The sequence below is a fragment of the Corvus kubaryi genome, unplaced genomic scaffold, assembly GCF_017639235.1.
Source record: "Corvus kubaryi isolate FWS band 111438036 unplaced genomic scaffold, C.kubaryi_AGA036_p1.0 37232, whole genome shotgun sequence".
Lineage (NCBI taxonomy): Eukaryota > Metazoa > Chordata > Aves > Passeriformes > Corvidae > Corvus > Corvus kubaryi.
This window is the reverse complement of record NW_024581066.1, coordinates 117,451-189,539: the sequence shown is the minus strand read 5'-3', so window position 1 is coordinate 189,539 and position 72,089 is coordinate 117,451. Positions and strand designations below refer to the sequence as shown.

The window sequence follows — 72,089 nt, the reverse complement described above, 5'->3', positions numbered from 1 at the left end:
GGCCAGTCACAACTCCTCTCAAGGTTCACTTTCCTTCTCCCTCCATCTTCAAAGGACAAATCACCCACCCTTCAAATACCTTTCCACAAACTGTCCTGGGGAGCAGAGGGGGTGGCACCTGGGAAGTTCCCCTTCTGCTCCAAAAGACTTGTTTCTCTTCCCTCTGGTGCTGCAGCCAAAAACATATCGTTCTGCATGGGCAAAAGTTCCTCTGGCAGCAAACGAAGCGATGACAATAAATACTTGCAAGGCCCTACAGTGAACAATTAGTATTCCAAACATGAAATTAATTTGTCCTGTGAATATAGGAACATCGTAATTTAGTTCACTTTTATTTTATTGTCAGATACAATTCATTTTCTACATGATTTTATGGTTGGATAGGATTCATTAGAAATTTTCCCCAAACTGCATCTATTAAGCGAAAGAGCGGGGGCAAGATCCTTTCTGTTCTTTTCACTGCAAATGTTGTGCTGCCTTTTCTCCTGCAAATGAGCCTTAACTCTAATCTATCCACACACAATGCTTTGCTCTGTAGCCTTAGATTTTTTTCTAAAGTTTCATTTTAATTTTCACTGCTGAAGAAGATATTTCTCTAAAGATATTCAAATAAATACTTTAAAAAAAAAGAAAAAAAAAAAGAAAAAGACTAGCCAAGACTGCTTAGCTATAGGGTGAATAGACAGTCTTTCTTCTTTTATGTCAGATTTTCAAAACTAGCCTTGAAGTTAGTTTTATTCTATTCTGTGCATTGTCCCTGTCTAAATACAGGGCAGTCCTTGAACAGAAAATGTGTGGAGACTTCGTCTATTTTGGAGGAGCTATATAAGCGAGAAAGTACCAACAGTCAGACACCCCTCAAATGCTCAGCTATGATTTTGCTCAGCCAAATTCACTCCATATTGAGACAAACAGTAAGAGTGCATCACTCTTTTCTATGGGAAGAACAAGAAGTGTTGTGGAAGTGCATATTCCAGCCCCCTGCTCAGGTGAGGTGCCTCAGCAATGTGTCTTCATCATCAATCCCTCTTCAGCTACCATTCTCTGCCAGGAAAAAAAATCATCTCTTCGAATTGCATATTTCCTAATTCTCTTTCATGCACCATTGTAATTTTTTGGGGTTTTTTTTCCTTTGTTTGCTTGCTTGCTTTAACTGTCAAAAAAGTCTTCTGTTAATAATATATTAGTAATTTGCTCTCCAATCTCTTGCCAGAAAAGGAAGAAAACATTCCACACACACAAGACACTGTGCCCAACAAATAAATAAATAAATGAAAAATGACTGCGTCAACCATTTCTGAAAGTCAATGTGCGTTAAAGGCATTTGAAATTCTTTATTGCTCCTCTGCCTGAGCCAGGCAGCCAGAAGTGCAGCCCTGGCTGGGGTCTGTGCTTAGACTATGAGGGTTTGAGGGGCAGGAGCAGGCAGGTACCAGCCCAGCAGTGGCGACAGGGACCCTCGCAGCAGGGACAGGGCTGGCTGTGGAGGGGCTGCCGCAGAAGTGTACACCCCCAGGGGTCTGCACTGGGCAGAGGTGGGGACTGAGCATCCCTGTTTAACAAGGAAGCATGATCCTGTGGTTAAAACAAAATGAGCTTTGTGCTCTGTGATGCAAGTCCTCTGTGACTTTGAGAAAGTCATGTCAGCCTGCAACCATAAATATTTATAGATGTCCCAGATGTATTCAGGAGACTTAATGAATTGCAGCCAGGGGTGGGAGCAGTGGTGAAGGATGCTGCAAGCTGCATACCTCTGGGTTGTATAGTGGGATTTCCTGATGATAAAGTAGTGCAGGAATGTGGTATGGCCATATTGGCTCTGGCTGCAGCTGCCCAGCTCACTTCAAAGTCAGTGTCAGGTAGATGTCAAAATACCTTGAGGGATCTGAGCTTAGTATGACTCCTTTTTGAGTCCCACTTGGTGGTGATTTGATCTGTAAAAGTGTCACAGCAGATCTGACCTCTCTGGTACAGTCAGTCTATGACAAGGCTGATGACATGGAAACAGCCAGCACCAGCATCACCTGAGACTTGTTGGGAAGGTCTGTGAGCAGTCTACAATCCCTGGATCTAACACTTATGTTCGAGTGTATTTTTAGCATGTAAGGAGGAAAAAGAATGGAGATGTCAATGGGTTTAGGTGTACATGTCTGACCATAAGCTGCTTAGCTCACTTTTTGTGTATGTGTGTTCCCGGCAAGAAACTAGAGTAGTGCAAAATGCATGCTAAACTTCTTTTCTTCACTAACTCATTCAATTTCAGTGTCTTTCTCCAAAGTAAATGTTTTCTTATTTACAATCAAACATATAGAAATGAACTGTAGTTGGCAAGCAAAATGTTATTCTGCCTTACTTAGAGTCTCCCTATTCCAGAGAAAGTGAAGGACTTCAGTTACAGGGCACATGATAAGTAGAAAAACAAAAGAGGATGATTTCCCATTCTTCAGGAGAAGGCAAAAAGGACAACATTAATGCTGAGGATCCAAATGAGTCTTCATCTTTTCCACAGCCAAATGCTGGCACACCCCGTTCCTTTGCCTACTCTTGAAATTTTTTACAGATTTGACACAGTCTATAATTAGTGACTATCAACCCCACGGCCAAGGAAGTGCTTTCTTGGTCAACATCGTAGAGGCTGAAATAGAAATCTTGATAATTAAATGACATAAACCTCTTCTAGGAAGAGGTGATTTTTTCTGCTGGGTGTTCTGGGCCACTAAACTCCAAACAGAGAAATTCACTGGAAAAAAAAGAAAAATAAAAATAAACCAATAAATAAATAAAACCAGATATGATCAGAGTTTCTCTTGTTCTGTTATTTTGGATGCTTTTTCAAAACCTGGACAATTTTCAGAGCATTTTCTGACAGACAAAGAACTATTTAGTCCTCATAGGTATATTTGACTGGACTGCTGCATTCAGATATTGTCATGTCATGACTTCAATTATATTTGAAGAGGATGAGGAGATTAAAAACTCCCAGGTGTTCTCCTAGGTTTTTGGTTTTTTCGAGAGCATGTTCATTCAGTTGGCCTTGCTTTTGGAACACTCAGGCAGCTATCACTGATCAGTGGACCAAATGTGTGCTACATGGAAACATAGTGTGACTATGAAACTACTCTATGGCATGACTAGAAATGACAGAGTAAAGAGCAAAAAGGAAAATGACAGAGTAAAAGCAGAGTATTGAGATGTCCTCTGGTTCTTCCCCAGATGTAAGGGAAGGCCTCATCTGGAGCTGTGCTGGCAGAAGCTTTTCATAATAATTCTTTTCACCCTGTAATGACACATCTATAGCTACTGCAGTCTGAAAGCTCATCTGCTTGCTGCTATCAATAGCTAACCAGCTCTGTGGTGTTAATTCTATCACTGACAGCAGTTGCAAAAAAAAACCCCAAACCTGTGCTGCCTGCAGAAATGTGCAGTCTTACTGAGCCAGAAGACCAGAAAATGTATAAGGTTTTATTTATGGGTGGGTACAATTACAGATCCCAAGTATATTGGGTGGGGACATAAGTGTGACTTGAGCATTGGTAATCTGTCCTTTGGACAAAACCCTGAAGTTTACCAAGTGAGCAGGTATTTCAGCCTGCTACAGTCATGCCAGCCTTGCCTTCTGTTTTACCTATGGCAATCTAATTTTATGTACATAATGAATGAAAATGCCACTGTATTTATTTAGTCCATCTGCAACGCTTAGCTTACCTTTTTCTTTCTGTCTTTTAGAAAATTATTTTGACAACAATCTGTAGGAAAAGAGCATGATATTAGGATACTGAAGTTGATGCATAGTGAGAATGACCTGGAAAATTACAGGGAGGAGAAATAGAGGAAGCTGCTGAAGTTGGACACTCATAGGAAATACTTGCCCTGGTGCTGGTCACTAATGGTTTTACAGAGCTTCAGTGTATGGGTGATGGGCAATGAGAAAGGCTTTTCCTGAACACCTGGAGAAAATATTTAAAGAAAAATACATCAAATTCACCAAAGCATGAGCTCAGTGATGAACCAAGGTGTTATTTAAGGGATTTGGGGCACTTTTTTGAGGTGTATTGGTGATTTTCAGCAACATGACTGGTTTTCTGTGTTTATGTTCAGGCATACATATAAGACAACTTTATGTTGGTTTATGCTTGGGTTTTAGTATACCTGTATGTATTTTGACATTTGTATGCTTTGACTTTGCTACCATACAGAAGAAAATGGACTAGACAAGGCCATTTCCATGAGCCATTTAATAAATCAGTGCAACAAAGGTGGGCATTTTAATGACCAATTTGAGATACTGAGCCATGAGCTTAAGCACATTAGCTGTGTCTCATTATACATAAAACAAACACATCAACTTAAACACCTTGAGTGGTAAATATACACATTCATATATTATTAACCAACAGTGTGAAAATACAAAGCTCTTTGCAAAGCCCTGGAAAAGGAGGGAGGTGGAGCACTAAGGCAAGTTTTGTGTTGGAGAGGTTGTCAGTTTGCTGAGGTGTGATTACTTGGAACGAGGCAGGACTGTGAGTGCTCGGTGCTCAAGAAGTCCCACCAAGGAGGTGCAGACAATGGTAGGGAGCTGTAGAGGGTCAGCAGAAGCTGCAGAGCAGCAGGTGTAAGGGGACAAAACTGAGTCCACAATGCACTTTTCAAGCCAGGAATCATCGGCTGTTTTTCTTTGCATTTTAATATTCTGTTACAGTGGTCAGGCAGTGGTGTTTGTGCCTCCTACCCTCCCACGGAGCAGAGAGCATTTGCAGTATGTGACAGAAATGTATAATTATCCCCAGCTGCACCACCTAAAGATGGACATCAAATTAGATTTTCCATTAGAGACAGAAGCCTGTGTTGTTCCCCAGAATGCTCCGTCCATGTTGCAATGAAGACAACTTTGTGTCAGATCAGAAGTTACTTCCAAAGCTCAGAAAACACTCCTCTCAATGAGGCATTTTTTAACAGATGTTACAGAGTCCAGCAGCTTTTAGGGTTTTCTTCAGCATTTCAGTGAAATAAATACCACAGGTGTAACTTAACAAGAAAGCCTCTGTATTTTCTCCTGCTGCGTGTTTGTTCTGGTTTTGTTTTGGTGTATGCTGCAATTCCTTTCTCTTTTACTCCTTATTCACATGGAAATTGTGTAACTTGAATTTTATCCTAACGTATATAAAGGCTGAATCATTTGTGTTTCCACCTATGTTTTTCTTTGCAGATCAGTGCATAGAGCAGAATCGTTTAGGATTTAGATGTTCAACTCTATATAAAATATAGCAATTTCTTTTCTCTTATGAAAAATATCTTAAGTTTTGTAAAGATTCTACAAGGTTCTCAGGAATGCTCTTTTCTGATTTTCTGAAACTGACAAAACAGAGACAGATTTCAGTTTATGAATTTTAAATACTAATTTTGAAGGAAAAAAATCAAATTATTCTATTATTGTCATTACTAACACTGCCATTACCCACCGTTGCAATGCTTCATGTCAAATTTTTCAAAATGTTCCAAGAAAGACATGTACTGTTTTGGCACAAAAAAAAAAAAAAACCCACAGAGTGACTGACTTCAGTAAGCCTTAAAATAATTCTGCAAATCAAGAATCTAATTGATCTAATTGTTGGTGGGGGGCACATAGGCATTTATCTGGAAGGTCTGGAGTTTTCTCTCTTTTTTTCATGACAAGTATAAAAGAAATTTTGCAAGATCATCCTCTCAACCCGGAATAAATAAACACGAGTCTGTAGAAAAGGGGTTGATGTCAAAATCTGGAAAGTTAATTTTTATTCTGAGTGACAGACTGCTATGTTGCACGTAGGTCTAGTGTGAAGGGGTTCAGGGTGCCCCAGGTTTATCAGTTAGTCTTTTCCTAGCATTTGTGCCTCAGGTGAAATCACATCTCAGGTTAGCAAGGAAAGTACAGTACCTACAAGCACTGGTTTGTTTTATAGGAGAGATTGAATTTGCATGGTTTAAAAATACTAATAACTCAGCTGAAGAATTTTCAAAACGTTAATCTTAAAAACATTCCTGTTTACAGAAGATTTAAGTAAAAAAGCAACCTTCATACATTTGTTTGGTTGAGAATCTGTGTTGTGTATACAGTGCAAACCATGTCATTCTCATTTGAGAGCTGCATATAAAGGCAGGTAGTAATAATTGTGTTTTTAATAACTGGAATCAGGCTCTGAAATACATGAAATAGCGAGACAGGGCAAAATTAAGGATTAAGGTGTCTTGTTGAGGACTGCATAACAAGGGTTCTTGAGTGCTTTGGAGGGGTGAAGTACTTTGGTAGAAGAGAGAGCGAGGTAGGTCACTGCAGCTCATACCTGTTGCCTAGAACAAGGCATTTGCAAGACAGACAAAGGTGAAGAGTGACACTTTTTCACATTCTCAGACAAGCAAACAAACAAGCCATCTGTCATCCTCTCCCTCAGCTCTGGAACCCTCACCTGTCTTTCAGCACCTGACCCAACAGAGATATCTCCTCACCCCAGCAGCCCAGCCAGCACCCTCACCCCTGCCTCCTCCCTCCTCAGCTCCAAGGCAGTGCCTACAGAATGTGCACACACACATCATCACTCCTCTGATCCCTTATTGTTTTTCTGTGGGTCAGCAGTAATGTCCCTACAAAATATGAAAGCAGAGCAACAATTTCATAATGGCTGTTGATAAAAACTAATGAACCATCCCAGGTACTCAGCCACAATAGGCACAGGATATCAATGAGCTACTTAATGCAATTGAATTGCTAGACGCTTAAAATGCATCCATTGGCATTCTGGCCCACACCCAGCCTGCCTAAACTAATTCCACTACCTACAGTTGTTACGCAGCCAGACATCATGTGAATGTTTTTGTATATTAGCCCTGTGTTTGTTTTTGATCAGCTTACATGGCAAAGAAAACCAAGACAGGATGTTTTGAGTCTGTTTACCCAGTTTTCATCTACTGCTAGTGGTACACTGAACTGATTGAAACTTGAACAAAGAGATTAGGCAAAGAAAGCAGGATGACATATGATTGTGCTATGATTTTGCCTTTCATAGCACATCTGAGATAATTTATCACCTTCCTCTCACAAATATCATGGAGAGTTAAGATGAGCCCTGGACTTAAGACATACAATCTAGAACTTAGGGAGGAAAGAAGTGGTTTTGTGGAAGTCCAGGGCAAATCATGGACATGAAGAAAAAAACAAGAGCATTTCAAAGAATCATCATGAGCACTGGGATGTTTATTATCCATTTTCTGTCCAAGGGTGTTGATTTTTGCATCTATCATTATGTTATTGGAGTGCCCTCTGTGGAAAATGAACAGGAACAGCAAAGCCACAAACAGACTGGAGACTATAGGTTTCCCTTTTTACTACCCAAGTAGAGTTTAGGATTGGGTTTGCAAACCTGCTATTCAATGGAAAGGGCCAATTAGATTGGAGACTGGAAATATTTTTTTACTGGGGCAAAAATAAATTTCATACAGAACTTCCAGTTTATTTTTTTAATTGCTTTAGCCAAGAGACATTTCTGAAGTAAACATACATTTTGTTTTAAAATGTTTCTGATAAATATCAACATAAAAGAATTTTGAAAATATAACTTGGTTTTCATCCTTCTTGTTCTCTTCAAAGAGAAGACAGTAAAATAAATAGTAGAAGTTATATTCTCTCCTTGTTTAATTCAATTGAAACCTTTCATTATGCTTTCTTTTTCCCGTGGACAAAATGAAAAATGAGCTAATATGAGGAGAAAGTTTGCAAATTAGATTTACTTCCAGAGGCCAACATGATCTTCAGGGCATAGTTTGAACAAAGTCACTGCACCCTGATTTGATCTGTGTCTTCTTCTGGACTTGTAAATTGGAGCTACCACTGTTTTCCTCACCAAGGTGGCTGGGACATGAAGAAGGGTTTGTGTCATCCCTCCAAATGCAGTGCAAAGCAGTCATTTTTAATACACATCATTCAAATTACCTCTCTTCCCCCCCCCAACCCCCTCTGCCCCTGTTGGTGATCAGTCTGGGGAGAATGGTGTAATGGTGTGTGTGGGTAAGACAGAGAGGGATTGCTGTGCTATGCTGGCAGAAATTGACTTTTTTTCAGGATGTGTGTCTGCGGCTCACAAGCTCCATCTGCTAGGAAGGGTTTTCCTCCCACTGAGAGTCCTGGGCCAGGGTACAGGCAGCTGAGGAGGCCTGTACCTTCTTCACTGCCAGCCTCATGGTAATTCCCAAAGCATCACCTGTCAAGAGATCTGTTACATGCTGCAGAGCTCTGGGACACATCCTGTTCTGCACTCCTATTCCATCTTTGTCACTACTTTGCAAACTGCTCCTGTTCCTTTTAAGCCTCTGTCATCATGGCATTAGGTCTTTGGATGCCCATTCCATCATAAGCAATTTATCTCCATCAGCTCCATGCTTGCCCATTCTTGCAATTCCTGCAAACTTTGTTCAGCTCTCCTTGAAGTCAAGAAAAATCAGTCCCTGAATAGCAGAGAGCTTTCAAGGGGATATTTTTTGATGTATTTGGAAAAATATTGAGGCTTGCATGATCTTAGTGGCCTTTGAACAGCCATCAATCTCCCACTGGCCACACAACATAATCATTTCCCTGTGTGAAATGCTTAGCCTACCATTTGTGAGGTTTTGATCAATTGAAAGTGAAGAATTCACACTGAATTTTTAAGAAAATGAATGAAGAGTGAAGGGAGGCATGCAGCTGAGCAGCAGCTGATGGTAAGAGGGGCCACTGCCTTCCCTAGTGGCTGCAAAGTTCAAACACCTTTGAATTTATGCTTCTTGGACACTTAAAATTAAGACATAGCTACAAACTGATTAGGCAGCAGTCAAATTTCTCTTTAGAGGTCTAGGTCCTGAAGGACTTTTTGGTATTTTATTGAGGGAAAAAACACCCCATGTATTCAACACCAAGTATTTTTTCTGGCACCCACTTTGCTCAGGAAAGGACAAAACTTCAAACAGAAAAAGGGATTTTTTCTTTTTCCACAAAGAATAAAATAGTAAATTAAGTATGAATCCAATTAAGATTAAAAAAAGAAAATCATAAAAAAGTTAAGTTTGGATGCCAGCAATTTTAAAAAATGCCAAATATTTATTTTTAGTATATGTGAAGAGAAAATTCTCAACTTTTCATTTCATAAGGCTATTTTAAAAAATAGAAGAATGGTCTAAGAATGAAAGATTAAATAAAAAGGCTAAATAGCCCCAAAAGGGGGAAAAAGAAAGCATAATTTTTTTTTCATAACATCATATTGAGTTCAAGAAAAACATCCATACTATGTTTTTATTTTACCTAGACAATATCTTCCCCTTTTATTTTTTTCCCCACTTCAAACATCAAAGGAATAAAAACCACACAAACACAATACTTGCTGCTTTTTTCCAGTAGGACCTCTCTTCCTGTTATTTGTCCTTGGAACTGTTCATCCCACCATCATCAGGATTCTCTGCATCTCGTTTACCCAACTCTCTCAAAACACTTTCCTTATTGAATCTATTTAAACCATGTTGAAGAATCCTTCATGGTAACATCTCAGCACTGAAATCTAATCTAATCCATCAGCCAAGAGTAGTTGCTTTATAAACACTAATGGCCAGATGCTGTTACCCTTTCCTCAGACTGAAATCGATTGCACTACTCAGTTCTGAATAAAGGTGTCAGAATCTGCCCCTCAACTCATCATGTCTAATTCTTATAATCATTTCACTGCTGGGGAAATGGAGGTACTGTAACCTAAAGCTGATGAGGGCTGCATAGCAGTTCATCTGAAAATAAGAAACTAGAAGTCCAAGCTCACAGCCCCCAGTTCCCACCAGCCACAGTCAAATCACTGCTCGAGGAATTGGCTTGTGTTCTAATGCATGCAATACATTCAGACTTGTGCCTTCAGTAATAAAGTCTTAACTGTGAAATAAAAGTCCACAACCATCATGTTTACTTGTGCTTGACTGTAGGTTGCTAGCTGAATAGAAATTGCTTTCTTGAGATAGCAAAAAATAATAATAAAAAAAATTACAGTTGATCAGGTTTGCCCTCGCCCTGAGTTACAAGGAGAGCGAGGTTATAAACCAGATTTCAGGCTGTGCTGGGCTGTATCTCCTGCTCTAGATGGCCACAGGAAAAGGCATCATTCTAGGAAAATAATTTCAGTTTGTTTAAAAAGAAAAATAAATAGTAATGATAATGATGAAAGTAATTGATATTCAAAGGAGTCCTTGAGAAAATTTGATTTGAAGGAATATTGCTGGCATAGTTTCTGGGGCTTTCTCTTCAATTCAAATATAACAGCCATATAAGAAAATTAGTATTTCTAGGTACATTTGCATTTGATCCAAATTCTTCTTATTAAGTTGCTTGTTTCTCCCCTTATTCCCAACCTGTTGTTGCAAAATTACATCCGTGTGTTATAGAGGGAAGCAGAGGAAGTACACAGTGGTTCCAAACTTCATATGTTGCAGTTACATGATATCACACATTTAGGAAGTAAAAAAAAAGAAAAACATGGAAAAGCAGATCAATTTTATTATCTCACTCTTTAGAGATAAATGAGATTCAGATAGCAGGAAGAGCTTGAATTTTTCCACTAGTTACAAAATACTCCTCTGATCCTGTACAGTTACATGCCTTTCCTCCTCACAAGAAGATGAGCTCTCAGCTGATGGTTGGAGATGCTTGTTAAAGAGAAGTCACAGCCTGGAGAATGGGATGGGTGGATGGGATGCTTGAACCACAATTCCCATGAGATAATTGTGAAAGCATTTCAGAAAAGAAATGCCAGAGTGTGAAAAGCAAAACAAAACACTGTCAGAAAAATACTCGTGAAATCTAAGACCAAATAAAATAAAGAAGGCAACCTTAAACACAGGAGCAAAAAACCCTGATGAGACAAAGATGAAAAATATTGCCAAAATCACATTAATGAGCATAATGTCTGCAGTGTTACTAAGAACATGGCTAGATAGCTGATTAAAGTAGAGAAAATGTCCTTTTCCCAGGTTTGAATATGCTGTGTATCAGCCAGTTTCAGCCAAAGGTCATAAAAGCTATAGTAGGATATTACCTGAATTTCAGCAACCATGCCCTCTTGAACAGTTGATTCTAAAAGTTCAAGGATAAGTGTCTTGGCAGCATGAATGCTGGTTTTTTTCATGTTGTCTCAGTTTGAGACAAATTAGGAGGAAACATCCTGAGATGAATGTGTGTTCTAACGGAATGCAGGTTCCAGCAGCCCCTCCCACACAGGTTTGAAAGGAATTTCTTGGAGGAAAGTGAAAAAAACCTGTTTATTTAACAAGCAGGCTGCACGCAGGCACAAGAAAAAAAAATTAATAATGTTAGATAATAAACCTTCTCGTTGTGAAGAAAGATCGTGGATTTTGTAGAGTACTGCTTGGCTTCTCCCAAGGTCCTCCGGAACCAGGGTGCAGCACCCCAGGGCCTCCCCTCCAGGCCACAGCTTGGGGCTCCTGGCAATGTTCTGGTGTTTCGGACTGGAGCAAAGCTGAACAGTTGCAGAAGAAGAAGAAGAAGCCACAGTCCTGGGAAATCTTCTTGCCTCAGCTAACAAACAAGAAGCTATCTAAAAAGCAAAGAATTTTTAACTCTCCATCTCTCTCCTGAGAAAAAGAGCAGAAAACTGGGGGAAAAAAATGACGGAGTTATCTGTGTTTTGAACACAGGCCACCAAAAGAATTCCACCAGTTTTCCCCCCTTCCCCCCCCCCCATCCCAGACCTAGCTTAAGGGTACAGGACTCATGTCTGGGCATAAAGCAGATGATAGGGAATACAGTATCATACAGTTACCCCAGGACACATGGTAGTTGGCTTCTGCCTGACGTGTTCAGAGATCATTCACCCCTCCTTTGCACATCCCTCTAAGGAGTACTAGAAGCCAGGAACTGACAGAGGCTCTCAGTCTCCTACTTTGGGGTACGAGTCTGGAGAACATTGGACAATTGCCTCATTGTGATGAAATGGCAGGGCTATTTTCTTTCATTTGTGTCAATGGAATATTTTAAAGTATTAGAACCTGCTGGTGTTGAAATCTGCTTCTTTTTTTCTTTTTTCTGATTTGAGTCTGCTCACCTGAAAAAAAGAGACAGCTCTGTCAGGCCTGAACATAGGATTCCTAAATGGTATTTGGAAAAGGAAGAAAGAACAAGTGGGGGAAGTAGAGCATTTCAGAATATCTAGTACAGAGCCCACTGTGGCACACGGATACCTTTTTAAAAGCTTTTTTTTTCAGTTACAAATTGTTGCCTTTAAAGACAAGAAGATACCATTTGACATTCTTGTCTAACTTCTCACAGCCAGATAATTTCAACTAGCAATACTTGCATCAAATCTCGTTCAGAGAGAGAGGTTTTCTGGCCAGCTTTTTGGAGGAAGCTTTTACTCAGTCTGTTCTTACCTCTATTTGTTACTACCCAAATGAGTCTAGGGAACATAATCTGTTGTGAGCAGTTATCACCATCAATAGGCTCAGTGTGTTACAGGAGACAGAACTATATAAAGGGTTATACTTAAACTATATTTAATAGAAGAAATGCCACCCTCTAGTAGAAAGTGTTCCATTGTTCATACATTCATAGACTCAATAATGCTGTAATTGCTATTCACTGCAAATCAGCTTCTTGAATTCCGTTAATAGCACAGTCGAACTCAGGCTGGAGACAATTTTTCTGCAAGCATAGACACCACCACCCCATTAGGAATCACAGTTGAAATCTGGGCTTATACAGACAAACTAGAAGGGAAAAGGGGAGAGAGAGACAGAGAGAGAAGATATGGATCTGTAATTACAAGTGGCAGAAGGACGTGGTTAAATTCACTGGGCAGCAATACCAGCAATACCAGCAGATATCTGCAGAACGTCTTGTCTGTAAACATTGTCTGAATTAATCACAAGGAGAGACAGTGCAATAATTGCATTTTATTAAAGCTGAACAAAAGACTATGTATGACACTGTTCTGAATAAATGAGCTAACTGTAACATGACCCACTTCCCTGAGGTCTCAACCATAGCCAAAATGTCTCATAAATTGTGCTGGAGAGAGGCAGATGATAGGGGAAGACCTGCAGAACCACTACATAGAACTACTTAGGGAAATGGGTCTTGAGTGAGAACAATCCTTAAGCCAGCAGACCAGGTCCACTTCTTTCTTTTTTTTTTTTCTTTTGACTAGTCATTGAACAAATAATGTTCATTTGCTTACAGACGCAGCATCTTTTCTCTACAAATTGCCTTCAAGAAATAAAGCCTCCTGTCATGTCAGTATTTTGTTATGAAAAGAAGTAAAATACTGCAAGAATTTGAGGAACCATTTTAATAGAAGATCAGAAAAGAATAAGTGCTCTTATATTTTGCATAAATGAGTTTAAGGCATGGGGAATTCTGTATGTGTGAATAAACAAAGACTAACAGATTTCCAAGACGTTTCTTTTTCTAGAGATATGTCAAGAAAGTAGGGTATTAACTGAGAGGTTGGTTGTACAGAGGATATATGACAGAAGTAGCTATAGATATATGCAGGTATTGGCAGAGATATCAATATTCTGAGTGTGTACACCTGTCTATGTGTGAGTGTAGTATACAGGAATGTACTGAGTTTTTGTCTGAAACCAGTTTAAAATCCGGTGCATCTTGCTGAAGTGTTTCTCTGTCTTGTTTCTCATATATCACCCAGGCTATTCAAGATCTGTGTCTCCACAAATCTCTACCAAAACCAGTCCTCAGAAAGAGCAGCCTCTGACATTACTGCCAGTTTTCAGGCCTATTTCTTGTCAAGCCCGTTCCTTATACAACACCTGCATTTTGAACCCTTCTAAGGGCTGTAGAGCATTAGATTTAACATCTTATTTCTTCAGCAACACTTTACCTTATGAAACTCATAGCAGGCCAAAACTGTCAAAGTACAGCACTCTCTGCCTCGTATTGAAGGATGTGCCAAGCAAAGACTGAAGCCCATTAGGAAGAAAACACACTTTCTGTCATGTACACAGATAGTTTGGGTTGTAATCTATGCTGTGAAGCTCTGATCCAAGAGCTCTTGCTTTTTTTCAGTTAGTTGTTAAAAAGAAGCAGAAACCCTGTCTCATGCTGCACAGGTACACCGATACCTTTCAACCACAGGTATTTAGGGGTGCTCTTCTCTTTGGCATGTTATTTACAGCTGCTGTGTAAGTTTGCTGGGTTGTCTATATTTTACATATGTGAATAAATATTTAACTGCTCTGATTTCATCCAACTGACTGGCTTTTTCCTCTTCTAAACAACTGCATACAAAGTGGCTTGTATCAACAGACTACACAGATCATATACCTTAATTAACACTGTGTATCAATCTACCCCACAGTGTTTTACAGAGACAGAAAAGGTTTAGAGGTGCCACGAGATCCTTGCCAGGAAGCAGGCTATATGGATGCCAGGTATTTGTAATGTCCTCCTGACTCAGCCTTACTCATGTTAGAGCTCCAGCAGTAACAAAGATCCTGGCTTTCTGTGAAAGTGAGACTGATAACTGTAGCAGTCAGCATAAATAAATATATGAAACAATATTAAGGGTCTGATTCACTTTCAGTGACATTGAACTAAATGAGAAATAAATAGGCTGATATTTATAGAACTGCCCAAGGGAATAAAGGCTTATGCAGTGGTAATAGGTTGCATGTATTCACTGACTCTTTTTTGAAGTTTTGTCTGAAATATTGTGCCATTATATTTCATTTGCATGTGTTGCTGTCTAGGCTGGTAAAGAGAGAGATAGAAAATACTGCAAGGTGCTCATGATGACTTTAAGGATACAGACTGTAAATGGATTAGGATATAAACAGTATGAAGAAAACCAAATCTGAGTTTATACGCTCATAGCAATTCCAGCAGATTTGACTTGTGTAAGCAGCCAAAGCTCCATGCCACACCACTCCTTTTTTTCAAATGTCTCCTTGACAAGGATTCAGTGATCTTTTGCAGGGTGGTGCCCTCATTGCTCTGTATGGAACAAAATCTGACTGATGGTGACTTCTGTCACACCTAGCCATCACTGTAGCAAATTAAAGACTCAAGCCACAGCATTGAAATAAATTTGATCTGCCTCTTGCTGCAGAGAGATTGCACAAGAACATGTTGGGAGAATAAAGATATTCTGTACATGTAAGAGCTCAGAAAATTTCCAGGAGTGCTTGCCAGTATCACTCTATATGCTAAATTTGTACAAACACAGCAGTTAAGAAGTTGTACTCCAGTTAAAGTGTCGTTTGACAAGATGAACGCATTCTGCTGTCTCCTCTTATCTTGTGAATGCTTTATCTCTGGAGGAGAAGAGCAGATATTCTCTGTCTTTCAGAGCCAGCCCAGCTGTTTTGTTACAGTTCGCACTCAGAATATGTCAGAACTCAGGAGAAAATATGAGTCCCTTTCCTCTGAGGACAGAAGAGTGAGAAGGACCCCTCAGACTTCAGAGCTGAATTTAATGCAGGACAAATATTTTTTCAGTCATATATATTTCTAGTATTACCTAAGAGCAATGGAAACATGGCCTAGGCCTTACCGACACTTCCATGTTCACACATGGCTTTTCTCACAATTTTTCTTTTATTCAGTGCCCCAATATGCAGATGGACAACACAGCAGCTCTGGGAATTACCAGAGCCTTTTCCCAAAAACAGTGATGAGGATTTTCAAACTTCAGGAACTGAATGAGGGAAACACCAAGTGTTTAACATCATTTGAATCCTAGAAAATCAATGTCACTGGAAGTGTGGGTTCTCAACAGGACCATCTAATGCTTACATAGCTGCAGATACTTAGTCTTCTGAAAAATAAGGCAATTTTTCTTCTCTAATATTTTGATTACATCCACCTTTCTATTTCTCACTCTCTTTTCATATCCCTAAAAAATTATCCATTGTGGATCTATGTGTTTTGACTTTCTTGGGATTGATATGAAATCAAATGAGACATTAAAGAAATCAAGAGAGAGCTCTGTCACTGTGTCAGTTACAGAGATGTCTTCATAAATAATTTTCTGTAACAGCCCCAACAATAACTATAGTTATAATACTCTTCCTTCAGCAACTTTGTTTGAATTTAGTGTGTCTGAAAACATTGATCCTTGCTGTGAAGTTCTTACTTTCTAAAGTCTGAATTTTTAAAAAAGTAGTTAATCCAAATTGATTTTAATGGAAGTTAGTACTAAATCCTTTTGGGAGTCTGGACCCAAATGCCTGGGAAGAGTCAGTCCGTGTTCACTGAGCCTGAACAAATATTCCACTTGTTCCTTTGTTTTTCTTTCTCCTTGATTCAGTATATTGGAAACTAATTCAAGGCTTTGCTAGTCCTATTACTAAGCAGCTCCTGGATAACAGCTGTTAACATTTTGAGGTACAAGAAGCAGCTTGGCACCTGAGGGGAAGTAGTGCAGGAGCAGCAGTGGCTTCATTCAGCATGCTCACACAGGAAGGAAAATGAAATTCTGCTAATGGGCTGCCAGACATGCAGGCTCAGTACCCGGAAAAGCACTCACTAGAAGGCAACCTTTGCAGTTCCCAAGGCCTGTAACGTACACATTGCAAAGAGAGTACATGCCAAGGGTGGATATGAGACACGGAGTCCAAGAAAATCCAAACTTTCACATGACTACAAGAAAACTATTGTAATTTGCAGTTCCTTCCAGCTGCTAGCACTCCTTGGCACTCTCCAGACATCCACATGCACTGCTACTCTTTCAGAGTTTAGAGGAAGGGTAAATTCGTGCTGGTGGAAAATGTGCCAGACTGGCAGATTCGACCTGTGAATCTTTGTCTGTGTCATCTCATTGTTCCTACCCTTGCGTGGTTGTATAAATTCCTCTACAAAGGCCTTATCCAAGATGATGATCTATATGTCTCTTTTCATGGACTCATAGCTTTTGGCAGATGACTGCAAATGTTTAGAAAAAATATCTCAGCCCAGAGACAAAGGATAAAATGCATTCGGTTGAGTAGTCCTTCTAGACTGATCAAGGCTGCTCTCTGGACTCTGCAGATAGAGTGGTCTTTTTTAAATTACCCATCCTTATACAACTGAAGCCATCAAGGAGCACCATGGTGCCAAAAGGTAGCCATTAAGCACATACTTTTTGTAAGATGGATACAGGGAGCAGTCTCTCCATAGCTTTATGTTCATTACTCTGGGACATCTGACTGAAAGTCTTTTTGCTGTCATATTCTGATTTGTCAGCTTCATATTTTTCTAGTTGGTTTCTTGAAGTGGATAATTTGCTCTGCTACTACCAATTTTATGTAGAGACTCTAATAATTTAACTTTCTTTGTGCATGTGCTGGATAAGGATGAAGACACACCATGAATGACTTGTGACTTTTTCCCAAGAGATCAGATATCCTCTCATGTGAATGAAATGGTGTTTCCAAGGATGTTTAACACAGAGTCACTGAAAAATAACTTTGCTACTGAGTTTCTGAATGCTCTCTCTTCTGCTTTGATGTCACAGGAGATTTAGTTTGGGGTTGTGACATACTCATCTCATACATAGCTACATGGTCATGTCATCTTGAGTCAGGGACATAACAGAGAGTAGGATCAACTCCTTTCTGTGGTAGAAGACTGAGGGATAGATTTTTCTGGAAATAATCATGAAGCACAGTGCAGAATCAGCTCTTTGATTTTTGAGGCACAGATTACTGTCTTATTTCAAGTCTGTATGGTCAGAAAAAGTATACATGAATGTGTCATCTTTGCATTAGACTTCTCTGCTCATTTGTTCCCTGTAATGTGCACCCAGTATCTGGGATTATCAAGGACAGGAGTGAGGAGGAGTGCTACAGGTCATTGCTTACTTAGGTGCTGTAGATAAAGAAAAAGCTCAGTGAAGCTACACTTACATGGAACCCATAGACCAAGAAAAGTAGGCCTGCTGTGTACAGTCAAGTCTACATTTTTATGATAACATCTTAATTCAGAAATGACCTATTGATCTCAAGAAAATTAATGACAAAGTAAGTTATTGATTTTGGTTTCAAACAATGGAAAACTTCCTTCTCCCTTTGAAGAAAAAGAAGTCCCATTCAATTTAAAAAAACTTCTAGAAAACACCAGACAAAATTGTCAAGTGTAATGGTAGAGGTACACTCTCATGCCAGGAGACAGGATTAAATCACTTCTTACTTTGAAAATTAATTCATTTTTCAGCTGCAAAGCAAAACGAAAGGCAATGTAACACAACTCCACTGATTTCAGCAGCCCTTGAACTTGCCCTGAATTATAATTTTTTATATATAACTTTTTCATAAGGAGGACTACAATTAAAGCAGTAGCCTGTAATAAATCATTCCTGAGTGCCCATGTGTCTCCACCAGTTATTCCAAAGTGATGGTTTATTTTCTCACGTGCAATCTCTATACATGTTATCACATGACATCAATTACTTCTTTCACTTATGCACAGGATGAGAAGAAACAGGATTACATTGCAGGAAGGATGTCAGTCTCAATATTAAGAAAGATTCTGAAATATATCATTTAAGAAAGATCCTAAACAAACTGCATAAGAAGAAAGAAGTGTCTGTATACTCAAACACTTAAAAAACAGTCTAGACAAACATCTGTCATGAACAATTTAAGTAGATATTAATTAATCCTCAGGAAAGTAAGATAAACTAACGGACTTTCTGTTATCTTTTCCAGCTTTACTTTTTGTGTCTCTATAAATTTCCTTCCAAGATGACAAAATTAGCAATTTTAGTTGGCAGCTTTTTGACTTAATCCCAGTTTTTGGGGAAACTTACATTCACTAGTAGAGCTGATGGATTGTGCTCATTTACATAGTTTACTATTTTCATCTCCTACAGAAACAACAGAAGAAGGGAGCACTTATGTGGCATGACGAGTTAAGTCAGTGTTGTAGCCTAACTAGAGCTTGGGTTACTCTGCTCTGACGGGACAGTTCCTGCTGTTGCAAGCATTCTGTCATGAGTTCTTACTCTACTCCTTCTCTTTCACTGGTACAAAACAAACATTTTAATTCAGATGGAAGCAGATCACTCAAGTGGACCAAATAAATTGTAGGAGCTTTGGAATTAAAAAAAAATCTGAATTAAAACCTTGAGCTACGTCTCGCCTGTCCACATCTTGCAATAAATCCACAGCCAAAAATTTCTCACTTGCTGCTAGGCACTTAAAGAAAAGGTAGATATGTGACAAAGGATCACTGAAAAAAAAAAAAAAAAGAGCATTCCTCATTCTTGCTGATCAAAATCTATTATCTTTTACTTAGCAATAGTGTAGTGGATTTTTTTCATTAGCTTGCACCATAACTCAATGGCACATTAAAAAACATGAAAAGAAACTATTATGTGCATACAGTAGTAAGTTAATTCCAACACCAGAAACACCTCTGGCAGAGAGTGCATGCAAAATGTACTCTCAAAAAACAACCTATAGCACTTTCAGTAGGATGGATTTAGCTTATTTCATACCAGGCAGTTCAGGTAATAACCGAGGAGGAAAAAGAATAGTTTTTGAGGGCGAATGTATGAATTCTGCCTATAAATATCAGAAACCTCTTCAACCATCTGAGGAATGGTTGGAGTCACACACCTGAGGAAGCTGTATGAGTCAAAGACAGCTCTGAATTTACCAGTCAGCAATCTTTCCCACAGAGCTGCAAGTCAATTGAACAATATTCCGGGTTATCACTGGTACCATTCACATGTTTTCTGTCTGAGCCCAAGCTGAGATATCCCTGCAGCCTGAACATCTTCACTCTGGGTACATTCATTTAACCATTCAGTTCTCATTTTTACTCATGCAAGAAGAAAAAATATCTTATGCTATCACAGGTCTTATTCCAACACGCCCACACACACACACACATATTTTATACCAAGAGAAACTCCAGTGTCTTTAATTAATATAAACATCCTTCAGTCATTCCTGTAGTGAAGGGAACTAGCTGTCCTCGCTGTAGAAATGAATGATGTTTAACTTATTTATTTGCATTGCAATGGCATTTAGAGACTTCAGAAAAAAAAGTCAAGGTTTTATTTTGCTAGGCAATGTAGAGTTATTTAATAAAAGACAGCCCTTACAGCAAACAGCTCACAATCAATGAAGACAAGAGAGGTAAAAGATGGGAGAAAATACTCTTTTATCAAATTCCAGCTTTCAAATGCAATATCCATTTGGAGTCATCACCTGAATGAAATCTAAGATCTGAAAGGCTACTTTTATTACTTGTATCCATAAATATTTATGGCAATTTAACCTCAAAATTCCCATGTGCTCAGGACTTTATATGTGCATTTGGCACAAAGGGAATTCAGCATGCATATCTGAAGGCATAATGGTTTGAGTAATCAATTCTGTATTCCCTTCAAAGACCTAGAGCACCATTTAATTGAATCCTCTGCTTTGTATTAAAATGCTAGTAATGTATACAGGGACATATAGCAAGCACATCTTGCTAGAGGCTTGTCATGTCTGTTTTAAACAAGTCTATTGTATCCTCTGCTTTCTTCCAGGCTCTAAAATACCACCTGCCACTCCAGACTTGTGACAGCTGTGAGAGTCCTGATGAAATTTAAAAAAAAAATTGCATATTATTTTGAAATTTATGAAATGCTATATATTAGATGTAAATAAATTATGCTTAAGTCTTTCATTTTGCCTTCTGCTCCTCGACATATCACAGTTTATAGGCTCCAACTCTTGTAGTCCTTAAACTCAAGGACTAGAAATTTTCTCTTTATCCATAATGGCTGTGAAGTTTGTGTAATCCTGTGACTCCAGGAACTGAGACTCTCAAGGGAAAATCTAGATTATCAAGAAACTTAAAAGAAAATTGTCCTAACTGCATCATTCAGCAAGTTGCATCTGAATGGCTTCTTTACATTTTGTACATAGCTGTACAGTTATCATTTCATAGTTTTGTTTTAATTTTTCAAGACAGTTATTAATAACTGATCTTTCTTCTGCATTTGTTGTATAATTCAGATATTTTCAAAGAAAACCAGCTTGGACTAGTGAACCCTTTTAGACCTTTAATGGAACTGTAAGCTCCCACTCACGAATCTATGTCATTATCTGTGCCAAAGCTGCTACATGTAATTGGCTGGGGCAGGATAGCTCATAAAACTGTTAGTCCTTGTTAATGTCTTGTTACCAGAACATTGTTTAAGTGAAGCCCTAGTTAATACACTCACTACGAGGGTTCTGTATCTTGCAGAAGCACAGCATGTTACCAAATACACTGTATTCCCATTTCAGACAAAAAGGGAAAACAACTCTTTTCTTTATGAGCAATAGGCTAATGCCAGTAGAATAAAGAAAAGAAATCTTTCTCTAATCCTCATGGATCACTCTTTTGTTCTAGACACTCTTCTGTATACTTAGACACAAGGGTGAACAAAAATACAGTGAAATTTTCATGACTGATGGAATCCAGGAGTATTTCTATCAGTGAAGTTAGACAGATTTAGTGACAAAAGTAACCAAAGCAAAATTTTTCAATACATTGATATTCTCAATATGCGAAATCAGTGGAAGTGTTGCTTAAACGCTGATTGTGTTACATGATTTAGAAATATAGAGTTAAAATCATTTATACAAGAAATATAGAAATTATAATTGTTTTAAAAATAGAATTCATAAACCAGAAATTTCCTACATTTTCAATTTTTTTTTTCTCAGAAGACACTGAAATGATAGAATTTCACACAGACCAGAATAATCCATAAAACCTCTATTTGAAATGCTTTCATCTAAAATTTTCAGCCGAAATAGGATTACGCAAAATTTTCAGATGGCAAAATCAATTTCTCTAATCCAAATATACTGTTTAAAAATCCACAATTTTCCTTAAAAAGGAGAGAATTCATTAATAAAAACTCCTGATATCTTGAAAAAAATTACTCTAGACCACTAAAATGTATGATCTTAAATTCCATTTAACTGCAGTGTAAACAATTCATTATTCAGCAACGCTGAGATTCAGGAGCACTTGGGGACACTCTAATTGGCTGCTGTGCTTGTAGTGAGCTGGGGGAATATTTTTTAAAGAACCTAAATAAAATGGTCTAATCTGCTTAGAATATGAACCTTACTATTGAAAATCACTTCACCGTCTCTGGCAAAGTGACCAGTGGCTTTTCTGTGAGTTATCAAGTCTCCCAGGCCTCCTCATCTTTCAGGACCTGGGACTTCACTTGAGCTGTACCAGAGATAATGTCTGAAAGTCTATGACAGAGATGAAATATCTCATGAGTGCTAGAAGAAAAACATACACAGAACCACCAATTCATCATTCAATAAGTCTGCTGCTGTTCTTTACTAGTTTGGTTTTGCTGAATTGTATGGATTTTATTTCCATAGAAATACATCAGCAGCAGTAACGGGAAAACATAGCTGTTTCTTCCACTGGGAAAAAACAGAAGTAAAGGAGACAGGAAAGGTAGGAAGTATGGACAGGTGGCAGTTTGAAACAGCACAGGAGAAAAGAACAGATTCTTATGCCTGCATTTCTCATATAAATTATTGACCTTCATAATTGGCTACCAATCAAAGACTTTATTCCACTATGGGAGGTAGAGACGCAGACTCATTTAGAGTGGGGCCTGGGCTGTTTTGCAAAACCTTACTAAGATGTGTCTTACTGTGAATGTCATTTTACTTCTGGTATCACCTCTTTTCTCTTCATCTACTTTGTGTTTGTTTTGACTTTTCAGACTGAGCTGTTTGCAGCAGGGACAGCCTATTTTTGTTTGTATTTGTAGTTCACAACACAGGGAGTCCCCAGTTTTGATTGGGACAGCTCAGGCTCTGCAGAGGCATAAATAAAACAATATAAAAGACAAATTTTTGCCTTTCTAAGTGTATGAAACAGTGTTAGTTTACACACACATACACATGAATGGTTCCACATCTGTTTGGTGCATATTACTACAGCTCAAAATGCTCTCAACTCTTTAAAGCAGAGACAACTTCTTAGCTGTTTGCTTGCACAGCACTGAAGCTATTACAAGCCTGGTTTTTGATTTCTGTGACTGCATGCAGCTGGGCAGATAAAAACCAAAACCACAGAGTACAGCAAAGTACTGCCCGTTTATTCCAGTGGAAGTGAAAGAGGAGAAATATGATGTTACACTCCCAGATCCCTTAACCTCTCAGCTCCAAGGAAGACCATCTTCTCCAGAAACTCTGCAACAAGAGTAACAAGGGGGGCAAGTGTGTAAGTATAGAGACAATATAGTTTTCTCACAAAAAATTTAACAGTCCTTCTGAGCCACCATACTCAGAACTTCAGGAAGGAACATGATTGATAATAAATGATGTCCATAAACCAAATGAATTTGCTACTTCAGAGGTTCCCACTGATTTACATTTGGAATCTCAGTGGAAGCTGGCAAGCCCGGCAGGTTGACAAAGTGCCACACTTTGTGAGGAGCAGCAGCCATGCTCACAGTGCCTACGGAAAGAACAGCTGTCATGGTGATAAAATTATTAGTATACAGGGCAACAGAAGGGCACTCACTAGCCTGTTTGTAATCTTTGATGTAATTCCAGCTTGTGAAGGTTAAAGGCAACATGAGACACTAAAGCTTTGAAGACATCTGGTTCCCTTTCTTTCTCTGATCCTTATTCTTTGCTCTAATGAGGAGATCTTGGCAAAAGGCAGTGAGAAACAGGTCTACTGTAACCTCAGTAGGTCTGGTCATTTAAAGAGGCTGCCACTCATCATAAAGGGAAATGACGAGGCACGACAGAAATTCAAAGGCAGCCTCCCAATTCCTTACCAAGGAGAGGTAGTGGCAAATGAATACACCCATTAGTACACTGTGCCTAACTTCATGCAGACCCAAGGCCTGTGAGTATCATGATGAACAATTTGCTGTATTTGTTAGTACAAAGTCTTTTTCCTTAGCAAAAAGTAAAAGCTCTTCACAAAGTGCATTAACTTAGATCTTAAAGTTGGGTGGGGTAAAGTGGGTGTCATGCATATTTTACTAGGCTTTGTCCTTTTAAAATGGGTTTACTTTCCAAGAAAATAGATTTCATTGCAGATATAAACATTTCCAGAACGATTCAAACATAATGAGAATTAAGATATTTCATAAAGTCCAAGTGAGTCTTCAGACAAGAATATTATTGAAATCCCTTTGGTGGGGAGGAACTCAGGTTCACAGCTCTGGCCAGCTTACATGCCTTTCAGCAGTGTATTTTCATTATTTGGATTCATCTAGACATTTACATCTTCGCTTCTAACCCCAAGGTACCATTTTGTCCAAAGGAAAGAAGCAGGCAATTATAGGACACAGTTATCTTGCTCAGAATAGAAATCTAAAATACATCAGACAAACCACACCTGTTGCTTTTTCCCATGGTCTCTAAAGGGATCTTGAGAGGAGTACCAAAAAATGGAGAAAGTCATAATAAAATCATTAGCTGACCGGCTGGAAAGAAGCTCTGCGGAGAAGGACCTGAAGGTCCTGATAATTCCTAGCTTATCAAGCAGAAGCCTCAGCTAGCATTTCAAGCTGCTATATTCAAATAATTAAATATATCACATTCATAAATAATTATCAGAGGATCAAGATCATAAGGTTTGATTAACAAGGATTTATCCAACACAAACTGGACAGAAATAATATTTATACACACCTTTACTCTTTCTCATCTCCAGCTTTCTTTTTCTCTTCCAAGCTGTGAATTGGTCTTCCAAGGAAAGACCTACAAACCCAGGAGATGATTAATTTTGTTTGAATCAGGTTTTACTTGCACAAAACAGTGCTAAGATTTGAACTCCCTGGTCATATACTGCTTCAATAAACATATTTTAATGGCAAAATAAACAGTTAAGAGAGTGTGACTGTCCTTCATTCTCTCTTAGGCATAGAAAAGGTCTCTGACAATTTTTGTTCCCTCATTTGAGAAAATGTACAGGCTGAAGAGAATTCACAGGGGTGCAGTAAGTATGGTCAGAGGCTTAGAGATCATGTTCTGTGGGAAACACTGAGTGAGCTCAAGCCAGAGACAAAAAGATTGAGGAGAGACCTGCTAAAAGTCTGGCACAGAGAGGAAACCAATAATATTTTTTCAATCATAGATAGATGACAAGTAAAGATCTAAAGTAAAGATCTCAGGCTGTAAAAATGGAGAGACAAATTAAACATTTTAAAAGTGATGGTAATCAACTGCTGAAATAAACAGATTGTCTGAAAAAGTCGTGGAACATCCACTGGCCCTTGAAGAATAGGCTGGACAAACATCTGTCAGGAGTCATTTAGACAGACTTTCTCCTGCCCATGGAGACATATCACACTTCTGAATGGCAACTTTATACTTTCAGTCATAAAAGAAGAATAATTTCTAGTTTCTTATGGCTGTTTTAAAAATTTTCCTACTCCAGATAACTGAGAAGGGTGAGGCTTGCTGTTACAATCACCAGTTTGGATTAAAAAAGTAAGACAACTCAAGGAAAGAGTTATTCTTGAGACTTCTTCAGTCAGCCCTATTTTAATTACCCTTGTTCTCATCCTATCATGGTCATGGCAGTGAGAAGCCCCCAGGAGCCAGACTGTGGAGCTCCTGAAACATCAGGCGCTGCTCACACACGTACCCACAAGCGCACGGTCAATCTACTAGAACAGATTTAATTGAAAAGGGGCTTCATTGCCATCTTCCTCTGATTAAATCAGAAATGTGAAAACAAACATGTGGATGTTGGGCCAAGTTTTAATTTGCACTGATAGTTTTGGTACTGCTTTCTTCCTAAAAGGTAGCCTTAGGAAGTTGGTAAAGAAGTTGTCTTTTAATATTGACAAAGCAGGGAAATTGGCCATAATGCAAATAGGAATTGAGTATATTTAGTACTTTGGCTGTATTTGTACTTTCACTATAATGTTTTTCTACTGTTCTGATGCAATAAGGAACTTAAGGTGAGTAACAATGAAGTGTAATTGCACTTTGCAACACTGCCCATACAAAGAGATCTTAAAGGAATCCCAGTGTAAATGAGAATCTTGGCAACAATAGCTAAACTGTGTTGGCTTAATTTTAATGTGGTTACTCATAAGCATTTTTATCTTTTAAAAAATGCAGGGGAATTTATAGCAAAAATAGAATTTTAAACTGTTCTTGGCAGTAGGGTAGAAACGGTGTTGAATGAAGAGTCCCTACACTGGAAGCCTCTGCTTCCTGGGATTTGCAGCCCACTGGTCATGATCTGTTTCTGAGTCCTTTCCTGTCATCAAGGTCAGGCTGACAGGCCTGTAGTTCCTCAGATTCTCCTTCTGATCCTTCTTGTCAATGGGTATCACGCTGGCTAACCTCCAGTCATCTCGGATGTCCCTGGTTAGCCAGGCAAATGACAGAAAATGACTTGGTGAGTGCTTCCAGCAGCTTCCTCCATAGCCTTGGGTGGATCCCATCCAGCCCCACAGACTCATGAGTGTCTAATTGGCATAGCAAGTCACTGACCATTTCCCCTTGGAATATGGGGGCTTCATTCTGTTTCCCATCCTTTTTCCAGCTCAAGGGGCAAAGAAGACATTAGGTACCTCTGCCTTTTCCTCACCCAGATTCACTGTTTCCTCCAACATCCAGATGGAAATTCTCCCTAGCCCTCCTTTCTTTGCTAATGTTTCTATCCTGATGGAAAAAAAGATAATTTACACACTAGCCTCCACACAAATGAAAAGGTCTTTACTTGAAATCTGAAAATTCTAATTTAGTTTGATTTTTTTCTTATGCAGGTACATACCCACTAACTCAGTTGATTTCTGAATTTGGCCTCAGAGAATAAAGCTAACAAAAGCAGAGCAGAGCATTTATTGGCTAGCCCTAGAGAAAGTTCATCCTGGGAAGTCAAAAGAAACTCTAGTGCATCTGATACACAGTGATCCTTGAAAGTGTTTTACAATCTAAAAAGCATGGGGGACATGTTCAAAGGCATAAACACGAATCAGGAACCAAGCTTCCATTAAGAGTCATCAAGAGTCTGACACCCAGCTACCATTTGTTCCTTTGAAAATCTCTTCCTGCATCAATTACACTTACTTCCACTTCAGGGCTGCAGCACACAGCCAGAGTGGCATAAAATATCCTAAAGAAAATGAGCATCAGCCTGAGTGGGGAAAAGGAGAGCAAGCGGTGATCTACAGAGCTCACACAGCCAGAAAGCACCTAGCTGACTAGGGTGCAGCCTGGGAAGCAGCAGGAGAAAGAAAGGGGCAGAAATGGAGGGAAGGTAACAAAGAGAAAACTGAACCATAAAGACTTTTTAGCTGAAGATGAGTAGTGAGTACCTAATGAGTGACAAGGAGGAAGAGAAAAGAGATGCTGGTAGTGGAAAGAATGGATGGGTCATTACAAATGGCAGTATATTTTCTCCTCTGTCCAGATGCAGAGGGGAGTGAGAGAGAGGCTTTGGTTGGTGCTTGGCATCTAGCCAAGGTCAATCCAGCGCCCCATGTAAAGCATTCTTCCCAACTTCAGCCCACCAACACTCTACTTTGTATCTCGACACCAAAACCATCCCTTTCTTTTTCTTTTCTTTTCATTTATTCTAATGTATTTTTTTGTGTTGCAGCTGCAGCACTGAAGACACAGTAATTGAGTGTCTTTTGTTTCACAAAGAGTCTGGCATGACTTCCCATGGTGCCAGAGTCACTCTGTTAAGTGTGAAGGCCCCAGAAGGTGATGCCTTAAAAAATAAAACTGTATGTAGAAAGACAGAGAAAAAAAAAATGAAGGTTCAGAGGAAGAGAGAAAAGAGGATGAAAAAGAGGAAGACTGGGATGATAAGAACAGAGGGAGGTGGAGGCTCATCACTGAATTTCCAGAGTCTGATGTTTTCTCTGTACTTCCATGCATAGGACATTTAAATCACTTGCTCTTATTTGGCAATTCCAAAGCCATTTTAGGGTTACTGAATTCTAAGAAGAAAAAAAGATATTTTGTATAGATGCCACTTCAGGGAATTCTGTAGAAAGTCAAAAGGGCATCAAAATGCTGAGGCTGCAAGAAACAAACCAAACAACAAAGGTTTATTGCAAAGAAGGAGGAGCACATAAGGTGGATCTTTAAGAAGTAGAGGATTTCTGTTACTTAAAAATGGTTTTTCCAAAGGAAAACACCAATATATCACAGGAATTTTTACCTAGGAATCCATATGCAGACTACAGACCCCCAAGCAATGTATTTTCTTTAACACTGATGTAAAACTACAATAATTCAGATAATCAATCAAATTAAAGCAACAAATCTCTCTGAACAAAAGGCTGGAAAAATAATTGTGTCTTTTTTTTTTTGGTGATATTGTCTCTTTCAATATAATGATTCCTTAATTGTATTTTACCACAATAGCCCATGCCAGTGATAGCATTCCAGCTGTGATCAGAATCCAGTACAAAGAATGAGGCAGACTACATATTTAGGCTAAGTTGAATATATGAAAGCAGAGGAAAGATAATCTCCCATTCTGGGTGTATAATATCTTTCCCTATATGTATAATGGCTATGCTTGGAGAACTTTTATGATTTCATTTTCTTTGTATTTCTCCCACAAGAGCTGCATCTTCAACCATCCCATGGGATTATCCTACCTTACAAAGGAAGGGGATCTAAATCAAGGCAGAATGGCAATATATTTCAACTGAGATTTGGGGGAGACAAAAGAAATCTGAGGGATGATATTGAATATGTTTTTTACAGGATTCAGAAATGTGTTGTTGAGATATCAGGTAAAGAAGAGCTACTGAGAAACAGGAAGTCTGAGTCAAAAAGCAGCACTCATGCCATTGATGCTCAGACTGTGAGAAGAGAGGAATGAGATGAGGAGTGACCAATTCCAAACTTGTTATAGACATAGTAGAATGACTGTTCCTGTGAGCAAGACCTCAGAATGAAACCACCACTCCAACATGCATATAAAGTTGTTTTGCAGTCAAGGCAAAAAAAAAAAAAAAAAAGTAGAAATTAATGTCTAATGAGGGGAGCAATTCCTATACTGCAGCAAAACAAAGTCTTCACTGAACGTTTTTTAATGTGTCCTTGTGGAGAAACAGTTGAATTCCACTCAGTATAATTCTTTCACAAGTGAAGGGATTTATGAGAGACCAGAAAGTTCAATAATGTAGGCAGGATAAAGAAAGGGTGAGGGCCATATCCTATTCAATAATATATCTGGAATGAATTGCTGAACTACCAGTCACAAGAGGGCATCTGAAAGGACTTTCCAAATTGTATGCGGGTTTTGAGGTAATAATACAGCTGGTTACTAGAGTAGGACCCTGTATCTCTTTCCTAACAATTAGAAGCAATAGACTGTGTGATTAACTGCAGTGTTCAAAACTAGAATTCTTCATGTTCTGTGTAACAAGGGATGACCACCTAACTGAAAGGTAGCAGTATGCTTCTGCAATATTTTAGGAAAAGCATTCATTCACTGTTCAGCCACTTATTCACTCAGATAGACTAAATGCCTTTGTACGATCTTCTAGTGACAAGTAAAACTTAGATCATGTCTCAATACTTACAACAAATCTATAGGACACTACAGACTTTCTGGGGGTCTTATATCTGAAGTAGTTGAAACCACAAATTTTTATACAAAGCCATATATAATCTCCTTTCTTATTTAAAATCTTAGCTCAGTTCTCATCGAAGCTTCAAAAACAGATGGCAAAACTGAGTGGACTACTCAAACCATAGGCACTATGCTACAGAGAATAAAATCTCTTTTCATCTTTGTACTGTTGAAATATTTAAATAAATAATTAGTACAGATTCTCCTCTCTCTTCTTCACTCTACGTTTAAGATTTCAGTGAAGTGCATGCATTTTTTTTTTGTTATTTCTAAACATGTACTTGCACATAACCATTACAGATTTGAAGTAACTATTTATGCAAGGCAGAGGTCCAGCAGTATTTTAGACATAGTAGCAAATTAAACCCACAGCAATACAGCAGTCCAGCCTACTGAGGTTATATGGTTCCAGGCATAAAAGCATTTTGGAAACTAGTATTACATTATAAATCATTTATGTGGGTACTTCCAACAATATGAAGAGTGGAAGGCAAGAAAGAGGGACATATTTCAGAAAGACTCTAATCTGGTTTTACATTAGAGGTACAAGAATAGAAAGCAAATAACCATCTATCTCAAACCCAGGAATGGTAGCACATTGTTTACCATGCTAGGAGAAATAAGTGTGACATGAAATTTGTTGTTCAAGCCTTGCTTTATTTATTTATTTGTTTAGGTTTTTTATTTTAGTTATAGTAATAAAGTTAAAAGATGCTTAATACTGTTAATACCTTTAAGTATTACTTAAGTATTACTGCTGAAAAGGTCTGGGAATCTGAGACATTTCATGCAATAGAAGTTATTGATATACTTAGCTAAGAACTCTTTTTCAGTTCTCTATGTATCCCAACATATTTTAGTACCAATTAAACTATGTAATTTGCTGAAAATTTGCTGCATCCTTCAGGTTCATCAGAAGCTGCTCATAGACAGCCTTTAACTACTCCAGAAATAAGAGTGACACAATGACTGGTGGGGTTTTCAAATGTATACAAACAGCTATTTCCCCAGACCAGCTCTGCTGGTTGATACAGCTCCTCCATCACAAAAAGTGAACTGGTCAGGGCTGGAAGGGATCCCACGTCCTTAATTGAAGCTGGCAGCCATCACTGAAATCAGCCTTGATATAAGCCCCTCAGACCTCTTGGAACGAGTGGAACCAGCTGAGGGTACACACAGAAAGGTCCTCCATGCATGTGAATCCTGGACCCAGAATTCACCTGAACTTGTCTGATACCTTCTTAAGGAGGACTCCTACTCTTTTAGCCCATTGTTCAATTTCTCCTTTCCCCTCCAGCCTGGCTCCAACAGACTGAGATGCTATGGTGAGCCTAATCTTCCAACAAAACCTGATGTTTCTAAATGTCAAACTCAGCTGGAATGCATCTTCTGTGTAAACTCCATCTTAGTACAAAAAAATGAGTTGTCTCCACCACTAAATGTCTGATCAGCAAAGGCTTCTCTTAGCTGAGTGACTGTAGTTCTTTCTGTTTTGAGGACTCATCATATGAGAGATATTTCATATGTCAATGTGACAGCAACCCCATAGCTAAGCCGATGAGATCTTGCTGCGGTGCTGTTGCTGGCTAGCGCGCTGCCCCGAGCACTGGGCAATCTTCTGCCTGCCCCAAAAGGGAGGACGGGGGCCGATCACAGCGCAGGAGGGCAGGCGAAGCTCCTGGTTGGGTTCTTCTTGCCCACTGATGGCAAAGGTGTGCGAAGGAGGCAGGAAAGAAGCAGAGGAACTTCTTTGTGGGGGAGAGAGTTTATTGAAGAACACAGGAAAACTATGGAGAAGCTGAGAAAATGGGACTGGATTGGGGTTTTATACCCTATAGAGTGGGCATGGAAAACACGTGGTAATCTAAAATACCTCAGGTTAGGGGGTGCCACAAAGATGGGGAAAAGGAATTGTAGCAAATGGGAGAAGACGTAGGCGGGGGGGAGTAACAAGGGCCAATCAACTACCAAAGAACATAGAACTCTCTGGAAAGACAACCAAATATGAAAAATAAGGGGAGAGGAAAAGTGGCCAACGGTAAGGCACAGATCTACATATTTTTCACAGCCTTTTGGGTGCTGCCTGTGACTTCAAGGCTTTTGGGCTGTGGTGGCATCAAACCAATGGACCTTTTGGTCCACTTGATCCAGCTGACCCTGGGGTTGGCCATGGTTCAGCGCAACAAGATCTGTCAGCACCCCAGCGCTCAATGGAAGGTGGAATTTCTTGCACTTTTGCAGGACAGAAACGAATTTGAGTGGCTGGCTGGACATTGCCAACATAGGGAGAAAACAGCTGACTCAGAATAGCTGTCTCATCTAAAACTTTAAATAAGTAAATCTCAAATATCCATTCTGTTGACTCAGACATAGACCTTCTCTGTATGTCACTTCTCATGTAGGGATGAGAAATCAGTCTCAAGCCAGATTTAAGACTCAGTTACATCTACAGCATCTTAAAATCTACTGCCCTTTTCCATTACTCACATGAAACATTTCAGACCCCACCTAGAGCTCCTGGGATCCAGTTAAGAGAGGGAGACCATTAATCAACTAATTATGCTTAACAAGAAAGGGAGTGAGAGAGATTGAAGGTGCCCAGTGGCTTCATGGGTATTGCTGTGTGCCAAGTTCCTGACATTTTCATTGCTGCTCTTGACTTCACCTTTGCCTGGATATGCAAGTGTCCTATTCAGCATATGACCCAGCTAACATATGGGACACTTCATCAATATGTCTAATTTCATCAAGGTTATTTCAGACATTCCAAAGTGTTTGATTTGGGCTTACAGTTAAGACCCATTTCCAGCATCTGTTGATGGACATCTGAATACTTTATCCCCCTCCCTCCCACATGCACTCACTGAAGACAGAGAACAGTACTTGAAGCAAGCAAACAAGGAGGGTAGTCGATGGTGGTTGATTACTCTCAGCTGGAAGTGCACTCTGAAATAGCAGCACTGCCCAGTGCTGTATTTTTCTACACTCTGGTGTGAGACACTGACCTGGTTTCAATCATGCTGTCAATCTTCTCTCACAGGACAACTTTTCATTTTCTCATCTCCATTGTGTGCCTCTTCCAGTCTGACTATAGCCTCCCTGAGCATGAATAAGCAGAAATATGTGAGGCACTGTACACAGGATCCTAGCAGAGATGTGGCAGACTAATGCTTGCTGTTATTTACTGAACATATTTTCCCTGGTAGACATTTGGTGTTTCACAGTTGTACCACACCTATGTGATCATGAGTGACATGACGTGATAGGACTGTGTCTAATTGTCGTGTATTTAACCTGTGATTCACTAGAACACTAAACAATTTTTTTTGTTTCCTGACCTTTTCATGGAATGAAATATGACCTCTTTGTAGAAATCTAATTTTTTTTTTCTGTACTGTGAATGAGTCTGCAACTTGAAGTCAAGTTCCATTTCCACTACACCAGCCTTTCAGCTCACCCACTCTCTTTTTCATGATCCAGTTAATTTGAATACTGCTTAACTAATTAGCCAAATACAGTTAGCCAAAAGCAACTTTTGGGGTGACAGTCTCTGAGATTGGTACCAAGACAGATAGATCTCTGATGAGCTTTCTTCTAACCTTCCTCCAGCTTGATAGTTTTCTTGTGTGCATCTCGTTCTGTTGTCTCCATTTTAACTAGTTCTTCCAAGCTCAAGCCTTGGGTTAGGGTTAGGGTAAGGGTTAGGGTTAGCTATAGGGTTAGCTTCAGGGTTAGGGTTAGGGTTTGGGTTAGGTTTAGGAGTAGGATTCCGTTTAGGGGTTTTTTTAGGTTAGGGTTTGGGTTAGTGCTTGCGTTACGTTTATGTTTAGTGTTGATGTTAGGTTTAATGTTAGATTTAAGTTTCGCATTTGGGTTTGCTTGTGTTTAGGTTTAGGGTTTTTCTCTTCCAGTTTTCCTTTGTCTCCTTCTGAATGCTTTCTTTTCCTACAGATTTTCTTCAAATTTTTTTTTCTTTCTTTAGAGATTCACTTTTTCTCAGAAAAATGAAATTAGTTTTATATATTGCAATCTAATTTTTTCCTACCTGATATTTTCTTCTTTTTCCGTGTTTTAATTATTTTTAATTATCTTTTCTTTTAATAATTATTCTTAAATCTTTACATACCATTAAGCCCAAATTAACAGTTACAATTCCTGGGTCACTTTTATCCTCTTTCCTAAATTCATGCACCACGTTTGCTATTCTTCAAGCATGTAGTGCTCTCTGAAGATGGTTAACTACTGTCTTACTTTTAAATCTTTCAGTACTTGGAAGGAAACATCATGTTTTGGGCATGCAGTGTTTCTATATTTCTATTAGAAATCCTTAAGTACCATTTGCAGGAAACCCAAGGCATTGTTTAGCCTGAATCTTAATATCCATCCAGGTCCATTTGATATTGGTCCTGAAGTGATACCTGCTGATGGCTCTATTCTTTAATTTCACAGAAATGTTAGCTGCACATAGATAACTTTAAGCCATTCATGGAGTAGCAGCTTTGGAGTCTGACAAAAATGATGCCCTAAAGAAGCAATGGTTTTTCTTGGAACGTCATATGTAATATGGCAAAGCCACTTCTGAGGCATTTTATTTGGTTTTGATGGACTCCAACCACTACTTTGTCCCTTTGTGACTTTGTAGGAGTTGATGATTATAAAGACTAGCTGTTCAAATATTTTGTGATGTACTTTGCAGGGGGGTTGTCAGATGTCCATACATTTCAACGTTCTCACCCATTAGAGAAGTAAACATAGAGATTGCACTTCTAGAAGATTTGATAAAAATCAAGTGAATCTGAATGCCTTTTAGAAGTGATTTGTAATTGGCTTTTTCCCCCTGACTTTTGTCATTTTATGATTTTTCCCTTCCATGCAGGTCCATCAAGGTTTTTTTGGATATTATGGATTATATTTACCCTGCTGTCCTTGATAAGCTATGCCAGCTCTGAAGTGTGGGCACCTCTGGCCTCCACTACATCCTCCAGTAAGTCTGAATGACCTCTTTTCAGGTCACTGGAACCTAATTCCAGCTGGGTGGAAAAGACTTTTAGCCCAGATTTCCTCTAGAAGATTGAGAAATTCTTCCCTTCTTCTCCCAAGTTTTTTCCTTTAACTGCTACACTATTGCTATAATGTTCCCACTGGTGTCTTCATTGCAATAAACAGGCTAAGCAAAGAAAGAAGTAAGATCCATATGGTCTGAAAAGCATCAACAGACCTTTGCTGAACTTTGTGTCTGTGTTATTTATTATTATCATCTGGGAAGCCCTTTACTGCAAGAACTCTGGCTGTCTCAATAATTCTCTTGTATTTGTTCAACTTCAGAGTTCCATAAAAGACAGGAAAAGTAGTATATAAGCATGAAAGGAAAATATTTATTTTCTTTAACTTTCTAGCTAATTATTTTTCCTAAAAACGTGGAAGTTTGAAGTTTCTGTACCTTCAAGGTTTTGTCAGCGTAGGAAAGCTGTAACAACACAGCTCTATTCTGACAGCTGTATAACTGTCTTTATAATCACTTGGCCAATATCATAGCCTGTCTCCCTTCCTGTCCTAGTTTACAATGTAAGATGTAACCAAAAGTATGTATTCTATTATCATCTTCACAAGCTGTTAAAGCAGGTGGGGCAGTGTTCCTTATCTCCTACCATGACTCATCCCTGATAACTCCCTCTGGAAACTACCTCTGTTTAATGGGCAATCAAGGACCCACCATATGGCTCACAGAATTACATCAGTCCATCGTTTGATGCTCCGCCCAGGGGGAGGAGCCAAGCATTCCCACCTGGATATAATCCAGGGTTTGGAACAGCACAAGCAGTTCTTGCCTACTGGACTCTCAGAGGACAAGAGCTACCACTGGACCATCAGGTGAAGACCGGACGCTTCAGCAGGACCACTTTGTCTGGACTGCTACCACCACCCTCACTAACAGGGTGTGAGGTTGTATCGTGACTCTGTCAGTGTTCTTTTACTGTTGCATTTATTTTAATTTTCTCATTAAATTGTAATTCTGATTTGTAATCTCCCACTGGTTTATTTTCAAACTAGTACACTTCCCTGCCTGCCTGCCTCCCTCCCTCTCTGGAAGTGTTGTAAACAAAAGCAAGAAAAGGAGATGGGAAAATAAGCTTTAATTCAAAAGTAAAAGAAAAAAAAGTATTACCATTTTATAGACTAAATTTCCCTGGTATCACTCACAGTAGAATGACAATCTAAGCCAAACTGTAAATTCCTTTATTTACTTTCAAGGATTTTTATTGACTGTTGTGGGTATCCTTTTAACTTCATCCCACACCTGCTTGTTCTTTCTGAGCTTGGGATATAGCCCTGCTCAAACAGTAGGAAAAACTAGAGGCACCTGACACAGACCCCCGCCCTTCAGCAGGGCTATTTTGAGGGAAAACAGATTTTATTTATGAGATTTTCTTTATTTACAAAGTAGCTATGTGTAAAACAAAACCAGTTGAAAGAGATAGCTGGAGGAAAATGTGAGTGCCCTCTCTTAACCACTTGCTCAGCATTGCTGTGAGGCCTTTCCCTTGAACCAACAGCTCCTGTATTTCAGCCAAGGTGGTTTGAGAGCTGCCTTGGAAATCGCATTAAACCCGTGCAGGAGCTTCCTCTTGTCCTTGAGCAATCAAGGTCTCACTTACTGCTCTGCCCAGGAGGTTCTGGCAGCATTTGCATTTTCTTCAACCAAGAAGAAAATGTGACTGTAAGGATGCTATGTTTGCCTCACAGGACTTTCCTCCACCAACAAGAAACCAGATGAGCTGCTCACTTGGCTGAATGAGTAAGTTCCATTTAGATAAAAGTATAGGCAAGGAAATCCTGCAATAATATCAACACCCATGATCAGTAATTAATAAATGCTGCAAACCATAACCAAAGATGTGCTAAGTGCCTGACTTTGGCTGTTTCTTGGAATATATTGGATCTCACATGCATCCATATGACTTTATTGATTCCCATGGTTTCAAAAGGATGCTACCAGAGAAGAGTCCGGTTTTGCGCCCATTATGTAAAAACATACTTATATGTGCCATTTATGCTTAAAGCTCTTCACAAAATGATACTGCAAATCCCTCTTTCAGTTACAGAAATAGAGGCACAAGAGTGATTTGCCCACAGTTGTGTAGGCAGTTAGTAGAAGAGCAGAGGGTTTGATACCCACAGCTCCAAACTTGGAGCACAGCACCTCACTGTATGAATCCTTCAGCCTCTTTTCATGTATGCACCTGCCTGTGGTTAATGAAATTACCTGCTTTTCATTTGCCAGTGTGCTGAGCTCTAGGAAGGGAAGCAGGAGGAATCAGCTCGTGTGTCAACTCTGAAATTTAAACGGTACAATCTATACACTGGGATTTGTGCATATTTTAAATCTGTTATACAAACGGCATTAACTTTCGTAATTTTTATTCTAAAAATTATACAACATACTGTCTTTCTGGATATATTTTAATCTGTTTGATCTAAAAATATCCTAAGTCTGCATGGAAGATACAGCCTGTCATAGATATAATGGTAAATAAACCTATAGAAGTTATTTTCCTGATATATTTATCTTTGTTTTCAAAGACATTTGGAGTTTAAGATTTTGAGTTTGGCCCCAGAATGATGTTACATCAGCTTGTGATGTCAGTTTCTGATTGACTGTGACACAATGTTTTGCCACTCGTGGCCCAGAACATCACATGTAATGTTTCACTCTTTTCCCTTCTTTCTGCTCATTGGTTCCAAAATAATTAGAAAAAAATAATTGATCCTGTAAGAATGATGTTTTCATAATGGATGGGTAATCCTGCTAGATTACACTGTATTAGACTAGGTTATGCTGTATTGAAAATCAAATGCATATGATCAGAGTTTTGCCTAAAAATTCTTCTTCAATGAAAATTTTCCTTTTGACCAGATCTTTTAATGAGCTTCATCTGTTCTTGAATTTCTCTTCTGACATATACAAGCGACTCACATTTCATAAAACATTTTAGCTAAAAATTAGATCACCAGTTCTTCTAAATGAAATACAAGGGATTGTATTTTCAGAAAACTTGTTTTTCACAGGATAACTAACCAGCATATATACTAAAAATGTATACAACTTTCAGATATCTTAGAGGGAGGCAACACCAAAAGAAAAGTCTCCATTTCTTCCATTTGCTTTGAAGGTTGAAATATATGTTTATGAGTCTTATTGTAACAGACAGTAAAGGAGAGGTTTTTATTCTCAGCATAGAAATCTCTGACTACTGATAGTAACTAAAACATAACCAGCACCCCTCCCTTCACCACGAAAAACTACCACTACCAAAAATCCTAATACCCAAATACAAAAAGAAAACCAAACCAAAACAAAAAAATCACATGGGTTTTTTTTGTTTGAAATGTACAGGCTATAAAATGCTATTAAACATTCAATAACTTCTCTTGGATACCAATCTTCAACCAGCTTTTATTTACCAGGTCTTCTGCCTCTTTCTACGTGGCTGCAATGACACAGTTACGTCTAATGTCTCTTGTTTTCCATTCCTTGCAAGTTTTGCAAAGCTAATGCCTCCCATTTCTCCTCTCAGGTCTTTGTAGGTACCCACCCCTGTACAGTTTCCATCACTGGAGATTTTAAAAACAGATCTTCTATAGCTGCAATTTCTAACCAATCATCTACAAGTATGTGCAGTGAGGTACAAATTAGCTTTCTGATAGTCTAATAACTGAATGAACATAAACGCTAATATTAAGCATGGGAGAAGGGCTTCTTCAGAAATGTGAACATATCTCAAGCTCAAACAACTTATTCTGTGATTTAAAAAAGCTTTATTGTCAGGGCTTTATTGCTCGTATTTGACTTGCTTTTCCTTCATCTCTGAGTTGCGATGTGCTGTATGTGAAGCAGCTTAAAGCCACCAAATGAGACTTTCTGGAAGGCACGTTAAATTTTCCTGGGACCAGGATCAGAAATATCCTCCGTAAGATCAGCTCTGCAGTTCCAGAAAGGCTGGGTGAGTGTGTGAGCATTAAAATATGTAACAGAGTAGGGAGGAAAGAATAAGAAACTGAGGAGTTTTCTTGGAAAGAAAGTTCCATGCCCCAGTTACCCCATCGTGCCCAGTACGGGTTGCCAAAGCACGTCAGTGTGCTATATAGAGCCTGTACTGCTTGCACTTCACACATTAGGAGAGAGGCAATGAAACTCATTTCTGTTTAAGTACCTGTGGTGTTTGCAGGGCAGACTATAATCTACTTCTCACTCTGACAGTCTCTGAGACTTCTCTGACAGCTCTGAAAACAGATCTCACTCCTGGCATATTAGCAGAGCTGAAAGCAACAGTTAGATCTTGCCATTACCTACAGTTGATTTCATTGGGAAGCATCTTGTGTCATTCAGTCTTTGAACATGATTCAACTTGGACTTTCAGCCTCCCAGGAAAATGACTTGTTCTTATGTCTAGCACCAGCAAGTGTGTGGTTCATAGGCTCACAAGAAAAATATAAGCGCTAAAATCATTTTATCGTGTGCTAACAAGTCCTGCACCTGTCTAGTGTTCAATTACTGATGTGTTCTGTGAGAGCAACCATGTTGTCTCTCAGCATACATTTTGCCCAGCTAGAAAACGCCCTTCTTTCTAGTGTCCCCTCACAAGTCATGATTGTGATTATTCCAATCCTCCTTTCCCTGCAGCTGCTCTTGCTTCCACGTCTCCTGCCTTTACCCAACTGACTTTGCAGGTACACAGGCATATATATATATATATATATATATATATATATATTCCCCTCTCCCTGTTGAAAACATTTTCTGACATTTGGTGTTTCCATGCTCATATCTTATTGATTCTTGGCTGTAATTCAAAAAATTATTATCTACATACACATACATTACTCATTTTTACTGAGTTTATTGAAGAATTTTGTTTGCTCCTTACATTTTACATTATTTGCTCATTTCAATTATTTCAGACCTGTTGATAGCACTTTTTTTCTTTCTGTTAAATTCTAGCCCTTTCCTCTGCTGATGATGCTGTTTAACCATGTATTATCTGCTCACATCATTAGTATACAAGTTTATTACAAAACTACTAATTAATCAGTGGTCATGAGATCTATTGCAAGGGAGTCTCACCACTCTGCCTCCAGCAGAATGCTTCCTCATCCAGCACAGCCTATTTTCACAGCAGAACATTGACTTAAATATGTGTTCCTAATGGCATGGTATCTTCCTTCAGTCAAATCTTCTGTGTGGTCACAGTAATTAAGACCTTTTAGATACCAAGTACCTCTTTGTAGCCTACAGCACACCAGGCACCACTTTCATAACAGGGTGAAAGATGTGGGCTGTGCAGCATCTCTCAGAAATACACCATTATTCAGTCTGTACCTGTAAGCATGGTGATATTCTCACTGGTTTGTATTTGCACACAGAAGGGTTGTGTCTGATGCAGCCTCCCCTCACCAGGCCTGACCCTGACCCCCACCCACAGGCTGACACCTTGGCTGGTTCTCATCTCCAAGCAGGTGCCCAGTACCCAGGACTGTGGCTTCCCATGGCTGCCCAGAATTTCTAACTGGGGAGATGGAATAGGGTCTGGACAGTGAGGTCCTGCCCTACCTCTCCAGGGGACCACCACACCTCTTGTCCTCAGGGAATTGCTGGTCCTCACAGTGTCCTAGCAAACGCTGGATTTAAGTTGCAGCTCTTTGGTGTCAACTGCTTTGCCCATTTTTGTATCAACATGTGTTGCGTTCATCCATACATGTTTTCCATGGGTCTGATATTGCATAATCATTTTTATTGCCCACATTTATGCATACCACTTAACCCAGGGTTAGGAACAGAATCATCTGCATTCCCACATACTACATTTCATGCCAGCTGGGATTTGGAGGTGAAAAATTGTGTTTTGTTGGAATGAAGTGTTTTAGTCATTTTATCTGTTCTATATTCATACACATATGAATCTGAATACCCTAACAGATTTTCCACTTAGTTTTTAGAGATACTACAAGCTATTTTGTTTGAAGATTTGCAGTAAAAGAACTGTGAAATCTAAGTAGGGAAGAAATAAGTGATTTAAAAACCAACAAACTGAAGTGTGCATTTAGGTCTGGATGCAAGTCTGGTAAAATATCACCATGGTTCATGTGCTGCTGGTGAAGGAGTTTGAATACTTTCAGTATGAGGCAGACAAGACATCTTGTTTATGGGGACTGGTATGGTGTCAAAGCTCCCATGTTGCTACAGCACCCAGATCGGTCCAGCACATAGCCACTGCACACAAACCTGAACATCATATGCTGACAACTAGACATATTTCCTATTTCTGAGGAAATAAAAATGGGGAAATTGTTTGACCTGGATTAAGTGGTCAACACTGAGGCCAAATTCAAAGGTAAGGGTTTGAGACAGTCTGGATATAGGATATAAATTCATTCACATTGTATGTAGCAGGAATTGAAACCTCTTAAAATTGCATGACTGAACTGCAACATTATGTCCTGTCAGCTTTGCATTGTTCAAGTGGAAAAAAAGAAAGTTATATTATAGCTGGCCTTCACTATCTCAGAGATGGCTGAAAAATAGTCCTGTTCATCTCTGGGGAAGCAGCAAAGAGAAAGTTACTTTTGAAACTATGAACCAGTGAGAGAAAGCTTTTGGATGTTTAGTATCCAGAATCTCAACCCAAGCTGAAGACAGGGATGGGATTATAGCCAGGTCACAGATTAGAGAAACACCATTTCATTAGGCTGCTCCAGCCACAAAGGGAGGGATCTGGAGTCCAGTCCCACAGTAGCAAATATCACAAGGTGGGGGGAGAAGCTGCAATGGCAGGAATTGGGGATGCCCAGTCCATCTGTATTTTCATCTACCATGTATGTTGGCAAGGCAAGCAAGGAAAAAGAACTCTGCCTGTGTGTATGTTCTTGCTCTGTTTCAGTTCTGCAGATCTGGCCAGTCAACATCCTTTGCAAGCGAGGATCTGTCTCAGGTTTGGTACTGGATTATTTCCTTTGAAGTGGGAGTTAAAAAAATACATGCATTTGGAAACATAAGCCAATAACCAATTACTAGCATGTTCAACAGCATTTTAGACTGCCACTTGAAATGCCATCCATTCGTTACCCAGCAGAAGGAACACTGAAAAAAAAACGAGAATGTTTTGTGGTTTTCTGACAGACTGAATGTATGACGCAAAGCCCTTTTTGCATGTCATACAGCAAAACTGAGGAAAGTTGGTGGATTTCAAGTCAGAACACACCTGTTGCTCCAAAATTACCTTTTTTTTTTATATACCATATATTACACATGGTAACCTTGGCAAAAGCTAGTTAGCTGATGTGCAAGTAAATTTTTGTGGGCATGGAGTAGGACTAAGTTAAACCTCATCTCTACCTTGTTAAATAAAATAAAATGGGCAATTTGTCCCAGCAGATTGCTTTGTAGGGAAACAGGGAATCTATCCTGTTCTGTATGGCTGTTGACTTCAGGGACATGCTCCAATCAGAACCCCAGTCTGCATCCCACCCTTTCTCTGCCTGTCAGAGAGCAATGCCCTCCCAAAGAGGGGAAAATAAGCTTTAAGTGCCACTGATGGAGTCCCAAGTGGCACAGAGACACAGCTGCATCACAGCTCACATTACTAATTTCTCAGACATCTAAAGATGTGAGAGTCGAATCAAAGCCACTGCAGCGCTGAATGCAGCAGCAGACACTTTTACAAAAATGAAAGTGCTCATGCATTTGCTCACTTTTTTGCTTCTCAGTCACATTAATAACACCCTAGGCTTCTGCAATCCTATTTCTTTCCCCCTTGTTTTTATTTGCTTCTCCCTGCCCCTCCATATAGCCTATACATGTGTTTTGGGTACGGACTGTGGGCTGGTTACCCAATTAGGAACAGCAAAGCTAGCATTATGAAAATACAGTTAAAGTCTATGTCAGTGTCACCATTAAACTACTACAGTAAATAAGATATTATGGCACTTTTTTTATGGACCTCTTTATCTTAAGTGTTTTTTTCCCTCCTCATGTTATCTACATCCCCCTAGGGAGAACAGTTACCTACTATGAAAGAATTTGCAAGGCTGTAGCTTTTATTATCATTTAAATTGTCAGGAACATTAAGACGTCATTAGTGACAATGGCAACAACTAACCAAAGCAGGAGGGAAGTAGTATGTTTCCATTATCTGTTTCTTTTCATTTAAATTTTCTGTGTGCCTTGAAATGAGGAAAAAACCTGTTCTCTTCTGCCTTGAAAACGTTTCACAACATTCATTCTTCAGCCTTACTCAAAGACTTATTTAAGGATGAAATTATGAAAATACTCCTTAATCCTATATTTGCTCATGTAAGTAAACCTCCTGAAATATGTGGAATAATAGAATTGTATAAAATTAATCTACTATCTATCTCTATTCAGAATGGAATATTAAGTGAATAATGTTATTACAGTTGAGTAAGTCAGTAGTAGGAAAAAATGTTTCTGATTTATTTTGCTATTTTTTCCTGCCTGAGCACTGGGCAGCCCATTCCTCAATTTTATTGTTTCTTGATGCAGAATACGACTGGTGAAAAACTCTTGAAAGCCAATTCTGCAGCTGTTTAACTTTACACTTTTTGAGTGGGTTGCTGACAACCTGTTAAGTTCAGCATCAGAATAAAACTTTAGAGCCCTAGTCTGGAGCTGCTGTTAAGTGATTCATTAAGAACATTTAACAGTCAGAATTTAGACTGTTCTTTAACATTGATTGTTATAAAGCATGATTTTTTTTGTTTGTTTCAGCAAACACAAGTGTATTCCAAAGTCTACAACTCATAATAGCAAATACAAAATTGCTATCTGAATACATTTTATCTTGAGCAAACCCAACACTATTCACCTGTAGACCTTCCTCTGTAAATTTCCCCCAGATACAACTTTCTAGATATTGTAGTTCTTGTCCAGGAGAATGTTGTTAGAGAGGAAGAAAAGAGCAAAGAATGACCTTATGCTCAAACTGCAAAGAAACATTTCGGTGATTCAAAGAAGAGACAGGTACACATCATCTCATCCAAAAGTTAATACCTAATTTTGGACTGAAATATTTTGCATCAGAGAAGTCTCACTCTTTATTTTTTACTTTTAAAGACTATGGTTTTTCTAAGTATGATTTTTCATTAAATTATTTGCCTAGCCAACAGAGTGGCAGAAAATATTGAGATTTTGAAGAAATGCAGAGTAATACACAAAGGAAAATTCCCATGTAAGCAGGCATAAATTATGATGGTTTCTAAATTATCTATCATCATTCAGAAAATATTTGACTGCTTCTCTGAAAACATTAGCACAATGCTCTGCCATTTTCATAAAGGCAAATCTAATGTTTGAAGTTGTAAGGAATTAAATGGGGAACAAAACAAAATGTATTTTTGCACTGCTTTTTAAATCCATGGTATGCTCACATCTTGAACACAATCCAATTCAATCAATTTGGAAAACAGTTTGGTTTAGCTTTGAAGCCATGGTAAGGGTGATTAGAAATCTGAACAGATTTCATGTGCCTATAGCCTGCAGCTCCTCATCTTGGAAAAGGCAAGACTGAAGAAAGTCACCAAATAGGTCTACACAGTCTCAACTAGCAGACAAGAAGTAATTACAAGCTATTTTTAGTGTTAAAACTAGAGGTGCCCCAATGTTTTTATTAGGAAGAGCAACAAATAAAACTGCTTTTACACAACTTACAAATAAATTGCAGAACTCATTATTGCACGATATAGAGGTGAGCAAGAGTTTAAACATATTCAAGGCTGTTTCAGAAGGCTCCTGGGAAAAGATCTGCTGGTGTGGCGGTAAATGTGATGGAAGTGATACAACATCTAGCACTTATCAATTCTAAAGAAGGTGGCTGAGGGCACCAACGAAGAATCACCCTCTTTATTTCCTTCCATTTCTTACATTCATCCTATATATTTGCAGCTGATCCCTGTAGGAAGGAACATTTGGGGCTACATAGACTTTTGATGTGACAAAGAATACCACTTCATAGATCCTTAAGAAATGCAAGCAAATTTCTTGAACTTTTTTTGAGAGCCAAACTTAATGAATTTCATCACTATTAATATACTCGTTATTCTAATTTATTCTTATTCAATTTTGTCATCTCTATTATGATGACAGCAAAATAACAACTGATCAAAGTACTTCCTATTGGCAAGCTTTCCAAATACTGCACTTGTAAAAAAAATAGTCTAAATTTCAGGAACAACCATAATCAACATTATGTTTAAAGCTGCTGATACAAAAGACTTAATAATTGCTACATATGTTTTTCAAGAGCTAGGTCTGGGAGCCATCAGCATAGATCATTACACAGAACATTTTTAATAACTTCAACTGTCTCTTCAGAGTGAGTTTGTATTTTTTTAAGTGTTTGGGCTCTGGAAATGGGTAGATTTCCCTAGTTTGTGTGAGTGTAAATTTAAGCAATGGCTTGTGATATTTGCTTTCTGTTAGTACTTTTTATAAGGCAGATTGCTGAAACCAGTAACTTCTGCATACTCTAGTGTTTTATGAGATGTGCTTTGTCTATCTTTCTTCACTCAGTGCCTGTGAATCAGCTCTTTGGATGGAGCAAACAATACTTCATTGGTATCAGGGATGCTACAACACTTTACACCAGCTGAGAATCTGATCCTTCCAGGTAGGATGGGAGAAAGTGTAGAGAGCAGTTGTCCCTTATGCTTTTTTGATGAATTTCTGAAACACTAACATTGCTATTAACAGAATTTACAATAAGCTTGGTAAAGATGAACTGCAGTCACATCAGTTTCTCCCAGTGCTGACACAGCTCCTCCGTGCAAACTTCATACACAGGGGCCAGGGAAGTGCAGGCATAAAACAATTATGCACTCTTCTGTTTTGAGCCGCTTCTGTTGCTGTCAAACTGTAAAGAAACAAAGAAGATTGGAGGAATCTCATACAAGAAGATTTTAGCCAGCTTTTACTACAGGCTTTGTTTGTTCAAGTTTCTTTGGATAAAGGGTTTCTTTGAAACAGTTTAGATGAAACAAAAAGTTTCATGAAAGCTGGAATTCAAATCATCCATGTCATGCACTGGTATGAGTATTTCAGCCCATGTACACCCTGCAATCTCTGGTTTCATAACAGATTTAAAGTCTATTGCACTTTTGCTACAGGGGTTTTATGGGCTTTTGTTGCTCTCCTATACATGAATTATTTTAAAGTCACAAAAACCAGTAAGAAAAAGATGCAAACCACTCCCTTCTTTATTCCTTGCTCCACGTAAAAAACTCTCTAAAAAAACCCCGACCCAAATTTCATCCTTCCAGAATATCCAGACCATCAGGATCTGAAGTTTGGAAATCTGTCCATTTAAAATTTCTCCCAGTGGGAATTATTTTTGCCAAATGCAAAGAGCAGAGACAAAGCAAATCCTAACTAACTCCTGCTCTCTTCTAGTCCTGAAAAGCAAGGCTAAATAGTTGGAGCCGTCTTCTGGAACAATGGAAAATGTCAGCCTCTCAGAGTTCCCTGAGAATTATTTACTTACATCTCTCATTTGAGGATTTCCAGTGCTTTCACATAGAATTAAACATTGTGGGAGCTAGGAGCAACCAAGAACTTTCTGAAGAAAACCTCAATGGTTAGGATCTATGGGCTGAATTTACAAAGGTCTCTAGTTACCTTGAAATGCTGGTAGGTGTCTGGCCAGAAGCAAGTAGCCACTCAACAAATCAGGATGTACAAGAAACTCCTCACAGTGTGCCTGTATGTAAGTTAAAGACTAAAGTTAAAAATCTCTTTTTTACCATGGTAACATCCTAATCTAATCTTCCCTATAACACAGGAATACTTTTCCCAGATGCTGAAGGAATTCCCCCTTTAAGGTACTAAGTACCCCTGCTTCCCACCACAGTCTCTTGTACAAGGGAGAGGAAAACTCCACAGGCTTCTCATGGGCAAATGCCAAATTGTGAAGGCAACTGGAACCAATGCAAGCTTTCCTGGAAGAAAAGATTAGGCAAAAACTGATTTATAAATTCAAAACACTACTTATTAATAGATCTATTCACAGCTGACAGTGAGAAATCATTAGTGGGTAGAAGAACAGAAGCATCTGGAAGCAGTTTTTATCTTACCTTTTGAGCCAAATACTGCCAAAATACAGTCCTCTTGCCGGACTGTTAATGCTTGCAAAATGACAGTCAGGGGTTTCAGTCAGTCCACATGATTTCTGCCTTTCCCTTTTCTAATATTCTTGGGTTCTGCATTGTGAGAACTTGATCTAATAACTTCTTCTCAGATTTGTCCCTTTCTTTCTTCTAGACATCAGCGTTAGATCCTGCTGTTCTCATCCTTGATTAAAAAGACAAGATTTTCTCTTCTGCAACTTTTTTTCCTACCCTTTGAGCTGGTATAAGCAATGTGAGGAGGAGTAGAGGAAAGGGAAAATTTCAAATGCCTGCTGTAGAAAATACCACTAATCTCTGAAAATCCTTACCAGGCCTTATTCAAGACTAAATGTGTGTGAAGTGTTGAATACTCTAAGACCATAAAGGCTGTCCTTTGAAGAACTGCCTGGGTGCCCTGCAACTCCATGTATCTCAGGAGTTGGAGCACATGTCCAGCACCTCACCATCCTTTCTGGGAGAGGAATCCCAGGCATGATGCAGCAAGGGCACCCCTGTTTGCAGTTGCTGACTGGATGATTACAGTCTCAACAAATCTTTTCTTTTTTCCACTTGTTCCATCTAAATTATGAAAAGAAAGGGTATTTCAGACCCATTCCTTTGAAATGTGAGGCAGTACAAATAAAGTTGTGTCAAACAAGAAAAAGAAAGTAAGAGCCTACTGCACAAACTAGGAAAAAGGTACATGGACTGTTGAAAAATTTCTTAGATGTATTTTGGTTTCATAAAAATAAACTTTTAAAATGCATGCTTTCTAGGTTTTTCACACATAATTATTGCAATTCTATATTCAAAGTCCTCTTTTCACTTTTTATAGGATTGGCACATTATGTATTATACATTACTGATGCAAACACACAAAGATTGTGAAGTCAAAGCAAACAATATTCTACAAAATACTGGTTAGGCTTTCCTACACAATTTTAACATGGAACAATTGGGTATATGAATTAGGGCATATTTCCAATTATATTTCCACTAATTATCCACAACTTTCCTTATCCAGTTTCTATCTTTTCTTCTTTGCTTTCCCTTACTACTTCTGCTTTCAATTTTTCCATTTGTTTTCCTTGCATATATCTGATATTTACATCAGCTGTATCTTGCTTTAGTAGTCCATTTGGAACCATTGTCACCTTCTTCTTATCCTGCCTTTAACTTAGTCTTGCAAAGAATATACATGTTTTCTTGTAGTCTGGAGCTAATCTATCCATGTAGTGGAAAATGAAAAAAAGCAGAGAAAAAAAACACCAAAGAGATAGATATGGTCTCTTGCATTTTTAGTCAAGCTGAAAATTATTTTACTCAATTAAAAAAAAATTCAAAATCAAAAAGAAAGAGTTATTGGCAGTCTAGAGCAACTTCCAGGAAACCTATGTTTGAATGAAAATAGATTTGAAGATGGAAACTACCCAGAGGTATTAGTTTCAGTATTTTTGACCAGCATTTCATTTTTAAGACGCTCAGCTCACATCTCAGATGGATTTGAATATAATAAGCTGGAGATCATCAATCAGATTAAGATGTTTTGGAAGTGAATTTAAACCAGGATATTTTGTACATATCTATACTCCATTTAGACACATTAATAATACAGTCTCTTTGTCTTGGGAAAACGAGGAAAACGACTTCTCATTCTTTATATAAAGACTCCTAAGCTTCATAATACTGTGTTTTACTTCAAAGGTAAATCCTCCCACCCCTTTTGAATGAGGCTGATTTTGAGATCTAGACTGTGTTAATCCCTATCCATGCAATATATACAGATAGTATAAAGGCTGAACAGGTGCCAATATTAAGAAACGTGCCCTCAGATGGGACGGTCTCAACCTACTGTGAGTAAACGTCTTGCAACTGTTGTGAAAATTCTGTGGGTAAACCAAATAAGTAGACTTTTAAAATTATGACTCAGTCTTTTTAAAGACACTATTTTCCAAGAGTGTGGTTTTTCTCTCTCTTTTAGGATCTAAATATTGCCACCCTCTGTTCATCCCTAAACTTACATAATCACATTGGAAGACTTCCCCATACTGTACATTGCCAGGAATCTCACTTCTTATCAGAGGAGGCCAGCACCACGTGGCTTAGAAGGGAAGATTTTCCACAGACTGTTGTCTGCTTAGTTTCCGTGAGGACTTTCTGCTGAAGAACAGAACAGAATTCTAACAGACTTTGTGATAAATTATTATCATCATCATCATTATTTGTTTGGCTAATATTAGTATCCAGAAGCTTGAAATCTGTACTTGAAGTTGCACAAGTTCAAAACAAACTCCTTGAAATGGTTAAGTATGTAGGAAAAAATTATGGAGAAAGAAGAATATTCCTATTTCATGGATGAGGAGTTTTATAAAAATTAATTCAGATTTCTAAGGGTTGTTTGACATCTAAAGACACAAATGAATCATTAAAATTCAAAGGTTCATCAAAGCCACTGAGATCTGCTTCATCTTTAGGTGTCTGCATAGATTATAACTACTAGCTACAAGTTTGGGTTTGTCTCCCTTAGTATTACCCACCTAGAAATGAGTGTGCAGAAGAAGCTGTCTGCCTGGCTTCCTGTTATATGCTATAAGGACAAACAAGTACTTCACTGGCTGATTTAGACAGTACTGTACTGTTCAACATAAAATGACTCATGGTTTCCATTACCTACAGAGGTTTGTCAAACAAAAAGTAATAGACCACACCTGTAGCTCACAAATTCCAAACCACTGACTTACTTCATAAAAAACAATCAGTAGCTTTCCTATGGACACAGTTACATTGTGATTCCATTCTGTAAGACAGGCAAAAAAATTGGTTATAGCAACTCAGACTCCAAGCTTTATAAATCAGCAAGATATTTGTAGTGTCTAAGCTCATGTGAAGACAATAGAACAAAAAAAGCAGAGGCTGCACTGAGCTTTTAGCCACATGCAGGAAAAATTCCAGCAAAGCATTTGGCTTTAATCCCAGTACAATGTTGCAATGCATTTAGTTAGTAATTATAAATCTCAACTGTCACATGCTCTAGGCACAAGGGTTGGAGAGGCTACCAAACAATCTCTTCTGAACTTCATCTGTGATCCGCTGGAAAAAACATGTATTTTCCCATGGGTCATAATCAAAACTTAGTCTACATGCAGCGATTCATAACTCCTGCTTGGGTCTGGGTGTAGCTCCCAGCCCAGGCACTTGGGGTCTTGCTGAGGGTTGGCTGCTCAGCATCACAGCTTCCTCCAATAGCAGCCTTACCAGGAGAAACAATGACTGATTTTATTGTCATTGATGATGAATGTTTATTTTCTGTAAAGAAGGAGACATTTCTTTTAACCTAAGTCAGTTGAAAAACAGGAACCACAATTGCAGTTGGAAGTGCAATGAAGCTGGAATTCTTCACCTGCATCATAGAAAAGCACCTGTGCTTATAGAAAATTTCAAGCATATCACTAATAACCAGGTTAAGACCATCTTAAAAGGAAGGTCACCACAGTTCTTATTGGACAGAGCAAATTACTTCAGTCCTTTATTCTTTCAGCTGTGATTTTGTGCACTGACCTTTGGAAAGTATGGTCAAATAGCCTTTAGCAGCAGTTGTAAAGCATAAGATCATTGCACGGACACTGATTTCATTAGGCAGCTCTGTATAAATTAGCATTACTTACTGGGGGATATGCAACTAATGGTACCGTAAAGAAGTGAGGTCTGTTCATTCTGTGTGCTATGCCTATAAGTGAAGCCTTCCTGCCCCTCTGCGGAGACACAGCTGCCCTTCTGTGCACTGCTGCGGATGTGAGATGTTACACATTTCCTGTGTGAAATGGTTTTTTTCCTACGAGAGACCATGCAGACTGTGTGAGGGAGAGATTAGCAGCCGTGGGCTCTTATGAAGCTACTCAGATTGATCCCAAGTAAAGGCCTCATTCACTATCAGATTTTGCACTATCAAGCAAAAGGAACCTCAGGTCAGATTTCACTCTGCCTAGTGTTTGAGCTCCTTCCAAGTAAAGCAGAGCAAGAAACAGTGAAGTCTCTTGCAAACTCCTAGGAGCCTCCAACATTTCTCCCTCATAGGGGAAATCTACCTGATGTTTTGTCCTTTAGCCTGTTTTTTCTTCTTTAAGAATATTAGGTTTTGGGAAAGGTTTTGATTCTGTCAAGTGCCATTCTCAGGATGGCCGCAATTATTGCAGCAGAAGGCTTGTTGGACACATCCTAAATATCTTAAGAGCTTAGATTTATCTGACTTTTTTCTAAGATTATTCCCCAGCTGGATCCCATCCACTAAGACTACCAGTGCTGTGCTGGTAAAAATGTCCTCTGCATAGCTGAGCTCCCACCATGTAAATATCTCTAAACCTTTAAACACCCTGAAACTGCCCGCAGTTTCAAATGGATTAGCATTCAGGGTCACTTTTAGTTTTTATGGACCAGTTTGCTAATCTCCTATGAGAACAGTTAGCTCTGTCTGAAAATCAGGGAAGGAGGAAGAGAATGAAGGATTAACAATAAGAATAAAATTAATCAGATAAGAGCTTAGGTAATGAATTATAAACAATCTGGCAGTTGTGGCAACTGTAGAATTGTTACTTAAATTATGGAAGAGGAAAAAAAACACACTTCTGAAACAAGCATTAAAAATTCACATTTCAGCTGCAATCCTGATACTCAAACTTGTCTAACTCCTTTAAGTCATCCTCTAAGTCTGTTCCCTTCTATATTTCAACAAAACAGTAGGAACTAGCAGATGGGACAGTTGTATTCTGCTACATAGTTGCTTCCTTTGATTGCTTTTAAGAAGCTGATGGCTGTCAGTCCCTGCAAAGAAAGTTTGAAAGGCTCAGGGGTGTGCTTTATTTTCATCAGCATTGGCTGGAAACATGCCCTTTATACCTTCTCCAGAGTCTTGAGAATCATCACTTGGAGCTTTGCTATCTGTACATACAAAAAGGACATCTCGAAAGGTAGCTTGACATATTTTTTGCTACTAAAGAAGGGACAATTTATATTCTCCGCTTTAATTCCCCAATGTCAAACTTGATCCATAATTTAAAGTAGTGTAATGGCAACAGAATGATCTTCCTTACATAGTTATATTTGTTTTCAGGAGGAACTTAAAAATACAGTGTGCTGTACTTGCTCTTCCTCTTTCAATTCAATTTTGCTGTGATGGTGAGAGATGGAGCAGGGTAGTCTCACAAAAAAACTGGGCAAGTACAAACTTCAGACTGTGAGTTCACTTAAACACCAAAATATGCCCAAGGAGAAATCTCTCTTCTTCACCCTTCTGTGGATGGAGAAGCAGGAGCAGATGGGGTTGAAATTAGGACAAAGGACAAAGTGAACTGAATCCTCATCTGCATTTAGGTGAGAGGGTGACCAAGGAGCCTGGGCTCATCCCATTCTTCAGCTGCAGCATATGCTACTTTCTCCTTACCTCAATATTCTGTAGCTTGGCTTGATCTAGAATGGGCTTTCATCAGTGTCTCCTTTCATTTTCATGGGCTAGCTAAAGAAATGCGGCCCATATTATACTATTGTATGAAGGGAATTAAATCACTGTTCTTTAACTTACGTTTTATTTTGGAACTATTTGCAAATTTCCATTTCATTCCTGTCTGAGATCCACAAAGTTGTCCAGAACTGGTAAGGTTCGCTTCCACTTTGGGGAGAAAAGATCAGTAGCTTGAATTAGTTTAGTCCAAGGCTTATCATTGACTTTTCAACAATGTTTGTTTCAGGTTCATTTTGAGAAGTGAGTAATATTTCAGATTTTCTTTGAGAGGTAGGCTCACCACATACTGTTAAGCAGTGTTCATGCATTATTACAGATATGTCTTAGCAAAATCAATAAGTAGTCCTCTGTCATGCTAGAACAGTCTCAAGTATGGTTTCAGAGAGTCTGGTATTATCCTGCTGTCTCTAGCTCCTTTCATAGACCCAGTGATGGAATAGAGTGCACTTGCTAAATGTGCAGATGACATAAAGCTGAGGGGGCTGCAGCACTCTAGAAAACACTAACAGAATACAAAGTGGTCTTTGCAAAAACAAAAATCAGTCTGGAATTAAAAAGGTATCATTCAATAAACTCAAGTGCAAGATAGTCCTGCAAGTTAGGCAGGAATACTTCACTTCAGACAGGACAGAGAACAACTGGCCAAGAGATAGTCTTGGGAGCACAGTGGGTCACAAACTGAATTTTAATCAATTGTGGCATATTATAGAAATTAAAAGTTCCCAAACTCTGATGTCACCATTAAGTGTATGAACAAGAAAATGATCTATGATGCTGAAAATAATCCTTCTATACGTAAGATCTCATCTGGGATACTGGTTCTTATTTCAGGCTTCGTATTTCAGGAAGAGTAGGGAACGTTTGGTCTGAGAAGAGTAATGAGATTCAGAAGGCCAGAGATCTAAACAATACAACCCAATCAGAAGAAACAAAAACTAAGAGAGAAAAATGAAGGGGAAAAGGAATTAATTATATCATATAAAAAAATTACAAAAACATAATGTGGAATACGAAATCATCCTGCAAGAAATAAAGGAATAATCTGCCTGGGCACCTGGTGGATAGGACAGGAGGTAATTCATTAGTAACTAAGGGAAACTTTCTAACTGTAAGGTTAGTGAAGGACTGGAGAAGTTTCCCATAGGATGCAGTTCTATCTTTTCTTTTAATTTCTTGAAGAACAGATAAGACAAATGCCTGACAGGGTTGCTTTGGGTATAGCTGATTCTGCCTTGGAGTTAAAGGATAAGTTAAGATGACCTCTTGAGATGGATTCCAGCTCCCTCTTAGCTCTAGTCTCTGTTCATTCTACCCTTTCTATGTACCTACAGCAGTACATCGGAAGGCAATTAAAACACTTAAAAAACACATTTTGTATTTTTTCCTCCTAAAACAAGCAAATTAATGATACTAATAAAAATGGTTTGCTCACTGCACTCCCTTAGTGTGCTCTAATTAAAACACTGAAATATTTGTGCTTCATATGGGAGCTCTGCTGACTGTTGAAATCCAGACTTGTGTAATCTGCTTTTTTCACAGCTAAATCTGCAGGCAGCAGTAGGAACAAGACTAGGTCCAATCTTCTTGAGACCAACACCAAAGGAAATGAGAGCCCAGCCATTAGTTATCTTGGCATAAATAAGTATATATCTTTCCCAGACTAGCAAAAGTAAACATAGATACACAATACACCATCACAGCTATTAGTCTGCCTAGCCTTAGCTTGCCTTGCCCTTTACCAAGTGTACTAAGCACATTAGTAAAAACTCATCTTCCCTGACATTTCCCAGTGCAGCTCTAGCAGGTAATGCCCATGTTAAATCGGATTCTTTCACCGGAAATGTCTGCTGGGTGCCTGAATTACAGCAGTCACGGAGTATCCCCAAGCCTGCTTGCTGGGACTCCAGCCCCCGCAGAGACTCAGGCAGCCCAAGCTGTTTGGCAGCTGAAAGCAGGTTTTGTCATCTCAGTTATGCAGCAACTGCTCCCACATTGGCAGGATACCTCTCTGGCACACATGCATAGGCTTTTCCTGGTCATACTTGTAAAAGGCTCCTGGGAAGGTGCCTAGATAGAGTCAGGTTATTAATGCAGAGCACAGGATTAAAACAGCATGAATGTCAGAGTAGCCCTCCTGATGCTTGTACAGTGAGGGACATCCCTAGGCAGAGGCAAAGCCTTGTTTTCTCTGCCCCAACATGTGCTCTCTTCTAGGGGCAATCCCTGGCTCCTTGCCTGCTCTCACAGCAGCTTCCTGCTGCTGGGTATCCTTGTGCACAAGCCTGCACTTGGTCTCTCTTAGTGAAGAACCTTCCCAGAAGATGTGCAGTTACACTGCCCGCATTGTGTCACCTCAAAGCAGGTGTTAGTGGCCTTGTTGTCAAAGCGAGAAGGAGAGGAGGGTCCCACATGTGGCTGAGCAATGAACAGTCCCAGTTCTGTGGTCAGCTCACAGGGTCCTGCTCCTGGCTCACAAAGGCTCACCCTTTCAGTGCAGAGATTGTTTTGGTCTATTTACTGGGAGTAGCAGCAATAATCTTCCAGACAAAATGAAGCCAATAACCACAGTGTACTCACAATAATGGGTACTCCCAGCACCTAGTGCGGGACCTTATCCCAGGAGTCTTCCTGAATGTCTTACAGTTAGATGCTCACATGTTTCCAGTAAACAAAACACCTTCCCAGACTTAGCCTACGGTTTTACTCTGTATCCAGTACACTGCCTGGAAAGAAAAACAAACCAAAAGATAGGATGCACAAATCTTTAAATCTGGACAGAAAAAGAGAAGAAATAAGAAGAGAATAAGGAGCTGTTAATTATTCCAGCCCTTCTGGCAGCCAAAAAACAGAATAAATGTAGGGAGGGCATGCCTCAGAATTCTTCTCTTTTATATGGAAATGTGGAATGTGCTGTTAAAACTAGATTAACTGCTCTGAATTAATAAAATACCAACCCTGAACATTTATTCAAAATTCAGGCCAAACTTCAAGCTGCTTTGAGGTTGACAAACAAAAACAAAGACTTGTATTACCTCCTGCTTACATTATTTTTTGGTTTTGATCAGCACAGAAATACTTCAGTGCCTTGTCTCTGTCTAAGCAAAATCCAGTCATGCTGGAATGCCTCCAGAAAATCTTCCCAAATCCATTCAAATGTTGCACTCTTGGGAGATCCAGGTAAATGGGATAAGCTTGCAGATTCTTTCACGTTTCAGAATCTTTCTTGTCTTCAGTAATTTTTCATTTTCTGAATATTTCTCTACTTCAGCACAGAGAGCAAATGCTAAGGATGTGACATACATACTAACCACTGGTGAAAGTAGGTTGAAGGAGAACGGATTTACCAATTAAGTTGCAAAGGGCATTAAGAGAAGAGAATTCCTTTTAATCTGAGGAAGCAAGAAAGATTGTCCTTCCTTTCTGGACTTCAGTGTTCTAATATGATATAAACCACTCTAGACCACAGTGAATTATCAGCCTATAGGTATCTTATTTTCCCCTCTTTATTAGCTAGTGGTGTCTTTCTTGGTCTAAGAAGAGCAAAATACGTTCACAGTATTTCCATTTTCCAAAGAGTATAAATACAATGTCTTATAGGGTAAGCCATTCAGGTTATCTACTACCCACTTACAAAGACTTCTTTTGTAACACCTTTTCCTTTTCTAAATGCACTGTCCCATGGGAAAAGAAAGAAAACCTATCTTTAAAAGTCCCTTCCAGAACCAGCAGCAGGAAAAATGTATGTTTCTGCATATACACTGAGAGTGGGGGCATGGGATGTGAGAGAGCATATCCAAAGGAAGAAAACACAGAGATTTTTCTTTTTTATTTAAGTATAATACTTCTACTACACTAACATATATATTCCCCAACATGGGTCATAGTTAAAGCACTGTTTTGGATAAGAAATGATCATGTTTACTAATTTTAGTCCTTTAAAAATTTTCATTCATGGGAGCTCTGAGATAAACTGAAAACCAAGGAATGAGAACTTAAATTAGTGAATTTTCTTTTTGAAATGAGACTTACAGTAGCTCACAAAAGTGATATTTGTTACAGTAACTGGCTATGGAGGAAGGTTTCTCACTGCAGCACGAGGAAACTGAAGTATTATCCATTGAGCCGCAGCTGACCTTCAATAGTTTCATCAAAAGATACCAGGATAGAAACTAAAATATAAAATACCAGCTTACCATATATTTGTCTTGTGTGGCACAGAAGATGAATGTTCTATCTTGTGAGCGTTCAGGATTTCCAGCAATGAACAGCTTAGTCCCAGCTACTGTCGCATCCTCCACCCTTTTCTTTGACCCATCCAGACATCCTGATACTTCTGTTAATGGCCTGGGTCCTCTTACATGCTGCCACCATAAGCAAGTCCATGAATGTTGTATGAATCAGCATGCATCTTATGCTGGCTACAATTAAAATGCAAGAGTGACAGAAGTCTCAAAGGAATTTCCAATTGTAACTATTCTGAATATCTGTCACACACCCTCCTTAGAGATCTCAGAGTCTTTGGGGACTATATAACTTTAATATTTAATTGTAGAAATGAGGAATAGTGTTTTGCCCATGGTAATGCAGAATAACAGTTGGAGCTGGACTAGAACTCCAGTGTCTCACCATCATTTCTATCTTTAACCCTAAAATCACCTAATTTATATGGGGGGGAAAGAAAAGAAAAGAAAAAAAAACCAAAAACAAAAAACAAAACAACAAAAAAACCCCCACAAAAACCCAAAAAACAAAAAACAAACAAACAAACAAACAACAACAAAAAAAACCCCAAAACATTTCAGATGGACCACACCAGCAACGGGGCTGAATCACTCCAGAGAGAATGATAGTAAAGGAGGTAGACAATGCTGTAGGTAATAGATTATTAGGTCTACCATAATGCTCAGTTTTGTCATCTTAATTTACAGAAAATGTTGTAATATCCTTAATAAAATGTGATAAGGGAGGCATGCAGATAGCTAATTCTGAAGCATGTGCCCCTAACAAGACAACAAAATGAGGAACTGTGGCATTCCACAGGTAGCAAAAGGAAAGTAATATATGTGCTGATGGCCCACCCTGACCTGGGAAAGGTCTAAGGGGTAGTGCATGTAAAACTGGAGGACATTATATGCAACAGCTGGGAGGTGCAAGCTTGGCAGAATTGACAACCAAAGAATTACCAGGGCAGCCCTACCATAATTACTAATTAAATAAAAAATTATATAGTCAGAAAAAAACTGTGCTAGAGGGAGAAAAATAACCAGTGTTTTGCTTCTTTGGGGAGGGGATAATAGGAAGGTCATGCTGGTGAGCAAGTGGAGAAAAAGGGAATGTAAAGTGAAGCCATTCCAAAGATTGGAGCTGGTGCTCTTTGTTCAGGGTGTTAACCCCAATGCTGAACAGGGAGTGTCCAGAGGGCAAAGACCCTCTTGTCAGTTCACTCCTTTCCCTATTTCACAGCTGCCTGTGCACTGGAATTTGAAGGTATCCTGAAAGCAAAGGTAGATGCTGTGTATTTGAAAGCCAAGAGCATTGTACCAAAGAGGCTGCACTAAATCGACGAAAGGTTTGCCTGCCCTAAAAACACTGTGTAAAGTCACAAGCCTTTTAGAGCATGAAAGATGCCAGTAAATTGAAAAGGACTCAGAGAAATGCAACAACAAATGATTAGGAGACAGATGGACTCACAAAAAAAAAATTAAAAGAACTGAATAGGAGGATAAAAGGAGGTCATGCCAGGCAAAGACTGTAAATAACAAGGATAAAATAAATTATTTAAGACTGTAAAAGGAAATATAATCCACTGTCACAGTATAGTACTGAGCAGAGGAAAATTCAGTCAGCAAATCCGGAAAAAAAAAGTTTCTTTTCTGGTCCAATAGGTTGAAGAATAGGTTCCCAAAGGACATGATGGATATTGTATGGCCTGAAGAAATTTAAACTTAGAATCACAAAAATCAAGAATAGATGTCAGCAGGGGTGGAAAATCAGACTTAAAATAGTAAGCAAATCATATGTGCTAAGACACTTTCCTATTTCTCTTTTTTACATCTTTATTGTGGCAACACATTGGGAAGATTGTGTATGTATGTTTTATTGTTATTATTATTTGATATATGTGTTGAGAAGAACTTCCTTAACCTGCTAGCTAAATATTTATCAAGAAATTGTGTTTGCCTCAGAAACATTTGTATTGTAATGATATTATTTTGAATCTTTTGAAGTCTAAAATTGATTACAAATATTTTGAAGCTCAACCTGAATACCTTAGAAAGGTTAATGATTCATTTTCCTTGATTAGATGATCCCTTGCAATGCAAATATTAGCATGTAAGTATTTAAATTTCTGAATTTTTTAAAAATGTATGCATGTGGCTTTGAAATTTGCCTTTCAAGTTTGTGTCAGTTGCAAAATAATCAGGTGGTAACACCAAGGGAATATACAAGAGACCTGCACTTAATCTTAACAGAAATAAACTGAATAAATGTATTTATTCACAAAAACTTTCTCGAAGTGTTTGCCTTGCTCTGGTTTAATTACACAGCACTCTCATTCCTGTTGAACAATAAAGATTGCTGCAATTTTTCAATAGACATACAATGAACCAGGATATTCAGCACTGATTTGTGGGGGGATGCTGGAATAGACCCTCAGGACACAGATCAGGAAAACATTTAAATTCTTGCCTTTTCAAGGCAGCAAAAATTAAATATTTTCCACAAATTAGAACCACTTTCAATTCTTTTCTGAACAAAGGGCTTAGGACTGTCAATTGTTATGTGTGGCCAAATGGGCCCTGTGAAGGCTTGAATCCATGACCACACCAAATATAATCACAGTATCAGTATCATAGAATGGTTTGGGTTGGAAGGGACGTTAAAAATCATCTAGTTTCCAACCCACCTGCCATGGGAAAGGACATTCTTCACCAGACCAGATTGTTCAAAGCCCCATCCAAACTGGTCTTGAACACTTCCAGGGACGGGGCATCCACAGCTTCCCTGGGCAACCTGTTCCAGTGCCCCACCATGATCATAGTAAAGAATTTCTTCCTCATAACTAATCTAAACCTACCCTCTTTCAGTTTAAAGCCATTCCTCCTTGTCTTATCAATCCATACCATCGTAAAAGTCTTTCTCCAGCCCTCTTGCAGCCCTATTTAGGCACTGGAAGGTGCTGTAAGCTCTTTCTGGAGCCTTCTCTTCTCCAGTCTGAACAACATCAACTCCCTTATCCTCTCTTCACAGGACAAATGCTCCAACTCTCTGATTAACTTGGTGGTGTCCTCTGGACTTGGTCCAACAGGTCCATGTCCTTCTTATGTTGGGGACCCTAGAGCTGGATGCAGGACATGAGTGGAGTCTCACAAGAGCAGTGTAGAGGAAGAGAATCCCCTCCCTCACCTGCTGGCCACACTGCTTTTGATGCAACCCAGGACAGTGTTGACTTTCTGGGCTGTGAGTGTACGTGGCTGCGTCATGTTGAGCTTCTCATCCACCAGCATCCCCAGGTCCTTCTCCATCAGGCTGCTCTCAATGTGTTCTCTACTCAGGTTGTATTTGTGCTTGGGATTTCCCCAAGTCACATGCAGGATCTTGGCCTTGTTGAATTTCATGAGGTTCACACAGGCCACCTCTCAAGATTATGAAAACCCCTCTTCACAGCATCCCTTCCCCTCAGCATGTTGACTGAATGACACAGCTTGGTGTCATCATCAAACTTGCTGAGGATGCACTCAATCCCGCTGTCCATGTCACCAACTAAGATGGTAAACAGCAACAGTCCCAATACTGATCCCTGAGGAATGCCACTTATCACTGCTCTCCCACTCATCACTGCTCTCTGCTTGGGCATTGAGCTGTTGACCACAACTGTTTGAGTGTGACCATCCAGCCAGTTCCCTATCCACCAAATGGTCCATCCATCAAACCCATGTCTATCCACTTTAGAGACAAGGATGTTGTGTGACAGTGTCAAATGTTTTGGATTATGTCAGTTGCTCTTCCCTTATCCACCAGCACTGTAAGGCTACCATATTTGTAAGTTATGATTTGCCCTTGGTGAAGTTGTGTTGTCACCAATCACCTTCTTATTTTACATATGTATTAGCTTAGTTTCCAGGAGGATCTGATCTAAGATTTTGCCAGTCTCAGAGGTGAGACTGACTTAATTCCTCAGGTCTTCCTCATTTCCCATTTTTAAAAATGTGCATCGTGTTTCCACTTTTCTGGTCAGTGGGAACTTCACTGGACAGATCTCAAGTAAGATGAATAGTGGCTTAGCCACTCCTTCTGCCCATTCTCTCAGAACCCATGGATGAATCTCACCAGGTCCCATGGACTTGTGCACCTTCAGATTCCTTAGATGGTCTCAAAACTGATCTTTACAGTAGGGAGCTCACTCTCACAGTCCCTGCCTTTAATTTCTGTGATTTGGGCGGAGTGTCTGGGGCACTTGCCAGTGAATACTGAGGTAAAAAAATCATAGAGAACCTCTCCATGTCCTGTATAATCAGGTCTCCTGTTCCTTATGGACAGGGCCCACATTTCCCCTAGTCTTTATTTTATAACAGACATGCCTATAGAAGCTTCTCTTGTTGCCTTTAACATCCTTGGTCAGATGAAATACTCTTAAGCATTTCTATTATTTTCCTGTCTAGAACAGATAGAATTAGATAGAATTTCTATTCTGATTCTTTCTAGATTTTCTACTCTATTACATAATTAGATATAATTACATAATAACCATGATAGCTGTTAAAACCTTCTTCATGGGAAAGCCACTTGAGGAAAGCTTTCCTGAGAAAGCAGAACAAGAGTTGCACTGCAGACTTTATGCAAAATGTTTTGGGGGATAGTGGCAGGGGGTCATATCACACAGAACTGCTTCTCACCCTCATAAACCCAAAGAGCCTACCTGTAATTTCTCATCTGTGTCCCATAATTCAAAATAACCCAACCACTTTCCTAAATCAGGGGTGTTCCTGCACTGGACAGCAACACACTCAACAGTAAAGGAAAAAAAGAAACAGGAACTATTTTGTGTAAGAACTTCAAATGTAAATTTATGCTGTCCCTACTACACCAGATAAAATGAGATGGACTGCCTGATCCTGGTCATTTAAACCAAAGATATTTTAAAAGGTAACTTTAAAGTCTTATTTGAAATAATCATTTTCTCAACTTTGGCCTGGATTCCATTGTTCCATTGTCACCTCTAAAGTTATTATATCCCACATGGACAAGTGGTTCCACTGTTCTGGGGTCATATGTTTCATTTTAAGTGTAAAAGTGTGAAGCATATTACTAGGTGTGATATAAAAATTACTTGTCAGCATTAGCCTACCTGTTCCCTTAAACTGCCCTGTTTAAAGTATATAATTTTCCACTTAGGCAGCAGAAAACCACATTCTGTTCCCATTTGCCTTAAGATAAAGTCAGAAAAACTCTGGCAACTTTAATATAGTTTCTACTGACTTCCAGCAGGGAAACTGAGGACAAAGTTTGGTCGTTGAGATTCACCTACTGTTTGTGTGCAAAGGATCTACTATCTCCATGATACTAAGGAAGAAAGTAATTTGTAATATAAATAATATCAATAAATCAATAATGAGGTCTCTATAGCTAGAGTTGAGATACAGATCTTTCAGTACCTCAAACACTCACAGACTTAGATGAAGTGCCTCTTCATCATTGCTGGGGAAGGTAAGCCTAAAAATGTAAAATTGAAACTAAGTGGCCTGGTTTAATTTTCTGGTTTTGCTGAATGTCCACAGTTAAGTCAATGAGACACAGGATTACACATCATCTCTAGAAATCAGTCCAGATATTTAAATCCCTAATTCATATTGTTTCAGAATTTGGAATACGTGTCTTCCCTAGAGATGTAGAAAGGATAGAAACCCCGAGCAAGGAAGTTGTATTTTGGGCATACCCTAATTAGCTGTATGTAAACTGTTGTGTTGACAGAGCCTTGAACATCACAGCCCACATTAGTCCAGGCCTGGATGCCCTCCATGCAGACTACATCAGTCCAACTTTTCTAATAATTTCAAGCATGGCTGACAACACAGGCAGGGCTGCACTGTGCTCAAGAACAACAGCTCATTTAAAGAAGATAAAAAATCCATGCATAGTACCTCAACAGGATTGCAAAGCCTGCAATTATGACAGACACATATCACAAAATATCCACCTTTTGGGAGATTTAAAAATGTTCATGTGTCTGTGGACACCTTTTCAGGTGCAGTCTTTGCTTCCCTGCACATAGGTGAAACAGCAAAACATGCATGTTGGCATTTTTTGCGAGCATTTGCATCATTGGGCATTCCTCAAGAAATTAAAACAGACAATGATCCAGCTTACAGAGGACGAACCCTTGGCACATTTCTGAAAAATTGGGGTATTCATCACATATTTAACATTCCTAATTCTTCTACGGGCCAAGCCGTCATTGAAAGAACACACCACACCTTAAAATCCCTTTTGGATAAACAGAAAAGGGGAGAAGCAGAGGCTACGCCTCAGATGCGGTTGAACAAAGCTTTGTATGTTTTAAATTTCTTGAATAGCTCCTTTGCAGAACCTACTCCACCAATTATCAGGCATTTTTCAAATAGTACTCAGGCAAAATTGAGGGAAAATCCTTTAGTCCTGATCAAAGATTTATAGACCGGAAAGATCGAGGGTCCATTTCAACTAATAACTTGGGGCAAAGGGTATGCCTGTGTCTCAACAGGTGCAGGACCAAAGTGGATTCCAGCAAAAAACGTGAAACATTATCAAGTTCAGAAACAAGTAGGAATCGACTCTGGGAACAAGGAGGCGAGCACGCAGACATAAATCAGTGTCAATACTGCTGTTGATGTCACAGACATCAGTTATCTTTCTGTGCAAGAACTGTGGACTAAGTCTTATGCAAAAGTGTGGGAAAGTTAATGGTGTAAATTTTATATGTAAGAGTGTGGTACAAGTTGTGTTGCAGATCAGAGATTTCTGTGTGAGATAAAGCTGTTGAGCATGAAGCTCAATCAGGTATTATACTTGTGCCTTATTATCTCACTGACTGCCTTAAGCAATGCAGCTTTGCCAGTGAAACAACCAAAAGAAAATGTCTGGGAGACTCTGGCCAATGCATCAGGCCTAGACACCATTTGTCTAGACCAAAGAAACCATTCTCAACATGTTTGATTGGCTTACCAGCAGACAAATGGCCACCTTCCAAACATGCTAATTTAAAACTTTCACAATTCGGTTCGAATCCAGTGGAAAGTTGGGATGTTTGGACCAAATCCCTTCCTGAGGCTCCTTATGAACCTCAAAAATTGGAAATTCTTGGTTCAGTAAAGATGGAGTTTTGTGTCATATTCAGTTCTCCAGGGTTGAAACAAAATAGAGACAAAATAACAGACGTTACTCCAAATTACAAAATATATAGAAATGCAACATCTTGGTGCAATTCAACAGTAAAAATGAACACACCGTCCAACCAGGTTCCATTGCAATTGCCACGAGGGATGTTTCTCATTTGTGGGGACAGAATTTGGCCTGCAATCCCCTAAAATATCAAAGGTGGTCCATGCAGTTTTGGGAAGCTTTCCTTGATAATACCTAACGCAAAAATGATAAAAGAACATCAGCATAGGGAAAAAAGATTTGTTGAGCAATATACATCTGATTGGAGCTTGGAATTTTGGACAAAGGTTTACTGCAGCTCTCCTTTTACCTGGTGCTGCTGCAGGAGCAGCCTTGAGACAATTGGATCAATTAGGCTGTTGGCTAAGTAAGAACTCTCATGCTGTCTCTCTTGCACTGAGCGATACATTAACTGATGTTCAGAGTGTGAGACAAGCAACTCTGCAAAACCAAGCAGCAATTGATTATCTTCTATTAGTGCATGGACATGGATGTGAAGAATTTGAAGGTATGTGTTGTATGAATTTGTCGGATCATTCGAAATTAATTCATGAAAGTATACGGCAATTAGAGAATGGAATAGCTAAACTTGGAGAAGAAAGTGGATCTTTGTTGAACGATGTGTTCAATTGGTTTGACCTTACACCCTTATGGAGAAAACTTTTGAAGATAGGTTTGTATGTGTTGATTGTTGTTGTAATTCTTTTAGTATTTGTGCCATGTATACTTCACCTTGCTAGATGAGCCACGGACAAAGCTGTCAAGGAAGTGGTTTTGGTTCAAAGAGGAGGGGGAGATGTGGGAACCCAGAATAGAGAGAATACTTCTCTGTCTGTTTTGAAGGGTTCTATCCCCCTGAACAACACTGTTTTTTGTGGAAGGTATCTTTTCAGCTTTATACCGGCTAGCGCTTGTATTTCAATGCCTTAGAAAGCCTCGAGCAGCCTTGAGAGGTAGCAAGGGCGATCTAGCACTTTAGTAGCTCTAAAATTGGTACCTGAATCAGCTGCAGAGCAAATACCATCAGCAGAAGCAAAGAGGGAGAAATATAGCTCCCTGCCCGCTCAATTCCCTGCAGTTAGAAGCTTTCAAATGAGACAGACAACCAGAGATGTTCACAGGAAAGTAGCTGAGCTGAGAGAGAGCGTTTGCCTCCCCTCGACCATCTTTATTAGGAGAAGGGGAAAGGGGAGGACTGCGGGCGGACCCGGGGTGAGCGGCCAATCAGACACTGCTGAAGAGTCTGAGTTACATTTGGCTTTGCCCGCGCTTGGAACAAAGGAGCTCAGAGCACATGTCTTTGGGAGGGGGGAGGGGAAGATCAGAACAGGCAGCAACAGTTTTTGACCTTCATCCATGAAGAAAATTGCCTACCCTCTGGGAAGAATTAGAATCTACAATGGTGTGAATTAGGTGATAGAATATTATGTAAGATTGACACAGGGTGAAAATTTTAGAGGTTTTGGGTTTATTAATATAGTAAATAGATAAAAGCAAGAAACATCAAAATGGAGGATTGTTGTTGTTCTCCAGACCTTCTTCTTCTTCTTCATATACTCCATATTCTGCAGTAGAAGTAGTCTAGGATGACTGGATAAAGAATTCCGCAGTTCCTGCCTGCATGACCAGATGAATTAATAGACATTGGTAGAAAAGTGAAAATACCTTGTGTTTGAAGTTTTCATTGGATAATTTACCTTTCAGAAGGCTGTGCAATCTTGACAATTCAGCTTTTGCTGCATTCTCTGCTTCATGCTATGTCTGGGTCACGTCAGTGGCTTGTACTTTTCTGATAAGACTTAATAAACAACTTCAGAAGAGAAGGCCAAAAGTCCTGTTTGTCTCTGACTCCTGGCAAAGACCTTAAAAAGTCTCCCCCATCAGGGGAGACACAATTAAGGCACGGACCACGTCACATAGTGTCAGCTTGCTCAGTATAATCCACGAAGAGAGCCTCACCTTGGAAAATGGGAAGCTGGGAGCTGAACTCAGATGCCTTCAGTCATAGACCCATACTTTACAAGTGGACAGCTTAGTTCTTTCCCTCTTTTATTTAGTCAATTATTTTGAACAGCTAGCTACTCTTTGCAAAGCTAGAAGTGGGAGTGGGTGATTTCAGCACTGCAAGGCTGAAAAGCCTGTAGCTTGGTATGCAGTGTGTTCTTTGTATGTGTGACTGTATACAAAGGCAGGGAAAAATGTATTCTGCAGGAGCTGTTTAATGGCCAAAGCAACATAATGTTCAAACAGCACAAAACCTCAATTTTTTCTCAGTGTGCCATGATATTAGGGTAGGGAATTAGTGACAAGGAAGAGAGCATCTGACTGAGCAACGAGCAGCAGTCTCTGCATGAGTCTCACTAAAGCTAGGCTTCCAAAGACTGAGCAGTACCCATGTCATTCTCTTCAATCACAACTGTGACAGCTCTTCCCTTCATTGACTACTGTTAATGATGGCTGAGCAAGCTGGAGGGAGACAGTAGCTGAGTCAGAGCAAGCAGAAGACTGACCTTGTTTGAAATGGTAGTAGCAAAACTGGTGGTCACAGATGAAGGCATCTGAAAAAACAGTTATCTCCTTTAATAAGGCAAATATTATATCCAGGAAGAGGTCTCCACAACAGAAAACGGCACATACTTGTCTAAAGCCTCCTTCCATACCACCATAAACCTCAATTGTCCATCCCTTTCTTCTACCTGTGAACTAGCATGCATTCACTTGCATTTGCTGCTAATTTTTTATGGGTGGCAGAAAGAATTCTCCAAATATTCACCTTCTGAGACCCTGTAAGAGGATGAACCGATAGTTAGGGCACAGCCTCACTTATTCCCACACATTTGGGACACTAGCATAGTGCTGTTAAAGCCCTCCATACCGAGAAGTCAGATGGATGAACAGATGAGACCATCGTGAAAAAGTGATCCACTGTCTACAGGTTGCTGGTCCTGAGTAGGATGTGTGAAACAATCAACAGGGTTAACTTTTTTCTCAGGCAGTAATGGATTAAGTTGCCTATCTAAAAGAGTCACATCAGCATGCCAAATAAAGAAAAGTCTTTGGATTATTAACTTGTTTTAATCACTGAAAGAAAGATCCTTTTAATTTAAGAATTTCCGTAGTCCATTGTCATCCTTTCTTCTCTGCATATCCAGGCATGTCTAGGGCTGTCTTGATCACTGAGGGAGAAGTTCATTTTCAGGAAGAGATCCTGTGCCCTGTGATTTTAGTTGTGAATTCATAGCCCTGTTAGTTATCTGTAAAAACTTAATTGGTTGTTGTACTGCAGTCAGGAATAGCAAGACGAAACTGTCTCTATGCAGCAACGTTTTGGTGGGATGGCAGGAAAAGCGACACAATTATGAACACCTGCATCTGGACTGCAGTTATAAGTGAAACTCTATTGCCTCCAGCTTTTCTGGGCTTTCATTTTGCTGGTAACAGGGTAATTCCACATTTTACCAGCCCTACGTGTTCAGCACCTCCTTACTGTATTTCCTCATGGTTTGGCACTGAGCCACAAAAGTTGGAATCATCTCTGCTGCACAAAGATGGAGATGGAGGTTTGAGGAAGGCATCATCAAGCTGTAAAGTTCAGCCTCATAAGGAGATCCGGATATCTTGGAAGTTCAGATGAAGTTCATTTATGTTTCTAAAATCTAAGGATAAAACCATTAAAAAATACTATGCTTTAGAGGGGGGAAGGAGAAGCAGAGGGGAAATAATCTAAAAATCCCTTCCCTGTTGATATGATTTTAAAATAAACTTCAAAAATAGCACTTGCTTACAAGGAAGGAGTAAAAGAAGACTCATTTTTCTGTACCTTTCAGAGCTAATGGACTAAGAGAAGTGACAGGCAGACTATAGTTTAGAAAGCTGTATTTTACTTGATATTTTATTTAAAATTTTTTTGAGTGTCAAATATCTATCTATAGAATGCCCTCTCATATAAGGACATGCCTGTCTGCCAGATAAAGCAGCATGAAGTACAGAGAAAAATGCTTTGAAGCCTCTTAGGAGAAAACAGTTCCACCTTAATGAAGTCCATTACGGGCCTTAGCTTTCAGTATGAGAAGGCACTTTCAAAACATGTCTAGCAATGAAAATGAGACTCTCTCATGAAGTGTAAAAGTTGTGACAAGCCAGCCACAGATGGAAATGACAAGGTTTTGCCTGCCACAGACAGTTCAGAAAACATCCCAAAGTGTACTGGAGCCACAAGGAGTTACTGGATTTCAATCAGGGCTCAGTGAAATCAATTGCAATTGGAAATGCATTAGTTGCACTGTGTATTTTCAGCAAGGTAAGAAATACATGAGAATGCTTTTCCCTTGGCATTATCCCTTCAAATGTATGAAGCTACCTGACTGAGGCTGGAAATCTATTTTTATAGTTAGGATGGAGGTATAAGACTTAGAATACAGGTTTGCTTTCCAGCTCTACACTGCCCAATTCCTGCTTGAGTTTTTGTACATTTTTTTATACATGCTTCAGATCCCCCTCTGAAAAGTGAACCAATGTTTTTCTATTTATTTATGTGCTTGTTCCTGTATAGCATGGGTTTTCCTCATAGTATTATGGAAATTTGTCTTTACCTTGAGGTTTCCAGCTTAATAAAAGTAATAACAATAAACAAAGTGCGGTAATATTCTGAGTTAATTCAAGATGGTGCCTCCTGATGATGTTAATAGATCTGCTATTGCTTGAAAAAGAAGGAAATCACTCTCATCTGAGAGTTTTACCTTTGGCATTCTGAATACACAATATTTGAGACTTGTTACGAATAAAGGAAAGCCAAGCTGACAGATTAAACATGACATCTATGAAACTGAATCTTTTGCCATCACTAGATTTCACAAGATTTTCAAACTAGCCATCACATCCATTATGCCCAAAATGTTTCCAGGCCCAGAGGGACCAATAGGCAAAGAACTGAAATCCCCCATTGAAAAACTTTCTGTCAGATGCAAAGAAGCAAAAGGCTGGCACTTTCTTACTTGGAATACCATACTGACAAAATTTTAAACACATAGTATGTTTTACAGATCTCAAGCAGGTTCAGACAACTAAACCCAAACTCTGGCCAGATTTTTCCATCATGATAGAAAAAGCAGTGTGAACCTGCCATGGAAGGGGAGGGTCCTCAGGTTTTTTACACCTGTCCAGCATGATTCTGCACAGATGCGTACTCTTTCCCACTGTAAAAACGTTATATGAGCTTTCTAGTGGGCTCCTTTGCAGCTTCAATGAGTGTTTCGAGTTCTCTTCTACTGTCACAAATTAACAATGCCTTGCTTCCAGAAAAATGAACTGTGCTATGTAAATCTGCTTTAAAGTTCATACAACACTGACCACAAATACCAATTCACAAAGCAACTGTGACTTTTCTGTGGCAAAAATCCTAATTCAAGGGTTCCCTGAGAGCCCCTTCTGTGTCTGAAAACTGAAGGAAAGTAAAAACACATCTTTCTAGCTGCTACAGTCTGGTCTCTTCTGTTTGTTCATAAACTCTAACACTGACAGTGTAAAGACTGACTGATTTGGAATATTAGAATAGCAGACCTACTCTTCTGGAAATCCTTTACATGGTAATTTATCTTTGTTTGTGCAGTCTTTGCAAGCAGAACTTAGCCTCATAATTTCTATGAATTCTCTCCTTCCCTCTCCCGTATATTATCTTCATCTTCCAGACTTCTAAACCCAAGTCATTTTATTATTGATGAGCAGGATTTTTATAATGTTTGTTGAGAGATTTGATCTTAAGGACCATAAACTTAATGTCATAATTTTTTCAGCCAATACTGCTATGCAGGCCTCTCCAGTGTGAAACACGACTGCCTGAAGATGCCTTGCAGATTAGGGGTGAGAGAGAAGCTTGCAAGAGCATGAAAATTAATGTTATGCATAAATTTAATTACTTATTAAGACCCCAAGTTCAGCAGTTTAGTTAAAATAGTCTTAGTTTCTCATAAAGTGCCAACAATATTTATCCAATTCTAAAAATCATAGAATGCTTATTCTGCAGACTACATGGCAGCACATACCTGTAGCACACAGCACAGAGACACCTGTCCAGAGGTGGGAGGAGAATTCTCCTCATCATGGCTCATGAGCAGCCTGCAAGGCTTCCCTCCACAGCACCATTCCCACACCTTCAGTGGGAGATTTGAGTGAAGACAAATGCCTGAACATATCTAAACTTTCTTTCAACCTCCCCATTTGACACTGAAAAGGTGATGAGGAATTTAATTGGGGCAGGAGAGGGTACATTTCCTGCAGAGTAATTTTTTCAGGCTACAGCACCTTTTTCCTCCACCCAGATCTCCTTGGCTATCCAAACAACCAGCTATTGCACTTATCAGTGAGCTCTGAGGCAGAGCATTCTATTGAGAGAAGTCCTCAGATTTTTTTGGAGTAAGCATGCATACAAGCACTGACAAAATCTCCTCCTACTGAGACTCTAAATCCCCAAAGTTAAGAGGGCTAGCGAAAATATGTAGCCATCCAAATGTCATGAAATCATCCTCTGCAAGTGGTGCCCTGAGATGGGTTTCACTCACTTGAACGCTTCAGAGTGACAGAGGCATGGGACTAGGGGACAAAAACCAAGGAGGGAGCACACAACTCAGGAGACAGAAGGTACCAGGGACTTTCTCCTGTACTTACTCTAAACAGTTTTTGTTCCCATCTCTGTAAAAAATCTTCCAACACTATTCCAGCTAGTTTTGATCCCTCCAGAGCCAAAATGTGACTTCATCCAGAACAAGGTGCTATGAAGCATGGATGCAGGCAGTTTGTGCCATTGCACTTCAGGCCAAAAAATGGCCTCTGGAGATTATATTTAACAATAAAAATGTAGACTCTGAGTTCCAGTAAAATCAGAGTTTTTCTGGGATGGTAATGAGGGGACAAAAAACATTTTTACATCAGATTGTTTGAATTAAGCAAGTAGAGACAGAATTCATTTTTTCTCCATTGCTGTCATGTTTGATGGATGATCTCAGCTGATGGTGGATTTTCAGTTATATTTAGGAGACTTACTTTTGTTGTGATAAAGGGATAATCTCAGAGGCCTTCTCTGCATTCACTGCTCACTGTCTTTACACAGCAGCAGAAGAAAAATAGAGACTAAATATGCAAGAAAATTACAATCGTAGTAATAATGATAATAAAAACAACAATCACTGAACAACCTGGGGCAGGAGAGAGGTAAAGTGCTTTGTATTTAGGTTTGGTCTTCACACTGGTAACAAACAAAACAAACAGGAAATGGAGCAGTTATAGAGTCACACGCCTCCATGTGCAACAGAGAGGAAGCCACTTTGAAATTTGAGTTAACCAGGAATTTATTATGTCAGGAAATATTAGATTTGAGACCTAGTGCTCATGTCAATCAATTTAATTTTTTCACATACATTGGAAAACATGTCTTTCCCAGTGTGTAATATTTAATTAGACCTTCATGAGACTTTAAAGCAGGCTCCAAGGATTTTCATAACTCCATGTTCACATGCCAAATTTACATAAATGGAGACAAAGAGATTAAAAAAGCAGGGAATGTAATGAAAAATTCTGCCATCTAAGACCTTAGGAGGAACAAAAGGGATAAGAGGAAAAGATACTTAAGAAAAAAATATGAAAAAAGAGAACTAATAAAAGAAATGTGCATGAAAATATATTTGAAGAACCCTATCTTATGAATGCCTAACAAAAATAATAGCTCTTTTAATCTGATCTTGTTCTTCAAAGTGTAAAGGAAAGCTCACTATTGTAGTTTTAATAAAAGGAGGAAACTGAGGTATCAAATTTTGATTGACCCAATGAGGACAGAAAACATATTGTACCTCAGTCTCATCCTCCTTCTTCCTGTTGGCAAGTGGTTATCTCATCTATTCAGTTTTTCACAAAAATAAGTCCTAATCACCAACTTCTTTTGACACTGTCTCCAGAGGGGAGATCACTGTTAAAAATTGATCTCCAGCCATTGGTATTCCTCTTTGTCTCCAACAAGGAACTTCCCTCAGGTCTATAGATCAGCTCACTTCTGGTGTACAGTTCATGCTACAATACATTAAACAGTTAGAGTCAAACTACCTCCACATTCCTCTCTCAGTCCCCATAAACAATTTTAGAACATGTTCTCACTCCCCTCTAAACACTAAAATCGCCATGCCTGCATGGTTACTGTAGAGCATGGCATGATGTTCCCATGTTTTCCCTGCCATATAGGAATTTTCCCTCCAGTTGAACAAAGAGATTTTCTATAGCTTTCCTAGCTCAGGAACAGCAAAGAAACTTGTTTCATTTGTCTCTCTCCTCCCACTGACTCCTGCTGGGATCAAGTACATCTAAAGCCAAATCCAGATATTAACAGAATGCTTTCACTAGGTTGAG

General features: G+C 39.1%; 1 long non-coding RNA gene across 4 annotated transcripts; it reads right to left on the bottom strand.

Moving 5' to 3' along the window:
- Nucleotides 1–42,664: 42,664 nt before the first annotated feature.
- On the bottom strand, nt 42,665–56,740 carry LOC121662092. 4 transcript variants are annotated; one of them, XR_006015178.1, is made up of 7 exons: nt 56,474–56,740; nt 54,858–55,003; nt 52,341–52,427; nt 49,507–49,562; nt 48,787–48,925; nt 46,278–47,344; nt 42,665–45,516 (listed from the first exon to the last, which is right to left on the bottom strand). It is a non-coding gene; the product is annotated as an uncharacterized LOC121662092 (long non-coding RNA). The 4 variants fall into 4 exon arrangements; XR_006015180.1 differs by lacking the exon at nt 54,858–55,003 and having other exon boundaries at nt 46,278–46,359; nt 47,095–47,344; nt 56,474–56,732; XR_006015177.1 differs by lacking the exon at nt 54,858–55,003 and having other exon boundaries at nt 56,474–56,737.
- Nucleotides 56,741–72,089: the final 15,349 nt, after the last annotated feature.